Source organism: Carya illinoinensis, chromosome 1, assembly GCF_018687715.1.
Source record: "Carya illinoinensis cultivar Pawnee chromosome 1, C.illinoinensisPawnee_v1, whole genome shotgun sequence".
In the NCBI taxonomy this organism is placed as follows: domain Eukaryota; kingdom Viridiplantae; phylum Streptophyta; class Magnoliopsida; order Fagales; family Juglandaceae; genus Carya; species Carya illinoinensis.
In genome coordinates, this window is record NC_056752.1 from 50,179,880 (window position 1) to 50,248,802 (window position 68,923).

Below are 68,923 nucleotides of genomic sequence, written 5' to 3' on the forward strand. Positions count from 1 at the left end.
CTGTCGCAAGATTAGAAGCTATTCGAATGTTACTTGCATATGCTTGTTATAAAGATTTCAAACTTTTTCAAATGGATGTTAAAAGTGATTTCTTAAATGGTTTTATAAATGAAGAAGTATATGTTGAGCAACCTCCAGGTTTTGAAAATCATATTTCCCCAAATCATGTTTTCAAACTCACAAAAGCACTATATGGACTCAAACAAGCTCCTAGAGTTTGGTACGAGAGACTCAGTGGTTTCTTGATTGAAAAAGGTTTTTCAAGAGGAAAAATCGACACAACTATTTTCATTAAATATGAAAATGATGATATTCTTTTGATTCAGATTTATGTTGATGATATAATATTCGGTGCTACTAATGAAAATATGTGTCAAGTTTTTGCTAAGACTATGCAGGAAGAATTTGAGATGAGCATGATAGGAGAATTTACATTCTTTCTCGGATTACAAATTAAGCAAGCAAAAAGTGGGGCATTCATCAATCAATCAAAATATATTAAGGAATTACTGAAGAAATTTGGGATGGAAAATGCTAAGGAAATTGGAACACCAATGAGCCCATCAACTAAACTTGATAAAGATGAATCCGGTAAGTCAGTTGACTCGAAGATATATCGAGGTATGATTGGTAGCTTATTATATTTAACAGCCAATAGACCAGATATTATGTTTAGTGTGTGCTTATGTGCACGCTTTCAATCATCTCCAAAAGAATCATATTTAATTGCAGTTAAGCTCATTTTTAGATATCTTAGTGGTACAATTAACCTAGGGTTATGGTACCCTAAGCACACATCTTTCGATCTAATCAGTTACACAGATGCAGATTATGCTGGCTGTAAAATAGATCGAAAAAGCACTAGTGGAGCATGTCATTTCTTAGGTCATGCACTAGTTTCTTGGTTTAGTAAAAAATAAAATTCTGTGGCACTATCTACTGCTGAGGCAGAATATGTTGCTGCGGGTAGTTGTTGTGCTCAAGTTCTCTATATGAAGCAACAACTTGAAGATTTTAAACTCATGTATAATCACATTTCAATCAAATGTGATAATACAAGTGCTATAAATCTTTCAAAGAATCCAATACAACATTCTAGAACTAAGCATATTGAAATAAGGTATCATTTTCTTCGAGATCATGTGCAAAAAGGCGATATAATATTAGAGTTCACAAACACACACGATCAGTTAGCAGATATTTTCACAAAACCTTTACCAGAAGATAGATTATGTATGATCAGAAGAGAAATAGGTATGATGCATGCTATGAATATATCTTAAAAGATAGATCAGAGTCAATAAAAATAGAGATAGATTTTTTAAATACTTTTACATAAACTTGAGATTCTTAGCCTCATGTTTGAGACGCTCATTCTCTTCATACAATATCATGTCATTCTTATCCATGGGAACCGGCAAGCAGAATGAAGAATTTAATAAAGATTTCAACTGTTTATTCTTCTGCCGAATGATTCCTTCCCTTATGTGAGACTCTTGAACAATTCGTTGAAGTACAACAATTTGTTGTTTGAGCTTTTCAACTTCGTGATTTTTGGCTTGTAGCCGCTGAGAAAAAACAACAATAGAGGAAGAGTAGCGAGTCCCAAAACTCACCAAGTCATAAATAGCATCAGAATCTGACTTATTAGTCAGATTATTATTTTCTTGTTGCAACATGGCACCAATGACAGCTGCAGAAAGAACAGGAGGTTGAGATGCAGAATGCCTCATGGATGGATATAGAGAAATGTTAGAAGAATGAGCCATTGAGAAAAGAATAGAAGGCTTAAAACGAGAATGTTGAAGGAATGCAGATAAGTTATAGAGATGAGAAGAAAACTTGATACGGATTGGATGAACTTCAGGACTGATTTTATAGAGATAGCATAAAGAATAAGACAAGCTATCATCCAAGTCAAAGAATAATATATTTTTTTCTGATCGGTGAAAATGACATTTTTAGAAACTCGGAGCCTTCAATCTCCTTTGTCAACAACATCAGGTAATTTTTTTCCAATCTCCAGCCGCACTTGTCGGGTCACGGACGGATGAAATTTATTTATTTATTTATTTATTTAACTATCTACAGTGTCTACTAACGCACCGTTTTCTTCATGTTTATTTACTTGCTGCCGATCCTTTTTAATGATGCCAAAAGGGGAAGAAGTTTTAGACTAGAACATTAACGTTGTTTAAATTGTTAAACTTGTTATATATGCTTGGAATTATATTTATACTTTTGCTTGAAAAACTAACGCATATTTTTAGGGGGAGCTTAAGTATTAATACAGGTTTCAAGTTTTATCAAGTATTTGTCATCATCAAAAAGGGGGAGATTGTTGAATCCAAGGTTTCAAGTTTCATGTGATTATAAATCTACACATGGATTTTGATGATAACAAATGAATTCAAAGAATAAAGAAGTTTCAAGCTCAAGTTGTTCACACAATGGAATCAAGCACATCAAAGAACCAAGCATGAGCAAGAAGGAAATAAGTTCACATTAAAGTCATAGAGTAATGTTGTAAATCTCTTAAAATTCAAAATTAGGATTAATGCTCAAAATTAATATTTTATCATAAAGCATTAAAATATATTTTCCACATGTGCATGAATATTTTTGAAAATTAAATTTGAAAATTTTGAAAGATGATTGATTGTCATCTTTTGCATGTGCATGCCTTGATTAAAGGGTTGAACTTTGAAAATATTAAAGATGATTGATTGTCATCAATCATCTTTCACATGTGCATGTTTTATTTGATCAATATTTTCAAAAGTGATTGATGTTTTTTTAGACTTATACAAAAAGTAAAAGATTAGGTTTGAATTTTTTGAAAAGGAAAGTGTACTCATTTTGTCATATGCCAAAAGTAAAAGATTAGGTTTGATTTTTTTTAAAAAAGTGAATGATGTTGTTTTTGACAATTGAAAAAGAAGAACCTTTTATTTGAATTCTTTGAAAAAATGAATGATGTTGTCTTTGACAATTGAAAAAGAATAACCTTTTATTTGAATTTTTTGAAAAAGTGAATGATGTTGTTTTTGACATGTGAATCTTTTTAAATTTGAATATGAAGTCTCATATGCCTATAAATAGATCATTTGAGAGCTTCACATTCACAACACCAAGAGCATACAACATTCATTCAAAACTTTCATTCTCTCTTCTCTAAGCATTGAGCATTAATCCTTATTCATTTTGAAAGATATAGTTTGCACTGTATTGTTCTTATTTCACTCATTGAGAAGTATTTTCTGATAACCTACCCACTATCAGCTTTTGTATCAGAAAAAAAGTGTGTATAACCCTTGTGTGTGTAGAAAGTATTCTACACGGGGAATAGTTGAATCACCACGTGTAAGGTGATTGCAAGTGTAGAGGGTGTTCTACACGGATCCTTTGTAGCGGTGTTATTCAAAGGTGTAATAGGTTTCTATCTCCACCTGAAGGAGGTTGAATAGTGAATTTGGGAATCATCAAGGGGTAGCTTGAGGCGAGGACGTAGGCAGTAGGGCCGAATCTCGTTAACATACTGAGTTTGCTTCTCTCTTACCCTTACTCTTTATATTTATTGTTATTTCATATTTTGTTTATATTTTATATTATATATTTGATTTATAATTGTTATTTTGTTTAATACAACTCAATTCACCCCCTTCTTGTGTTAGTCATCTGGGCAACATGAACATTCACATTAGTTTATATATATGTACATGTAAAATTACATTTTTTGGAAATTCAATTTACCATAAAAACAAAATTTCTACATTAACTTATGTAAATTTGAGATAAAATAATAATAAAATATTGTCATTTTATTATCTTTTTTGCTTTCTTTTTAATAGAGTTTGCAATTTCTATGTATTGGGTTGATACGTGTAATTAGCACTCAAATAAATTTTATTAGTACCCAATATATGTACTCAGAACCTGTGAGAGAGAGGTTTATATGTTTGATTTTCAAATATATAAAATATTTGAGTAAAATATGTTTTAGAGAGTGGGAGGAGAGAGAAAAAATGAGTAAAATATATTTTGGAGAATGAATAGTAGATCTTCAAATATGTAAATGTACTGTTTATAATTATGTAAATATTTAAAGATGCATAATTTAATATAGATAAATTTATACTTATATTATGCAAATATAACTATATATATATATATATATATAGAATAATGTGGATGCTCTAAATAGATTACTTTATTAAGCGGAAGGCGCTCGCAGTGGGATATTGTGTTTACACCTGCAAATGAAAAACCACGCATGGGACTTGTAGCAAACTAAATAATACATTTGCACGTAGGATTTTGTTTTTTTTTTTTATGATGAAGAAAATCATCATTAATTCAAACTCAAGTACGCCCTTCTCTGTCCTCCCCTTCTCACACCCTCGTCGGCCTGCTCCTTATCTCTCTCTTCAAAAATCTATAATTCACAATGGAATGTAAATTTCTAGAATTTTACAACAGCAATAAAAAAAATATTATTAATAGAAAATTTACAATAAAAAAATCTACAGCTTTTTCAAAAATCTATGATTCACAATTTTCTAAAATTAACCCAGTTGAAATCCAAAATCATGAACCCAGTTGAAAGTCGATTGGCCATAGTCCTAGAACATTACTTTTGCAACTCTTATTACAGATTAATACACTGCAAAGTAGAAATAAGCTGAGACACGTGTAATATTTTCATTAGTTAGATAAATCAGTTGGTTAAATCAGTTTACATTTCCTCTCTGTTTTCTTTGTGTATGAATACAGAGTCTTGTAAATGTAAACTTCATAGAAGTAAATACAGTTCATTTCATTATCTTCAAACCTCTTCTTTTCTCTTCTTCATTTAGTCTGTTTCATGGTATCAGAGAAGATACATTAAGAGAGTTCTACCATGGCCACTACAGCTTCCGTTTCTTCTTTGAGTATGGAGAGTTCTACAAGTACTTATCACCTACAAAACGGTGATTACTTCAAAATGCATAGCTTTTGTAACGAGACAAAAAACGAAGCAAAGCAAGTCACAGAGAATGGTCAATACTCCAAGGAAGGCCTCGATTTTGCTGCATAGCTCGGTGCTTCGACGCCTTAGTGCAAGATCGGCATGTGTGACAACCATTTTCTGAAAGAGCTTCTTTTTCTCTTGGTGGGCTAGAAATGATCGGAACAAAAAGCCAAGGCTTCATTGCGCACTCCCAGTAAAAAATTTTAAGGTTGTAAATCGAGTTAAGGAAGAGAAATGAGTTCGTTCCAAATCATCCACAAAATTTCTTAACAGATGAAACCATGGGAGAAAGAGGAGAAAGAGAAAATCGAGAGCTAGGTTGTGGAGAGAAAAGGATAAGAGAAGAGAGAAAAGGCAAAAATAAAATGGAAGAAGAGATAGGAAAAAGCAAGAGGGGATGTGATGCACGAAGGGAGAAAGAAAAAATTAACTCAACTCACACATCAAAATTTCTTCGACTTGACTTGCATGCTGGAACCTATAGCACTTCTACCCCTACTGAAAAATAAAGTTGTTCTACATGTACCCAACAATTCATTCGAAAAGTGTCGTGAGTAGTCTATTTCATTTTTTTTTATACATTTTTTTAATCATTATAAACATTTAAAAAAATAAAAAAATCATAATATTATTTAAAAACACTTTTTTAATCATTAATTTAAAAATAAAAAAAAAATTCTACACTCATTCAGGAGATATAATATTTCTCAAAAAACAAAAGGTGATGCTAGGTTGCTTTCGAAAAATGTTTTTAACGTTGTTTGGTTAGAAATATTTTATACTATCTTATTATTATTTATAAATTAATTATTATTTTTTTATTAAATATTTGAAATCACCTTAATATTTGAATGTAAAACAAAAATACTCCATTATTTTTTTTAAATGTTAAAAAAAATTTACACATAAATTTCCTCGTAATAACTTTTATAAACATTTAAAAAAAACACTAGAGATACTTCACGCGACCCAGCATGTCAAAAACAAAAACTGAGATATGCATGCAGGCACTACAACTAGCGGCTCCGCTAATTTGTCTTCTATTGAAACGGCAAATTAATATTTTCTGTTGTGCCTTAAGCTGCCTTGATAATAAACACAAAATAGATAGAGACAATATTTAAGTGGTTCAGCAATTTGTCTACGTCCACTGAGCGGAAACACTATATTCAAAACAACTCTATCTCAAATGGCACACTACACACACTTCTCACACTTCTCTCTCACAATGGGATGATCTTCCCTTCATATGACCTCTCCTATTTATAGGAGAGGCTGAACCCATCTCCCTCACATTACATCGCTGGACACCAGCTCAATTCATCTGGAGGCATATGTGAGAAACATCATCACATGGGCACATGAGAGGAACACAATCATGTGAATTGGACACCACCAACACATGGGCACCAATGAGTTGGACGGCACACATGGGTGGTCCCCCAACAATCACCCCCTCCATTCAAGTGTGCCACATTAGGATACTACATGTTGTATCCTTCTAATGATTTCATCTCTTTATCAAAATGTTCATTTGCCATGAGAGATCTCCGCTACCAAATGCGCCCTAAGGCGCCAATGCACCCGTAGGTGCTCAGCAGTATGAGATATTAATCAAGTCCAAACAGTGTTGGAACTTGATCCCGGTGACGACTTTTGTCAACATATCTGCTGGATTATCTTCAGTGCCAATCTTTTGAAGTAGAATGTCCCATTCTTCCAATATCTCACGTACGAAGTGGAAACGGACATCTATATGCTTTGTTCGAGAGTGATATACTTGATTTTTGGCCAGATGAATTGCACTCTGACTGTCACAGTAAACGGTAACCTCTTGCTGCTTAAAGCCCAAGTCTGTTACCAATCCCTGTAACCAAATGGCTTCTTTCACGGCTTCTGTTACAGCCATGTATGCAGCCTCAGTTGATGATAGTGCAATTGTTAACTGCAAAGTTGATCGCCAACTAACTGGTCCTCCAGCCATAGTGAACACATATCCAGTTGTCGATCGGGCGTTTGTCAAGATCACCTGCATAGTCTGAGTCAACATACCCAGTTACTAGACTATCTTCACTCTTCTCGAACTTCAAACCAATATCTACGGTTCCTAAAATGTACCGTAGAATCCACTTAGCCGCATGCCAATGAGTCTTTCCAGGATTATGCATATAGCGGCTAATTAAGATAACAGCCTGGGAGATATCAGGTCATGTACACACCATGGCATACATTAAGCTTCCTACAACACTTGCATATGGGACATTTCTCATGTAGTCCCGCTCTTCATCAGATTTAGGAGACTGCAATGCACTGAGCTTGAAATATGGGGCCATTGGAGTACTCACCGACTTCGTCTTTGAGTCGATGTTGAAGCGTTGCAGTATTTTCTTCAAATACTGCTTCTGAGTAAGGTGAACTGTATCTTTCACCCTATCTCTACTGATCTCCATCCCCAGTATTCTTCGAGCTTCTTCCAGATCTTTCATGTCAAACTCATGACTTAACTGAGTTTTTAAGCTATCTATCTCCCCTTTGCTTTTACATGCAATCAACATATCATCTACATATAAAAGCAAATAAATGAAAGATCCATCTGCAAGTTTTCTGAAATATACACAATGATCGTATTGGCAACGAGTGTATTTCAGATCCATCATAAAGCGGTCAAACCGCTTATACCATTGCCGAGGTGACTGCTTCAAGCCATAGAGAGACTTCTTCAGACTGCATACTCAGTTTTCTTTGCCAGCTTCTTTGAATCCTTCTGGTTGAGACAGATAAATCTCCTCTTCCAGATCACCATGTAAGAAAGCTGTCTTTACATCAAGCTGTGCTAACTCAAAGTCATATTGTGCAACCAAAGCTAGCAATATCCGAATGGATGAATGCTTCACAACAGGAGAGAATACTTCACTGTAGTCAATTCTCTCTGTCTGAGCGTAGCCCTTGGCTACCAACCTAGCTTTGTATCGCACTCCATTCTTAGCAGCTTGATCATCTTTCTGATTGAAGATCCACTTACAGCCAATTGTCTTCTTTCCTTTTGGAAGCGGCACAAGCTCCCAAGTCTGGTTATGGTGAAGAGACTGCATCTCTTCATTCATTGCCTTTGTCCATTCAACCTGTTCACTGGACTGTATGGCTTCTCTATAAGTGGTTGGGATCTCACCCCCTTTAGCTGGTAATGCATATATCACATAGTCTGCATAACGTGACGGTACACGTTTCTCTCTTCTCGGTCTGTTGGTTGCTATTGATTCAGGTTGTATTGGAGGTACTGTGACTGGACTATCAACCTCATCTTGTCCGTGCTCTCCATTTGCTTCTCCTGAATCCTTTTGAGTGGAAAACTCCACCTGTAACAGCCCGCTAGAAATTCAATTGTGAAATTTCTATTAACTTTAGGAATCTCGTGAAAAACCCATAAGTTTTCACGAATCCATTAATCGTATAGGTTTTTTGTCTAACTACATAGTTAGTGTTATTATTTACTATGGTATTAGAAGTGTATTTTTGATTATTGGAGATAGTTAGAAGTGTCAAAATGTATTATGGTTTGTGCCATTAGACTCGGAGGGTTATTTAAAGTCTTATGGCGCAATAACATTTTTTCATATTTTCGGACAAAATGTCTGTTCAAAATTGTAAATATTATTGGATAAAAAGAAATATCTTGAGGTAATTTTCGTGAATATTATTGGGTAAAAATATTTTGAGTTGATTTTTATAGATATTATTAGATAAAAATATCTTAAGTTGATTTTTGTAGATATTATTGGATAGAATATTATGAGATAATCTTTTATAGATATTTTGGGTAGGAGAAAACCACACTTAACTCTCAACTCCAGCCTTATCACCTCCCTAATCTCGTCCATAAATGTGTCCAGCCATCACCCATGAACTTATCTTCAATAACTCCTTCTAATAAAAGATTATCAAACACTCTCTCTCGGACAGATTTTAGGAGATCTTTTGCATGCCCATTTCGAAGCTGTTGTAAGTGTTTTATCATAAAGTCTCCTTCATATAAGTTGTTCCTTTTTGAGTCTAGTTTACATGGATATCTTATTTGCCCCATTTGAAGATCATTTGGTCAGTCAAATATTGTGTAAACTATAGAAAGGTCATTCTGGGAGATAAACTGGAGAATATGATATAGTTTGGAGTTTTTGACCAAGCTAATGGATAGATATTGGTCCGAAATTTTTATGGAGTATTGTTAACATGTATATGTGACTATTGGTTGAGGATTTTTGCATGATTAAAGGTTTTGATGAAAGATGTTCTTAGATTTAGAAACTTAGAAACTGGAAGAGGAAAAACAGTTTCTGTTTTGAGAAAGTTTAACTCTTTGGTGGTCTAAACCTATTCTAATGACTTTGATAATTTTATTGGAGGATCCTAAACATCTTATATACATGTTATATTATTATTTTGAAGATATTTGATGTTAGTTTCAAAGATATGAAATTTTATGCAAAGAGATATTCAAATAAGTCAAAGTGTGGATATTCTTGGCTAAATTTATGTTTTGGTTAATTTCTAACCATATGATCTTGAATTAGAAGCTTATATATGTTTTAGGACATCTTTTTAAACCATATGATGGTTTGGTTTGAAGATCATATATTTATAAGTCATAGATCAAGAGATTTATCAAAACTAGTTGAGGGAAAAGTTTATGTTTTTGGACTAAGTGTAAAACCAAAAACTCCAAATGTTATTTTGTGATTTTGGTGACTTTAGTTTGATGATTTAAAGCATGGTTGATGTTAGGATGATATTATGAATATGTTAGAAGTAAGATTTGATTTTTGAAATTCTTGGAGATGTTTTGATTTAAGGTCAAAACTTGTGATTCAAGTGCTTGGATCTTTTTACAAAAAAGTTTGGTGTTGATTATTAGTTTTTTCTGAATGGATGTTTTAAGTATGGTTTTGAACTTAGGATTGGAAGATGTTTGTTGCAAAATTTTGGTTTAAGCATGAGTTTTGAAGTTGGAAGGAATTGCAACAAAAATAAAGGGAAATGGCCTATGCATGTTTCGACCATAGTGTGTTCTTCATAGTTGTGTTTTGTTTTAAATTTTTCTGAGTTGATATTTAAGTTTAGGACAAGATTTACATGAGGAATGTAAATTTTAGAAACTTTTGGAGTTAGTATGCAAAATCCTTAAGTTATGGGTAAAACGGTCATTTTCCCACATGTAGAGAGTAAAATGAAAATTTTACTCTTTAAGTTAGTATTTTCCATATTTCAAATTATTAGTGATTTAGTTCTAACTTTTAGAATCACTAATTACAGTTCCTCGTGATCGCACTTGAAGTTTTATAAGAAACGCGGAGATCGAGGTAAGTTAGCTTTTAACTTACTAGCAGTCTACTGTGTATGTGTGCTAAGTAAAAGAATTACAGTGTATGTATGTATGTTATCATATATGTCATGCTATGCCAAGTTATCATGTAATTGTCTATTATACAGAATTTATTCTGTTATCAATTTTTATCTGTTGCACAATATATTCTGTCATGTATTACTATACATTACAAATATGTCATGCTAAATATGTTGTTTGTTATATGTTATGCCATGTTACGAAATGTTACTATCTCAAGTTGGTTATGTATTTCAAATTATGTTCAAGTCACGTTATGTTACGTCAGGCCTTCAGTCCTTTCATATTCCAGTCACGTTTCATCTTGAGTATATTCAGTTTATGTAGAATACATGGGGCCACAACAACTGTGGAGTATGTATTTAACTGCATAGTGATGTATAGAATACATGGGGCCACAACAACTGTGGAGTATGTATTTACACATAGAATACATGGGGCCACAACAACTGTGGAGTATGTATTTTTAATGTTAAGTCAAGTTTGTGTAGAATACATGGGGCCACAACAACTGTGGAGTATGTATTCACACGTAGAATACATGGGGCCACAACAACTGTGGAGTATGTATTTTTCATGTTAATTCAAGTTTCAGAGCAAGTTCATGCTAAGTCAAGTTTCAGATCAAGTTTATGTCAAGTCAAGTTCAGTTCATGATTCATTTTAAGCTATGTCAATTATGCTATGTTGTATGTTAAGTTATGCTTTAATTACTTATAAATTTGATTATGCATTTATGCTTTTACTGTCATACATGCATCATTAGTCTGTATGGAAGTTTTTTGTTAACTTGCTGAGATTTGTAATCAAATCTCACTGTGGTAGTCCCAACTACCATTCCCCCCGAATGGTAGATCTTATTACAGGACCTGAAGGAGGATCAGGAGCTGACCAACTAGACACAGTCGACTGAACGACGGTGCGTCGTTAATGTTAATATAGTAGTTAAATTACTACTTGTACGATGGAGTTGCATCTCCAGTACTTTTGGATCATAACTATTTTGGAATAGTGCTGTGATCTTAGTTATTCAATGGATCTTTATGTATGAAGTATGTTTTAAGTATTGGGATATTTTCAGTTTGGTGCATAGTATTGCTAAAGAAAAAAATTATCCGCTGCGAATATTGCATAATGTTAGATGCATGTTAGGATTATTGCATCTTATATGTCATGAACGGGGGCAGGTAACCTTGTGTTGCATGTCTCGACGCTTCAAATGTCCGTCCGATCCCAAACGGAATTTGGGAGCGTCACAGGGTGGTATCAGAGCAATACGTCTCTGGGCAGTAAATCCACATGTCCTTAGGAAATGCACCAAATATTAGGTTTAAAATTTAGTTTTCATTAGGCTTGAATTTCTTAAAGGTATGAGAGGTATTATATGATTGTAATATGTATACTCGTGTGTTACAGGAAGAGAGAAATGACTCATGGTAGAATACCTCAAAACCCTGAAGGTGGTATCAATCAGGAGAATCATGATTCCCCGATGGATGGAGGATTAGCTGAAGCTGTGCGTATGCTGACTGACGTGCTTAGACATCAGCAACAGCAACAAGTGATCGCACCTAGACCCGAAGTTAGGGGTTGTCCATATGAGAAGTTTATGCTTTACCGTTACCCAAATTTTTTTGGTAATGAAGGACCACTGAGAGCCGAGAAATGGATTATAGATCTCGAGAGAACGTACGAGATTTGTGGATGTCTTGAGGACCAAAAGGTTCTATATGCTGGATACCTATTCCAAGGAGAAGCTGGAATATGGTGGGATACACGTAGGCAACTTCTAGTTAGGGAACTAGGTAGTATGGCTGCATTATCTTGGGAGAGGTTCAAGGAAGAGTTTGACAACAGATTCTTCCCAGACTCTGTCAAACAATTGAAAGCCCTGGAATTTGCGTCCTTAAAACAAGGTAGTTTGACTGTAGAGCAGTATGCTGCTAAATTCATGGCATTGGGAAGGTTTGCACCACACTTGATTTCAACTCAAAAGATGCAGGCACAAAAGTTTCAAGCAGGACTTCTGCCTAGAATCCGAAGTCAAGTAGCTTGCCTTAGAATAGAGAATTACCAAGAGTTGGTAAATGTAGCGACAATAGCAGAGGCTGAGCAGAAGGAATTGGCAATCCAGAACATGACCGATCGAAAGAGGGCCATGCCATTTACTACAAGCAGTAGTGCTGAGAAAAAGAGGCCTTTTTCTAGTCCGGAGAAAGGCAAGGGAATAATGATTGGAGGACAGAAGCCGTCCTTTTATTCACCATGCCCTAAGTGTGGTAAGCTTCATTCTGGAGAATGTTACAAGGGATATGGAGTCTGTTACCGATGTGGAAAACCAGGACATATGATTAGAGATTGTCCTAACGCCAAACAAGGTAGTGGAGCTGGTGATCGCAAGCCAAGGCCCCACATCCCGGCACGAGTGTATGCAGTAACACCCGGTGATTTTGATGTTGACACACCTGAAACTGATGAAGCTGGCGTCATGACTGGTATTTTTTTTATTTTTATTTTATTTTATTTTATTTTCTTTCCTTTTAGTATTTATGATGTTGCAGGTATTATGAATGTGTTAGAATTAGTATTAATATCGGTGTATATATTTTTTTTTAGGAAGGGTTAATTTGTTTAGGTTCTCGGCTTGTGCACTATTCGATTCAGGTGCGTCGCAGTCCTTTGTGTCTGCAGCGTTTGCACGAATTTGTAGTTTGCAGACTGAATTATTACCACGACGGGTTGTAGTATTAATTCCCGATGGGAATACAGTATCTTGTACCCGTTTAGTTAATGATTGTCCGTTAGAGCTAGAAGGAAGGACACTGAAGGCTAACTTGTTAGTATTCGGTCAGATGGAATTCGACCTGATTTTGGGGATGGACTGGCTTTTCAAGCACTACGCTAAGATAGACTGTCGGAAACGAGAGGTTGTGTTTGAACCTCCAACTGAAGACAGGATGAGTTACGCAGGAACATCAGTTAAGGCCACCCCACCTTTGATCTCGGCGTTGCAAGCTAGGAAGTGTATCGATGATGGAGCCTCAGCGTTTCTATTGATAACTGTAGAGGAGACAACCAAAACTATAGGAATCCAAGGGATACCTGTGGTTGAAGACTTTCCTGCAGTTTTCGTTGATGAGTTACCTGGTTTACCACCAGATAGAGAAGTAGAATTCCAAATAGAGTTGGAGCCGGCAACAACTCCGACTCACAAGGCGCCATATCGTATGGCCCCTACCGAGTTGAATGAGCTCAAGCTACAATTGGAAGAACTTTTGGAGAAGGGTTTTATCCGCCCTAGTTCTTCGCCGTGGGGAGCACCTGTGTTATTTGTGAAGAAAAAAGATGGATCTATGAGGATGTGTATAGACTATAGAGAGTTGAATAAGGTGACGATTAAGAATAGATACCCATTACCCAGAATCGATGATTTGTTGGATCAGTTACAAGGAGCAGCAGTGTTTTCAAAGATTGACCTGAGATCCGGGTATCATCAGCTAAAAGTCAAGGATCAAGATGTGCTGAAAACTGCCTTTAGGACAAGGTATGGCCACTTCGAGTTTTTAGTGATGCATTTTGGGTTAACCAATGCTCCAGCCGCATTCATGGACATGATGAACAAAATATTCAGACCTTATTTGGATAATTTTGTTGTCGTATTCATTGATGACATCTTAATCTACTCTAAGAACAAGGAGGAACACAGACATCATCTAAGCATGGCTTTAACTATACTTAAGGATCAGAAACTTTATGCCAAACTTAGTAAGTGTGAGTTCTGGCTGGAAGAAGTAAAATTTCTAGGTCATGTGATCTCTAGTAGAGGAGTAGCAGTAGACCCGAGCAAGATTGAAGCTGTAACGAACTGGCAGAGACCGACCAGTGTGCATGAGATCCGAAGTTTCTTAGGACTGGCTGGTTACTATAGGAGATTTGTGGAAGGATTCTCCCGTTTGTCTGGACCACTTACCGCCCTAACTAAGAAAAATGTGAAATTTACTTGGAATGATAAGTGCGAAACAAGTTTTCTTGAGTTGAAGAAAAGACTTACCACTGCACCGGTACTTACACTGCCGGAACCTCTTAAATCTTTTGTAGTATATAGCGATGCATCTAAGGCAGGACTCGGATGTGTGCTAATGCAAGAAGGGAAAGTGGTTGCTTATGCTTCACGACAACTGAAGAATCACGAACAGAATTATCCTACTCATGATTTGGAATTAGCTGCAGTAGTTTTTGCTCTTAAAATTTGGAGACATTATTTGTATGGCGAGAAGTGTGAAGTCTTCACAGATCACAAAAGCCTAAAGTACCTGTTTGAGCAGAAGAATCTTAACATGAGGCAAAGAAGATGGCTGGAATTAATCAGCGACTATCAGTGCGACATCAAGTATCATCCTGGAAAGGCCAACGTGGTAGCTGATGCTTTAAGCCGCAAGAGCAGACAAGAAGCTTCATCAGTTCCTTCATCAGAAGTAAATTCCCTCTTATGTAGTATGAGAAAACTGTTGATTAGAAACCGTAGTCAGGAAATCATGTTGACTACAATCCAAGAATTCATTCCATTGGACTGGGAAGAACTGAAAGACCGTCAAAAGAAGGACAGTAAACTTGCAGAAGTTGTAAAAAAGATCGAAAAGTCAAAAGGACCAGTGGACTTTAGCCTCAGAGAGGATGGGACTCTGTATTACAAGGACCGAAGAGTCATTCCAGCAGATGAAGAGTTAAAGGAAAAAGTACTAAAGGAAGCTCATAACACACCTTACACTGCTCATCCTGGTAGTACAAAAATGTATCAGGATTTGAAACAGTCTTTTTGGTGGGAAGGAATGAAGAAGGACGTAGCAGAATTTGTGAACAAATGTTCTGTCTGTAGATTAGTAAAAGCAGAGCACCAAAAGCCAGCCGGTAAATTGCAATCATTGCCAATCCCAGAATGGAAATGGGAGGATATTTCCATGGATTTTATAGTAGGCTTTCCAAGAACCTCAGCCGGAAATAATACTATCTGGGTAATAGTTGATCGTCTGACAAAAAGTGCTCACTTCATACCCATTAAGAATACAGATTCTCTAGAAAGATTGACGAGAATTTATATAGCAGAGATTGTCAGATTGCATGGAGTGCCTAAGACGATCGTATCAGATAGAGACCCTCGTTTTACGTCACGCTTCTGGAAAAGTTTACAAGAATCGATGGGCTCTAGTATGAGGTTTAGTAGTGCATACCACCCACAAACAGATGGACAGACAGAAAGGACGATTCAAACTTTGGAAGATATGCTAAGAGCCTGTGTTTTGGATTACGAAGGGAATTGGGAGAAACAATTACCTTTGGTAGAATTTGCTTATAACAATAGTTTCCAGGCCACTATTCAAATGGCACCATATGAAGCCTTGTATGGTAGAAAGTGTAGATCACCTCTGTACTGGGATGAAGTAGGGGAAAGCAAAGTAGTTGGACCAGAAGTCTTACAAGAGATTAAGGACCAAGTACACTTGATTAAAGAAAGGATGAAAACAGCACAGAGTCGACAGAAGAGCTACGCTGATAATCGAAGGAGGAGCATAGATTTTAAAGTTGGAGATTGGGTCTATGTGAAGGTATCTCCTATGAGAGGAGTAAGTCGTTTCGGAGTGAAAAACAAGTTAAGTCCGAGATATGTGGGACCCTATGAGATAGTGGAGAAAGTGGGAGTAGTTGCATATCGTTTGGAATTGCCAACTGAGTTCCATGGAATTCATAATGTTTTCCACGTGTCTTCTTTGAAAAAGAGTTTTGGGAATCAGACACCAATGATAGTGGATCCTGACAGCATACCTTTACAACCCAACTTGACCTATGAAGAGAAGCCAATGCAAATTCTTGACTGGAAAGATAAAGAGTTGCGGAACCGTAAGATCCCATTGGTCAAAGTACTTTGGCAAAATCATAATATTCAAGAGGCGACTTGGGAGAAGGAAGTTGATATGCGAGCCAAGTACCCCCAGTTGTTTGACATCTAAATTCAGTCTTGCAGAGTTGTTTTGGGATTTTGCTTAATTGATACTTTGTGGTTCACTTGTACGGGACTGACAATATCAGACGTTGTACTTCGTTATTCGAATATCAATAAAGTATATGTGTTTCCTTAACTTTTGAATTGTTATTTCTTACTTACTTCGATTTCGAGGACGAAATCTTTTTTTTAGGAGGGGAGATTGTAACAGCCCGCTAGAAATTCAATTGTGAAATTTCTATTAACTTTAGGAATCTCGTGAAAAACCCATAAGTTTTCACGAATCCATTAATCGTATAGGTTTTTTGTCTAACTACATAGTTAGTGTTATTATTTACTATGGTATTAGAAGTGTATTTTTGATTATTGGAGATAGTTAGAAGTGTCAAAATGTATTATGGTTTGTGCCATTAGACTCGGAGGGTTATTTAAAGTCTTATGGCGCAATAACATTTTTTCATATTTTCGGACAAAATGTCTGTTCAAAATTGTAAATATTATTGGATAAAAAGAAATATCTTGAGGTAATTTTCGTGAATATTATTGGGTAAAAATATTTTGAGTTGATTTTTATAGATATTATTAGATAAAAATATCTTAAGTTGATTTTTGTAGATATTATTGGATAGAATATTATGAGATAATCTTTTATAGATATTTTGGGTAGGAGAAAACCACACTTAACTCTCAACTCCAGCCTTATCACCTCCCTAATCTCGTCCATAAATGTGTCCAGCCATCACCCATGAACTTATCTTCAATAACTCCTTCTAATAAAAGATTATCAAACACTCTCTCTCGGACAGATTTTAGGAGATCTTTTGCATGCCCATTTCGAAGTTGTTGTAAGTGTTTTATCATAAAGTCTACTTCATATAAGTTGTTCCTTTTTGAGTCTAGTTTACATGGATATCTTATTTGCCCCATTTGAAGATCATTTGGTCAGTCAAATATTGTGTAAACTATAGAAAGGTCATTCTGGGAGATAAACTGGAGAATATGATATAGTTTGGAGTTTTTGACCAAGCTAATGGATAGATATTGGTCCGAAATTTTTATGGAGTATTGTTAACATGTATATGTGACTATTGGTTGAGGATTTTTGCATGATTAAAGGTTTTGATGAAAGATGTTCTTAGATTTAGAAACTTAGAAACTGGAAGAGGAAAAACAGTTTCTGTTTTGAGAAAGTTTAACTCTTTGGTGGTCTAAACCTATTCTAATGACTTTGATAATTTTATTGGAGGATCCTAAACATCTTATATACATGTTATATTATTATTTTGAAGATATTTGATGTTAGTTTCAAAGATATGAAATTTTATGCAAAGAGATATTCAAATAAGTCAAAGTGTGGATATTCTTGGCTAAATTTATGTTTTGGTTAATTTCTAACCATATGATCTTGAATTAGAAGCTTATATATGTTTTAGGACATCTTTTTAAACCATATGATGGTTTGGTTTGAAGATCATATATTTATAAGTCATAGATCAAGAGATTTATCAAAACTAGTTGAGGGAAAAGTTTATGTTTTTGGACTAAGTGTAAAACCAAAAACTCCAAATGTTATTTTGTGATTTTGGTGACTTTAGTTTGATGATTTAAAGCATGGTTGATGTTAGGATGATATTATGAATATGTTAGAAGTAAGATTTGATTTTTGAAATTCTTGGAGATGTTTTGATTTAAGGTCAAAACTTGTGATTCAAGTGCTTGGATCTTTTTACAAAAAAGTTTGGTGTTGATTATTAGTTTTTTCTGAATGGATGTTTTAAGTATGGTTTTGAACTTAGGATTGGAAGATGTTTGTTGCAAAATTTTGGTTTAAGCATGAGTTTTGAAGTTGGAAGGAATTGCAACAAAAATAAAGGGAAATGGCCTATGCATGTTTCGACCATAGTGTGTTCTTCATAGTTGTGTTTTGTTTTAAATTTTTCTGAGTTGATATTTAAGTTTAGGACAAGATTTACATGAGGAATGTAAATTTTAGAAACTTTTGGAGTTAGTATGCAAAATCCTTAAGTTATGGGTAAAACGGTCATTTTCCCACATGTAGAGAGTAAAATGAAAATTTTACTCTTTAAGTTAGTATTTTCCATATTTCAAATTATTAGTGATTTAGTTCTAACTTTTAGAATCACTAATTACAGTTCCTCGTGATCGCACTTGAAGTTTTATAAGAAACGCGGAGATCGAGGTAAGTTAGCTTTTAACTTACTAGCAGTCTACTGTGTATGTGTGCTAAGTAAAAGAATTACAGTGTATGTATGTATGTTATCATATATGTCATGCTATGCCAAGTTATCATGTAATTGTCTATTATACAGAATTTATTCTGTCATCAATTTTTATCTGTTGCACAATATATTCTGTCATGTATTACTATACATTACAAATATGTCATGCTAAATATGTTGTTTGTTATATGTTATGCCATGTTACGAAATGTTACTATCTCAAGTTGGTTATGTATTTCAAATTATGTTCAAGTCACGTTATGTTACGTCAGGCCTTCAGTCCTTTCATATTCCAGTCACGTTTCATCTTGAGTATATTCAGTTTATGTAGAATACATGGGGCCACAACAACTGTGGAGTATGTATTTAACTACATAGTGATGTATAGAATACATGGGGCCACAACAACTGTGGAGTATGTATTTACACATAGAATACATGGGGCCACAACAACTATGGAGTATGTATTTTTAATGTTAAGTCAAGTTTGTGTAGAATACATGGGGCCACAACAACTGTGGAGTATGTATTCACACGTAGAATACATGGGGCCACAACAACTGTGGAGTATGTATTTTTCATGTTAATTCAAGTTTCAGAGCAAGTTCATGCTAAGTCAAGTTTCAGATCAAGTTTATGTCAAGTCAAGTTCAGTTCATGATTCATTTTAAGCTATGTCAATTATGCTATGTTGTACGTTAAGTTATGCTTTAATTACTTATAAATTTGATTATGCATTTATGCTTTTACTGTCATACATGCATCATTAGTCTGTATGGAAGTTTTTTGTTAACTTGCTGAGATTTGTAATCAAATCTCACTGTGGTAGTCCCAACTACCATTCCCCCCGAATGGTAGATCTTATTACAGGACCTGAAGGAGGATCAGGAGCTGACCAACTAGACACAGTCGACTGAACGACGGTGCGTCGTTAATGTTAATATAGTAGTTAAATTACTACTTGTACGATGGAGTTGCATCTCCAGTACTTTTGGATCATAACTATTTTGGAATAGTGCTGTGATCTTAGTTATTCAATGGATCTTTATGTATGAAGTATGTTTTAAGTATTGGGATATTTTTAGTTTGGTGCATAGTATTGCTAAAGAAAAAAATTATCCGCTGCGAATATTGCATAATGTTAGATGCATGTTAGGATTATTGCATCTTATATGTCATGAACGGGGGCAGGTAACCTTGTGTTGCATGTCTCGACGCTTCAAATGTCCGTCCGATCCCAAACGGAATTTGGGAGCGTCACACCACCTTTTGTGAATCACCAGGTGTTTCGCTATCATGGCTGTATTCACTGGAATCTCTATGCTTATGTGACTTAAGCATCTCAGATTTGTTAAAGGTAACATCTCTACTGATGATCACCTTTTTAGACTCTATGCACCAAAGTCTATACCCTTTTACACCAGTACTAAAGCCCAAGAATTTTGCTTTCTTGGCTCTAGGATCAAGCTTACTCTCTTTAGCGTGATAGTAAGCAGGACATCCGAAAACGTGTAAAGAGTTATAATCAGTAGCATGTTGTACATCTCCACATTTCAGTGGGTGTCTTCCCGTCATTGGCAGATGCGGGTAGTCGGTTGATGAGGTGGCAGGCATATGTTACAGCTTCAGCCCAAAATTGTTTACTGAATCCAGCATCCAACAACATACATCGCACTTTCTCTAGTAAAGTACGATTCATTCGTTCTGCCACACCATTCTGCTGCGGCGTACCTCGTACTGTGAAGTGTCTGACAATTCCCTCTCTCCGGCATACTTCCATGAAGGGGTCTGAAGTGTACTCACCTCCATTATCAGATCTAAGCCGCTTGATCTTCCTGCCGGTCTGAGTCTCAACCATTTTCTTCCAATCAAGGAAGATTTGCAGCACTTCATCTTTATTCTTTATCGTATATACCCACACACGACGAGAATAATCATCTACAAAAGTTACAAACCAATGTTTACCTCCCAAAGATGCATTTTGGGTAGGTCCCCAAACATCAGAGTGCACATAGTCAAGTATTCCCTGTGTATTGTGTACTGCGGTTCCAAACTTGATCCGCCTCTGCTTCCCCAATACACAATGCTCACAGAAAGACAGTTTACAAGTCTTGGCACCTTTGAGTAAGCATTGCTTCACCAGTGTTTGCAAAACTTTTTCTCCTGCGTGTCCCATACGCATATGCCACAGACTGGAGGTGTCATCATCAGTCTCATCTAGCTTCTCACAGCCTGTGGAAGCTCTTCCAGCAACAGTACTTCCTTGCAAGAAGTACAAGTTTCCTCGCCTCAAACCCTTCATAGCCACCTGAACTCCCATTAGTACTTTGAGAGTTCTATCTTCAATGGTGATTCTGAATCCATTTGAATCCAGAGCTCCCAGTGAGATGAGATTCTTTCGCAAGTCCGGAACATACCGAACTTCTGTTAGAGTCTTGACGCTGCCATCGTGCAGCTTTAACCGAATGCTACCCATTCCCTGAGTCTTACAGGCACTGTCATTGCCCATAAGTACTGCTCCACCTTCAATCTTTGTGAAGTCAGTAAACCAGTCCCGATTGGGACACATGTGATAGGTACATCCGGAATCCATAATCCATTCATCGGAATGACAAATGGATGATGAACTTATCAAGGAAAAATCTGAATCATCATCTCTGTCCACGACATTGGCTGTGGTGGGTTGATTCTGCTGTTGTCCCTTCAGCTTGGGACAATCCTTCTTCCAGTGTCCTTTGTTGTGACAAAAGGAACACTCGTCTCTGGCGAGCTTTCTTCCGACTGATGAATCACGTGATGTGGCTCGGGTTTTCGATTGAAAACCTTTCTTCTTTTCGGGATACCTTGACTGGGGTCTTCCTCTTGCTGTTGGCGCTTCACTTGATGTATCTTGTTGTACATGTTTATCTTTTCTCCGGTACTCATTGCTAATTAAAGAGCTAGATACATCTTCAAAACTAATCTTTTCCTTCTCATACAATAGAGTAGTAATCAAATGCTCATATGTATCAGGCAAGGAATTTAGCAAAAGTAAAGCTTTATCTTCATCTTCGATTTTAACATCTAAATTTAAAAATCAGCAAGAATTTGGTTGTAACTATTCAGATGTTCAGTCATTGAAATACCTTCACGAAATTGGAATCTGAAAAGCTTATTCTTCAAGTGCAAACGGCTCTAAATGCTCTTCTTCATGAACTTATCCTCCAATTTCTGCCAAAGTACCCTAGCATCTGTCTCTCTCATGACAAAATACTTTTGTTCTTTGGTAAGGCATAACCGGATTGTACTACAAGCTTGAGTATTAAGCTTCTTCCAACCCTAATCAGTCATATCGTCTGGCTTTTCTTCCAACGCAATATCTAACTCTTGTTGGATCAAAACGTCCATGACTTCACACTGCCACATGCCGAAGTTGCTTGTTCCATCGAACTTTTCAACTTCAAACTTGGCATTTGACACGGTGGACCGACGTCCAGAGCTACTGGCATTTTCAGAGCCCCTATCTTTTCCAGATCTTTCCATTTGAATTTAGAAAATTTAGACACAAAATTTCAAAATTCTAACCGTACAGATGAGTCCGGAATGATCCAAATAGTCGGAAAGCACTATTTGATCGTTGAAATCGGACTCCAAATGGCTTAGATCAAGCCCAAAGTGGATCTGAAAACGAACGGTTCTGATTGTCTGGCGCGTGAGATGCACGCGCTGTGTAGGGCTCCTCCAGTGTTCGTTTTCGATGCCGTTTGCGGCAACGGATCTATCTTGACGAGAGGAACGTTGTGGTGTGATCAAAGATTGATTTCGATCAACTGCAATTTTCTGGGTAGCACGAACCGAAGCTCTGATGAATTTTTACCGTAGAAATGAATAGTACCTTACTAAGTCAGTTCCCAGGAAAGATTGGAAGGTCACAATAGACACACTTAAAATTTCCAATCTCCTAGATAGAACCTCCTTAGACTGTACGTATCCACACTACCACACCAAAACTCCACCCCACAAAAAGAACCTAATTGGCTCTGGTACCAATTGTTGTGCCTTAAGCTGCCTTGATAATAAACACAAAATAGATAGAGACAATATTTAAGTGGTTCGGCAATTTGCCTACGTCCACTGAGCGGAAACACTATATTCAAAACAACTCTATCTCAAATGGCACACTACACACACTTCTCACACTTCTCTCTCACAATGGGATGATCTTCCCTTCATATGACCTCTCCTATTTATAGGAGAGGCTGAACCCATCTCCCTCATATTACATCGCTGAATACCAGCTCAATTCATCTGGAGGCATATGTGAGAAATATCATCACATGGATACATAAGAGGAACACAATCATATAAATTGGACACCACCACCACATGGATACCAATGAGTTGGACGGGGTCCCCCAACATTTTCTACGCATGGACAGAAACTTTGACCCGAGGACGTGTAACGAGGCGTGTTCAACTGGAACACGTACACAGATTGCCAGTCAATGCTCCAGCATATTTTCCACTCGTTGCCTCAGCAACTTGAGCTTGTTTAAGGATTGAAAAGGGCCGGGGGTTCCAATCGTAAAATTATGCTATGAAAAATTCAACTACTTGTTTAAAAGTTTAATCAATTGAGAGAAAATGGACTAGATTACAGCAGTTTTTTTTTTTTTTTTAATAATAATAAAAAATCCAATGGTACGAAAGGACGCTTCGAAAGTTGTGTGGCCATACAGAAAAACGAGAATAGAGATGGTGATGAAGCAGTGATTGGTTAAGCTGTGATGATGCCGACTGCTGTTTTTGGAGATATGCACAGAAAAACGATAATAGAGGTGTGATGAAGCAGTGATTGGTTAAGTTGTGATGATGCCGACTGCTGTTTTTGGAGATGTGCTAGGAAGAAAAATATGTGTACATAAACTTCTTATAAAACTGGCTTAGAGCCTTGGATGAGATACTAAGATGATCCCAGAAATTATTCAAGCGATGGCTTTCTTTGGGAGCTTAAATGGTATTTACATATGGTCCCTGTGTGCGCTCGCGCTCCCCCGCCTGTTTCTGTTATCTTCTTAAGCATCACAACTTCTAGCATGACCTGTAGTGAATTTCTAGACTTTTTCTTCTGAGGTTAAGAGCTTATGTCTTTAAATGTAATCTTAAAGAAGGATATTTTAAGATTTTGCTTTTTCAATGTGGAATGGACGATGACTTGTATACGCTATTGCGCCTTTGCTATCAATCCCTTGAAGTTCACCCGTTGTTGTATTTTTGGCAGGCTGCTGTAATTTTCTGGGAAAAAAATTTCTTATACTGCAGGAGAAAATCCACGGGCCTCTTTGTTTTAATCTCTATTTTATTTCATCGAATTTTCTGGTTTTTTCTTTTGTTTTGCTCGAATCTTTTAGATATTTCTCACAGTTTCTCTCAAAATTTATGAGCCTTTTCTTTTTAACCTCTATTTTATTTCATTGAATTTCTGGTTTCTCCTTCCTTGCATGAATCTTTTAGAATTCTCAGTCTTTGTTTTGATGAATATGCAGTGGGGTTCCCATGGATTTGTGAAGGAGAAATCAGTTTGGGTTCTTACTGCATTCAAAAGACAGTCATAGATGGTGTAAATCTGCTCTTCCTCTGTGCTTTCTACCTATTTTTCCTCATAGGATTTATAGGAAAACGTTCTGCCCGAGGTAGCAATGAAAAAGATTGGATCTTGGTAGTGGTTTCCATCTGTTGTGCTCTTTGCAGCATTGTTTATGTTACTGCCGGTATATGGAATCTAACGGCCAGAAATGACGAGTTCAATCAAATGAGCTGGCTGGTTTCCTTCGTTAGAGGACTGGTTTGGATCTCTTTTACAGCATCTTTGCTTGTTCAATCGTCAAAACCCATCAGGGTTCTAAACTCTGTTTGGTGGGTGCTGTCCTTTGCATTGGTTTCAGCTCTGAATATCGAAGTTCTGCTAAGATCACGTAGCATTGAGATTTTGGACATGGTGCCTTGGCCTATTAACTTTTTGCTTTTCCTTTGTGCACTTAGGAATCTCTGTCACTTTGTTTCTAGACATAACCTAGACAGCAGTCAAGCTGAACCTCTACTGGCCAAAAAGATTGAGAAAAGCCAAACAGATTTAGGCCAGGCCAGTGTTCTTAGCAAATTGACATTTTCTTGGATTAATCCTTTACTAAGCTTGGGCTACTCAAAACCATTAGCTCTTGAAGACATTCCTTCTCTAGTTTCCAAAGATGAAGCCAACTTTGCCTACCAAAAGTTTGCTCATGCATGGGATTCCCTATCAAGGGAGACGAGCTCGAACAAAACTCGGAACTTGGTTTTAATTGCCATTGCAAAAGTTTACTTGAAAGAAAATATGTACATAGGATTTTGTGCATTTCTTAGGACAATTTGTGTAGTTTGTGCACCTCTACTACTCTTTGCTTTTGTAAATTATTCAAATCGCAATGATAGGAATCTGGATGAAGGTCTATCTATTGTGGGATGTCTAATTCTTGTCAAGGTTGTTGAGTCTTTGTCTCAAAGGCACTGGTTCTTTGATTCAAGGAGGTCAGGAATGAGGATGAGATCCGCTCTAATGGTGGCAGTCTACCAAAAGCAGTTAAAGCTTTCGTGTTTGGGAAGGAGAAGGCACTCAACTGGGGAGATAGTGAATTATATTTCAGTTGACGCCTATCGAATGGGTCAATTTCCATGGTGGTTGCATTTAACATGGAGCCTTGGATTGCAGCTTTTCCTAGCCGTTGCCATTCTTTTTGGGGTTGTGGGTCTTGGAGCTCTTCCTGGTTTAGTTCCTCTTCTCATTTGTGGACTCCTCAATGTGCCTTTTGCAAAAGTACTACAGAAGTGTCAGTCTCAGTTTATGATTGCCCAAGATTTGAGACTGAGATCCACTTCTGAGATCCTAAACAATATGAAGGTCATAAAGTTGCAATCATGGGAAGAGAAATTCAAGAATTTGATTAAGTCCCTCCGTGACGATGAATTCAAATGGTTGGCTCAAGCACAGTTTAAGAAGGTTTATGGCACCGTATTGTATTGGATATCTCCGACCGTCATTTCTTCAGTAATCTTCTTGGGTGTTGCCATTTTCGACAGCGCCCCACTAAATGCTAGTACTATCTTTACAGTTCTTGCAACATTGAGGAACATGGGGGAGCCTGTCAGAATGATACCGGAGGCTCTTTCTGCTTTGATCCAAGTGAAGGTATCTCTGGATCGTCTTAATACTTTCCTGCTTGCTGAGGACCTGAAAAATGATGAAATCTGGAGAATCCCCTTTCAGAACTCGGAAAAGAGGGTGAAGATACAAGATGGCAATTTCAGTTGGGATCCAGAAAAATTGACTCCAACTCTAAGAGAAGTGAACTTAGAAATAAAATGGGGCCAGAAAGTTGCTGTTTGTGGGCCAGTGGGGGCTGGGAAATCATCACTTCTTAATGCTATACTAGGGGAGATACCCAAGATTTCAGGAACGGTGAGTATATATATATATCTATATATATATTTTTTTTTTGGAAAAAAAAAGTATTATTTTCCTTCAGAATTTGTGCGACTGATTTTGGTCTTTCATGGTGACAAACAGGTTAATGTATTCGGTTCCATTGCTTTTGTTTCTCAAATTTCTTGGATCCAAAGTGGGACGATTCGAGATAACATACTCTTTGGAAAGCCTATGGACGAGACTAGATATGAGAAGGCCATAAGAGCATGTGCTCTAGACAAGGACATCAACAGTTTCAGCCACGGGGATCTCACGGAAATAGGTGAGAGAGGGCTTAACATGAGTGGAGGACAGAAACAGAGGATTCAACTTGCTCGAGCTGTATACAGTGATACAGACACCTATCTCCTCGACGACCCATTTAGTGCAGTAGATGCACATACAGCTGCGACTTTGTTTAATGTAAGAAGACAAACTTTTAAGTTTCATGTGCATCAAATCTAGGACACATCAATGATCAAACTGTGGGATTGCAGGACTGTGTCATGGCTGCCCTTGAAAATAAGACTGTCATTCTAGTGACGCATCAAGTGGAGTTTCTCTCAGAAGTCGATAAGATTCTGGTAGTATTACCAAAACTACGTTTGTTATTCATGTTATCCATGTGCACGGTACATTTTTCTTATAAATAAGCGTTATGTTTCTTAACTTGCCAGGTTATGGAGGGTGGGAAAATTACTCAATCGGGAAGCTATGAGGAGCTCTTGACAGCTGGGACAGCATTTGAACAGCTCGTGAATGCTCATAGAGATGCAATGACTGGTTTGGGTCGTTCCGCTGATACCAGTCAAGGAGAATCTCAGAACGGAGATATAGTTCAGCCAGAGGAGTCTCAAAAGGAAAACAACGAGGGGACAACTACTGCGAAGGGAGTACCAGGAGTACAACTAACAGAAGAAGAGGAAATGGAGATTGGTGATGTTGGATGGAAGCCATTCTGGGATTATATCCGTGTCCCAAGGGGAATGCTTCTTTTTATTTTAGGCGTATTTAATGTGTTTGGTTTTGTTGCTCTTCAGGCCGCTTCAACTTATTGGCTGGCTGTAGGCATTCAAATTCCTAACGTCTCTAGTGGCATCTTGATTGGAGTTTACGCTGCAATTTCAACACTTAGTGCTGTCTTTGTATATCTAAGGTCTCTATTTACAGCCCATCTAGGATTAAAAGCTTCTGCAACCTTCTTTTCTGGTTTCACCAATGCCATATTTAAAGCTCCCATGTTATTCTTCGATTCAACTCCTGTTGGGCGGATTTTGACTCGAGTAAGATTACTTCCTTATCGTCCATAATGGAATAGAAAAATATACTGTATTTTGTAACCTTGAAAGTTGGAAGTGTATCTCTTCTCTAGAGCCGGTACTCGTTTGCACATTCATGTTATCATTTTTCTCTTGCAGGCTTCATCAGACTTGAGCATTGTGGATTTCGACATACCTTTCTCCATCATCTTTGTTGCAGCTGCTAGTATTGAACTTCTGGGCACGATAGGAATTATGGCCGCCGTCACATGGCAGGTTCTCATTGTAGCTATTCTTGCCGTAGTAGGTGGAAAATACGTTCAGGTATATAGATCAAATATTCAAACTCTTGTTTTCTTGAATTTCTATCTTCAATGATGAGATGACAAATTAAGTCAACTTCGTACTTTTACTTAAAGGGGTATTATCAAGCCTCTGCAAGGGAACTAATAAGGATCAATGGAACTACAAAAGCACCAGTTATGAATTATGCAGCTGAGACATCACTTGGAGTGGTCACTATTAGAGCTTTTAACATGGCGGACAGGTTTTTCCGGAACTATCAAAAGCTCATTGACACAGATGCGAGACTTTTCTTCTATTCAAATGTATCCATGGAGTGGTTAATTATAAGGATCGAATTTCTTCAGAATTTGACCCTCTTCACTGCAGCTTTTCTTCTTGTTTTAGTTCCTAAGGGGTTTATAGCTCCAGGTACCGTTACTTTGTTACGACTGCCTATTTTTCATGGCATTTTCAGTCTATTCAGACGCTGATCATAACTTCCTCTTTCTTGGGTGGTCTACAGGACTTGTGGGGCTCTCTCTTTCTTATGCTCTGTCACTAACAGGCACCCAAATTTTTTTGACTCGATGGTATTGCTATTTATCAAACTACCTCATCTCAGTCGAACGGATCAAACAATTCATGCACATACCACAGGAGCCTCCGGCAATCGTTGAGGACAAGAGGCCACCATCTTCATGGCCTTCAAAGGGTAGGATAGAGTTGCAAGATTTGACGGTAATAAAGCTACTTGAATTCTTATATCCAAGTTTTTTGAGTTCTTTACACTGCCACCATATCACCGATCACCTCAAGTTGTAATTGATGAATTTGACATGCACCAACTATTCTTTCTTTGGGTTTGTTGCAGATAAAATATCGTCCAAATGCCCCATTAGTTCTTAAGGGAATCACATGCACATTCAAAGAAGGGAGTAAAGTAGGAGTTGTGGGAAGAACTGGAAGCGGTAAAACTACACTAATAAGTGCTTTGTTTCGTTTAGTAGAACCTGCAAGTGGGAAAATTCTTGTAGATGGACTAGATATATGCTCCATGGGTTTGAAGGATTTAAGAATGAAACTCAGCATCATACCTCAAGAGCCAACTCTTTTCAGGGGTAGCGTCCGGACTAACTTGGATCCTCTGGGTCTTTTCTCTGACGATGAAATATGGAAGGTTGGCCAGCAAATGATTCTCACATTGATCAAATTCTTCTGAAAAGCGTTTTTTTTTTAATGTTTATCTTTGCATGTTGGACTCAAACCAGCTAACTTTCTCATTTATAGGCTCTTGAAAAGTGCCAACTTAAGGCAACAATCAGCAGCCTACCAAATCTGCTAGACTCTTCTGGTTAGTTTATGATCTTTACGTGAAGAAACTGGAATAATGTGATGTTAAAGCAAATACAGGCAATATTGCTCATTAACAAACCATGTATGTTTAACAGTGAGTGATGAAGGTGAGAATTGGAGTGCGGGGCAGCGCCAACTCTTTTGCCTAGGAAGAGTCCTCCTCAAAAGGAATAAAATTCTGGTTCTTGATGAAGCTACTGCTTCCATAGATTCTGCAACAGATGCTATTCTACAGAAAATTATCAGGCAGGAATTCTCTGAATGCACGGTGATAACCGTAGCTCATAGAGTTCCAACTGTTATTGACAGTGACATGGTCATGGTCCTCTCTTATGGTATGGTCTTACTTTCCAAACTCTGATATATCTATAGATCCATCTCTACAAACCCAATTTGGAATGGGTCTAAACTAGACATGATGGCAATTATTTTTTACAATAATCTTCTGGTGCTAGACAACTATATAAAATAAATAAATAAAAAGTGCTAGGCTTAAGGGCTCCCTACTAATCTGGGTTGGTTTGGACTTGCAGGGAAACTTGTAGAATATGATGAGCCTACGAAGCTTATGGTGACAAACTCCTCCTTCTCTAAGCTTGTAGCTGAATATTGGTCTAGTTGCAGGAGGAACTCCTACCAGGATTTCAGCAAATCCTGAGAAAAAGCTTGCATTTGGCATATAAACCATGCACAGTAACTTGAAATGGCCCCATCATTTTATTTGTAATTGTCTCAAGTGATTGCATAAACACATTATCCTAAGGCACTGTCGTAGCAGAATTTAGGACTGTCTGAGAATATAGGTAAGATTCTATGATTATTGAATAATAAAAGCAAACTTTGTTATTAATCGAGCTACATGAGATATGACCCAAGATGAGACCTTTTGACCTATTCTCTCTATCACCCACCACTCAATATTATCAATATTCTTTGACTTCCAAATGATCTTATAATAATGGTTACGAATTCTTCTTCTCTGTCACCATCCAATCAATAGAAATGTCGTAAGCATATAAAATACTTCATAAAAAAAATTACTAATAAAAATTACCAATTGGGCCCGTGGAGAAGCTTGCTCAGGTCCACAATCGTACATCCTGTACCCAATCTGGCCAACTAGCCAAGTTAGTGCAACAGGGCTTTAGAATTAGTTCGGCCAGCAACAGAGCCCAGCGTTTCAAGACAGTTTCTATAAGGGCTGCTTTTCTTCAATCTGGGCTTCTGAAAAAAGATCAATAATAAAAATTAGAAAAAATATAATTATAAGTACAATTATATACTAATCTGTACATTAATATAATGTGATTGATTAAAAAATAAATTTTATTAAAAATAATATTAATTTAAATTTTAAATATGATTGAATCAGTATTGGTACATAAATTATACGTGATTATACTTTTATGTAGTAAAATTCTAAAAATTAAAACCAAAATATATATACAAGAATACTCAAACCTTCATCAAGGGGATGCCACGACAAACATGGCATCCCACGGAGGGATAAGTTTTTTAACATGAATTAATATAGGACTCAAAAATAGATATTTTTGAACGTCCAGTGATCATTTTTAAAGAATATGAGACTCACAGACTAGTAATTAAATTTTCCTAAAAATACCCATAAATTCCGAACTTCAAAGTGACCACTGATGTCTAAAGAAAGGCAACGAACGGAAGGTCTTCCTAGTAAATAGAGGAAAAGGTCGATCAAACGGTGGCATTATTCTTTCATTTTTTATTGCCTGTATTTAGGTCAATCTATGAATCTGGTTGAAGAACGTATGTACGATATCTGAACCTTTAGTGCCATTGCCATTTTGATTATTCATTATAGAGTAGAGATATTTGCATGATTGAATATGTGGTAGGTGATGTGGGCCAAAATGCACAAGAGACATATATATATATATATATAAAGAAGTGCTCTAACCACAAATAAATTACACAAAAGTAAGTAATAGATTGACATGTCTTCATGTAATCTGTTAAATCTATTTTATAATAAAAATAACATTACAATCTAACGTACTGAGTCAAGTCACGTAATTTATAAATTTACTTTTATCTAATCACTTTGTGAATAAAGTATTTCTCATATAATATATAAATAAAGTCGTATACTAATCTGCATACCAATACTGATTTCTTCATATTTAAAATTTAAATTAGTATTTATTTTAATAAAATCTACTTTTTAACTAATCACATTATATTGATGTACATATTAGTACACAATTATATTTACAACTAGATTTTTCTAATATATATATATATATATATATGCGCGCGCGCGCGTATACAAAGGAGTTAGCTTCGATTGGAGATTGAAAAACACTAAGCACGCCAGGTCCTTCAAAAAGTTTGGATTGTTGTCGCTTTGTTTGATTTTCCGCCCACATGTATCACCTCCCAGAACACAAAAGACAACCATGCAAACAGGACGCAACAATACGAGAAAAAAGAAAGGGAAAAAAAAAAAAAGTTTTTATAAAGTTATGATGGAGAATTTTTCATTAGATGTACGTAATAGATCATCATCATGTGGATGCATGATATCCAATATCCATGGGAGAAGGACGAGATGCCACAAAAGAAATGGATGGATGATAACATTAATGGGGTAACCCACATGGCAAACATATACATATACATAGAATGAATTTAAAGCTACTGCTAGTGGACTTATCCTTTTCATTTGACAGAGATTCCTCGACCTATGAATATAATTAGGTTTCAGGAAAGACAAGGAATGGAAAAGTTCCATTGGGCGAGATTGTCCACTATATTAATATGTGCAAACGTAACAACAGCTACATTTAGTTCAAAATCAAGAAACATGTAAAAGATGCACGTGAAAGAAGATTACCATGAAATATTGAAAGAGTGGTGAGTGGAGTAGGCACTCATCAGAATCTAAATCTTCATTTTTCCATATCAATCTCTTTCTGTTCTGTTTAATTGCCACCACTATCGAGATAAATTTCCCCTCCACTCTTGTTTTTCTCTTAATTTCTTATGGTGATTTAGAAACTAAATACAAGATTGATTGATACTTCTGATGCTTTTGTCCTCCAGTTATGTTTATTCTGCTCTCCCAAACAGTGGCGAGAATCAAGAAATATATGAGAATGAAACCGAGAATATCTGTATTTTATTTTTTATACTCATCTCTATCACCCGAACCTATGAATATGCTGCCAAAGCCAAAAAGGCACGATAAAGTTGCAATATTGCTAGCATGGGCAGTAGCTGGAAACCCGAATACTTATGCTGCTAATCAAGTAACTGGGAGAACTTGCAAATTGCATATTTAATTAATTATAATGGATCCCTGATAGAGATTTAATAAACAGCCTCTATACGCTTGATGTTTTGCAGATGGAATCCAGATAGGCAAGTTCTTCCTTGGTAATGGCATCTCATTCCACAACCTTGATCTTTGCATGAGTTGGCTCCAAATCATGCTTCCATCCAAACTTCATATTTTTGTATGTTTTTTTCTGACATAAAGACAGAATAAAAGGCTAGGCATTTATAAATAGTTCATATTGATCCATTCTTGATCAATTCGGAAAACCACAAACTTACAAGCATCTTTCTAAAGCAAGACATAAACCCAAAAAAAAAAAGTCTTTAACTTGTTAGATTTGGCATCTTGCCAACATTCAAAGTTCAAACTCGAAGCTATTATTGCTGGACAGGGAGAGCTTTAGGAAGGGCTTGAGCAGAAACAGAGATAGTTTGCAATTTGCAGTCAGCAGAGAAGAAATGGGAATTTTCTTCAAGGGAGATCTTGCTGATAAGGCTTAGCAGAATGCGCTCAAGGTCTTCTCCATCGATCCACTCATGGATTTCTGCCTTAATAAGCGAAGGATTCTTGCAAATTAGATCCCACAAGGGAAAATTCTTCCTTGGCATCACATAGTCTCCATCTCTGAGCTTTAAGCTTGGGCAATAGTCTCCACTTCCATCCCCAAGATAGATGAACTTCTTCTCCTCTTCCTCCTCTGATACTGAGGCTTGTATTCTTTTTATGATCAAACCCTGGAGTTTCACAAAGCAGAATTAGCCACAACTTCTTTATGTGATCAAAATCTTAAGGCTATAAAATCGGATATTATATGTGGGGTCGCAGAACAAAAAACAACCCATCAATTAAAAAAATAGACACCGAAACTTTTATATTGTGTTCCGATTTTATTGGACCCAGTTCTGAATGGCTTTCCTCAAAGCGAGACATGTACATGTCCACAATATTAATTATATATAATTAACACTAAAAACAATTAATATCAATATTTATTAATTATTTTTCGTGTCAAATTGGTCAACAAGTTGGATCCTTGTCGGAAATTAAATAATTCCACTAATTTTCATTTTCATTCTTAAAACGAATTAAATAGCCTGGCTCCAACAAATTGGGTACGTAGGAATTAATTACCTTGCACATGTTGGGTGGGCAGAGACTGCAGCCATGGGAGGATTTGTGGAAATCATGGTAGGGGAAGATCCTTAGCCTTCCTTCTTCATCCACAAAGCTTGGGTTCGTATTGATCTCCGAAAAATAATCCCTTAACCCGAGATGCTTCAGAATGGTCTCGATAAAAAACAGGTTTGCATCGCTTACAATCCTCAAATCACACCTTCAAAGAAAAAAGGAAAAGCATAAGTTCCATTGCCGCCATAAACTTCACCTCCTAAAAACATTTACACAGATTTTATAGGGAAAAAAAAAAATAGAGGTTAGCAGAGAGATGATATATGTTTATTATACCCTAAAGCGTGGGCTGCTTTGATGGCAGGGACGACTCTTGGATGTATCGGTGTCCGTTTGAGAACTCCTTCAACGTCCTCGATGGTTTTTCCTTGATCATGGAGCTCCTTCATCATCCTATCCTGTAAATTTTTATTTTTTTTTTTGTAACAAAAAGCAAGAACGTTAATTTTTCTTCCTTTTGAAAAGAAAAAACATAAAAAGAAAGTCCCCCGAATTAATTCTCATAAATAAATCAAGATTAACGTACCATGAGAGAGTTCCAAGGCATGGTAGGGAGGAGCTCATTGAACATGTCTGTGGCGCCCAGATCGTCGATCACCCAGTTGTCGCTGTCGCAGTCGATGATCGTCTTGTCGAAGTCGAAAACCACCACAATCCTGGTCATTGTATTCCCACCTACGTGCCGATCGAGAATGCCGGAAAACAGTGTGGACCCAGGAAATTAACAGCACTTCAAAAAAACAAGTAGTATCTTTGGTTCTTTGTTCCTGTTACCAGCAGAATTGTTTGTGCTAAGCGACTCCGAAGGAGGAGGGTATTTATAGCCAAAGAATTGTGTGAACGTGAAGCAGAACAGTTACCCGAAATCCGCATTTTGGAGGAATATTACCTGAATAAAGAGCCAGTGGTACGCTGGATATGTTCAATTTTAATATACAGGTGACAGGTCCCTGTTTTAACGTTGCTTTATGTTTTCTAGAAAATGTCCCGTCCCTCCGAACACCATGTGCTGGCGGTGCGATGTGATGACTTTGAGATGATTAGGGCATCCAACGGGAAAGAGGGCGTTATCTTTTTTGCTAAAAAGATAAAAATAAGAAAAATGAAATTAAGTGCTGGTGAGGGAAAAACGCGGGAATAAGAGAATATTCTGAGGAGAATTGAATTCACTTTGGAGTTCTTGCCTCTTGGCCACCACTGAACGCACTTTGCAACCAACAGTTTGGGAATATTCTGGGTTCGGTTCCATTTCTTCTTTTGAGTGGCTGCTAAGCATGGCTGTGTCACGCTCCACCCACTTACGTTCCCAATCTTTTAACCACATTTTCTTCTTTTTTTTTTTTTTTTTTAATTTAAATGTTAACTATATTTAAATTTTAAAAGAATTGATAACATAAGTGTTGTATATAAAATTAATGTAGCATTATTTTTTTATTATTAACCAAACAACCTTAATTAATGTGGCCTTTTTTGTTTTGCAAATTACGGAAGGAATTCAAATCCAATTCGACCTCTGATTTCATGCTGTCATGTTCCTGATCCATTGCAATGCTTACGTTTGTTTGTTTTTTATAAATACATTATACATATATAAATATATACATTACGTGCACATGCGGTTCAGATGCGAAATTTAGGCACGACAATGTTTGTTTTTCTTGTTTTTTTCTTTAATCATTGACACTGCAGACGAGGCTTTGTATTTTTCCAAAAAATAAGTATATATAGGGTGGTGGGCGGCGATCTCTGTTTTGAAAATATGGTCGAGTCTGACGGTACTATATGAAATTGATTGAAAAAAGAAAAAAAAAATCCGAGACTGACAATATTATTAATTACAAAATATTATTTTAAGTAAGCAGTATATTTTTTATAAAATAATTTATAAAATTAAAATTATTTTACAGAAATAATACTCTCAATTTAACATAGTTATATAGAAGAGAAATGATATTTGCAGTCGTGGTTGTACAAGCGGTGTGCAGTCACTTTGAAAAAAATGAATTAATATGGGACCCACATGAAAAAAAAAATTAACTTTTTAATCGTGAACCTCACTCTTTTTCAAAACGATTGCGCGGCGTTTATAATTTTACGACTGTATATAATATTGTTCTATATAAAATGGACCTGAAACGATAAAAGTCACCGAGCTTTTCTACCGGTGCTGTTAAAGTATTTCATCTTTTTTTTTTTTTTACAGCAATTTCTTTGCCTTTTTTTTTTTAAATAAAAAAACACAATAGTGAAAAATAAACATACACAAATTACAAATATTAAAAAAAAAAACACATTTCGAGAATTAAGGAAAATCAATAGACTCTCTCGATGAGTCTATCAGTTTCCATATAAAATATTGTAGAAAGTATTTATATCATTACTCTTTTTTGGACACAAGTTTGAAGTAAAAAGGCGGATGGAATATGCCCACGAGCTCATGCACTAGTATTGAGTTTATCCAAAGAGAACTATTCCCAACTCTCAAAAAATTTTAACGTATCCTGCTTGAGGCATTTTTGTGTAGTGTGTGCTGCAAATGGTAGTATATATAGTATCTAATGCCATTGAAAAAATAAAGTAGTCAATAAAACATTAATATTATAGTATCTAATTCTCGTGCATGGACTCATTTATTGAGCATTCGCATCGGTATCTGAATATGTATATGTAAAGATATATTTGGAGAATATGACATTTAATTTGACTATATTGAGTTATGTATCTCTATAATTTTATATGCTTACGAACTACAAATTTAAAGATTCATTATTAACTCTACAAATCTTATTATACTAAATATTTATCTCTTCCTCCCACTCTCTGGTCTTTTTCTTCTAACTATCACGCGGCCAGTAATGGTCGACCATTATTGCTCCACAGCGACAAAAATCACTTTGTCTGTTTGCCAATCTGGAGGGATGCAGCGTATAATTCGTTTGAATTTAATTGGCATGGCGTGCCTGCCAACTTCGTGTTGAATTTGTGTAAGTTCGTAACTGGTAAAAAGAAAAAACAAAAAGGGTTCCATCAGTTCTGAATACCAAAACTTCGTGTTTTAAGCACTACAAAAAAAATGGACTTTTACGACTAATTTATAACAATAAAAAGACTATAGCAACGAAAAGCATTACAAGAAATTGATTGTTAATAGTCTTTTCGTTGCTATAAATTAGTCGCAAAAGTCCGTTTTTCTTGTAGTGAAATTAAATTTAAATATCCAAATAGATTTTGTTACAGTTCATCTTACACTATACATTATATATATTTTAATATTTTTTATTTTATTTCTATTAAATTAATTGATTGTTTTTTACTTATCATTCATATATTACATATTTAATCAAATAAATAAATTAAAAAAAATTAAGAAAATCATATGTAGTGTGTAGTGTAAAAAAAAATTTAAATTTTTAGAATTTATATATTAAGTTGATTTTGATACATGAAATTTTTATTAAGCTGATGATACAAACTGATTTTTGAGCATGAAATAATTTTTGTTAGTAATATTGAGCACATGTTAATATAAACTGTTTTTTAGCACGTGTTAGTATTTTTGGTGTATATATAAATTTAGTAATGATTTTGATGTATAAAACTAGTAATATTTGAATACATGAAATTAGTGTTTTTGTGCACAAGTTAAATAATGGAATTCGTAGTGGGTGCTAATTGCAAAATTTATTTTTAAAAAATTAATTTTAGGAAAAACTTAATAATAAGAAAATAATTTTATTATTATTTTGATTTTAAGATACATAACAGAATTTTTCTTGAATAGCAAAGTCAATATTCAAATTAAAGAGATGATTTTGCATAATATGCAGAAACTAATTACAATGCTGTAAATGATCTACAGATAACGTGTCATGATCTGGGAAACAAAAAAATAAACAAGACTAAGGGACCATGCACGTTGGGATTGCATGAGTCATAAGCGGCGGCATATCAATATATCGATATGCATTAGGCTTTTGCCCTGGTGGCCGCCTGTCTCCCTCCTTCGAGGAGAAGAATATATATAATCGGATTCATAATTTTGTTTAAAAGAGTATCATTAATTGCTGCAAATTAATTGGCAAATTGGGTTCTTGAGTTCTATTTGCTAATGATGATGTCGATCATGCACCAGGCAGGCACCGCATGACCATGATATAAGATAAGATGTTAGGCCTGATCGAATAAATTAAGTTGGATATTATATCGTATATATGTGTGTGTCATGTTATTTCTGGATAAAATGCTAGTACTTAGCCGCCCCCCCCCCCCCCCCTCCTCTCTCTCTCCTCTTTTTTTTTTTTAATTTTATTTATTTATTTATATTTATTGGATTGGATGTATTGGATGCGTGATGATCATCTAAAACGCGAGATGGTAGGTTAATGGCGAACATGTTTCGTGCATGTTGCTTTAATGTGACGCCCAACGGCTCGATCTACGTAGTATATATACGTAACACACTCCATGATTCTCCTTTTCTTGGCCGGTATATATCCACGTCTAAGTTCACGAGGATTTTCCTGACCAGCAAAATAAATAAATAAATTCCGAGCATTTCTACTACGTACCATCTTCATTAACTTTATTTCTGTACATTTGTTTTTTTTTTTTTGTTTTTGGGGGGGGGGGGATTGGTTTATGCAATATATGACATAATTATTACTCATGCATATGAGCTCTGTGTGTAAAAACCTTTTTTGCTTGGAGCAGGGAATTAGCTGCAGGGACGTACATTTGCATGCATGTCTTGTGTGGACAAAAGAGGCTTTGCATGCACAAGCGTCCTAGCCGAGCTTATAAAGCATGAGATTTTGAGCATTATTTGCCTTGACTTTTACATTTTATTTACGTCGGCAAGCATGCATACTATATGCATCATACTTCAGCTGGCCTTTTCCTTGATCATGACTCGGTTCTGTGCGCGCGCTTCTTAACCAGAGATAACCTGCATGCACCTTATAACTCTGATCTATTAATTAGTCAATGATCAGATAGTGTTTTGTAAAATATATCCGGTCGAATAATCTTGCCCTGTATGGTGGGCTGCTTCCAATCATCTTTATGAAAGTATATCCCTAGCTTGTTAGTATTCTTTAACGTCTATTAAGCTTTTATGGTGGGAAGGACCCTCTCTCCTTGTTTAATTTCCTGGACTCTACTGTATTTTCAGGACTCGATCAGTTGTATTTTGCTCTATGAATGAATCTTGCTTAGGAAAAAATAAATAAAAAATCTTTCCTTATATATATTTTTGGGCTCTAGGACTTTTTACCCTTAGCCGGCTCAATTCAGGCCATTGCCTAAGCCCTCCAGTCTATTTAAGGCTCTCAAAATTAAAATTGAAGTATTTTTTTAAATTTTTTTGAAAAAAATAAAAACCATTTCATTAAATAAAATTTCAAATAAATTTTATATTTTTCAAAATATACAAGACCTCATAATACTAAATTTAATATTTAATACAATGAATTATTTATATTTTAAATAATTTTTTAAGATTTTGCTAAATTGAAGTATAAAATTTACATTAAAACCTCATTTTAAGTTATTGTATTAAATATATATTAAACAAATTTATTTAAAGATTTTAAAAATATTATATATAATAACTTATATTTTATTGTATTATAATTATAAATAATTGATTTAAATTTCATCTTAAATTTTAATTTATATTGAGCCGCTCTGTTTCCCCTAATTGGGATTTTTTTGCGTACATCTTATACAGATCATCATCAACCAGTTCTCGAACAAGTACGTGTGAATCTAGCTATATAGCCACGTCCCACTTAAAAAGATGGTTCTTTCAGCCTAGCCTGAATAATTTGACAGACGTATCTATTAAAAATATCTCTTCTGGGGTAATAAATCATATTTTGAATATTGCTTATTAAGAAAAAAGGGTTCTTCGGTTGTGTGGCCGAGTGCTAAATGGGTTAGGCCTTGTGTTATGGGTTCTGGGTTTTTGACATCAACTGATTTTGGGGCTTTGCCCGAGGACACATGCATTTTGATATGGCCTAAACTTCCATGAATACAGAGAGATGGGCATCAGTTTTGTTCTGTTTCTGTGTGGGCAGGTTGGGGTGGGTCTCCCATCTATGTGTTTTTTCCTATATGTACATGGGCTAGTTGAGGCTGTACTCTTTATCCAATGTGATTTTCCTATGAAACCCCACATGAAGTTGATCATTTTTTAGCTGCTTTTGTGGATGTTCTAGTGCCACTTCACCTAATTATGTGGACTTTTTTGAACAATTTTTATTAATTCTACTTTATTTTTCATGGAAAATGGGTTATTTTTCGTAATTTGTTTGATATAAGTAGCATGGAGTACTAGCAAACAAACTTCTCTATCACACTACAATTTTGGAAGCATTGGATGTTCTCTAGTTTGGCTCATAGCTCATATTCATCACGCTATCTTTCTTCTCTATTATGGTGTATAATCCAACCTACCATAAAGTTAGCCGAATATTTCGTTTTCCAAATACATATTTTTTAACTTTTCCGATTCATATATTTTTTTTAGTTTTATAAAAAAATAAAAAATAAGTTGCTAAATTTTATTAAAATTTAATATTCCGTTTACATACTAAGAATATCTCATATAATTTATGAATTTTAATTAAAGAGTTTGTGAATAATAATGAAATAGTCATAAACAATTTGTAAATATTAATGAAGTAATCTAAAAACAATATAGTTTCCAAACATACCATAAATACTTTACAAATTTGATGTTTTGTGAATATAATCGCTTTTTCTCATATTATCAATTTATTGGTGAAGAATGACATTTTTCTAGAAAATAAGGTTATGTTTTTGGGATGGTATTATCTATTATGGTCCTTTCGCTTCTCAACCCGATTCACATCAAGATGAGCAGGTTAACATAGATCAACTCTATATTTTTTTAAGAGTTGTGCTACTCGTCATTCCTACATATCACATGCTATATTTATTTATTTTAATTTTTTAAAATTAATTGAGTTTATCTACTCATCATTTATACACTACATATTTAGTAAGAGAAAAAAAATTATGTGTGGTGTGTGGTATGAGAATAATGAATATAATTTTTAATTTTTAAAAATTACGATTTTAAAAAAAGAGTAATTTTAGATACAGTTTTAGAATGTGTAAATCTAATTTAACACACTCAAGTTGAAAAAATTGAGATTTACAACTAACAAATAATTTTTTTACGTAATTTTTATATTTATTTACTTTTTTTCAAATAAAATACACAATATTTAAACACGTTAAAATTATAAATATTATTTTTTTAATAAATGTTTATCCTTGTCCGAGATTAGCATGATTCATTTGCGTTTCTTTGGCGCATTGGCTTTATTAACATACCTTTTTATTCCGTCAATCAAACTAATTGGTCACGTTCTTGACAAGTTACCTTTCACACTCAAATGATATCATGTCCCATTCTCTTATTTTCTTCAAGATTTTCCACTTCGATGCAAAAATTTGAGATTTATCAAAAAATCATCAATTGGATCAAACATGATCATTGTATGAAGGACAATGATACCCTTCCAACTTGACAACTTGTTGATTACCGATTTAAAATCAAGACAATAAAATTATTTTACAATTTTATCAGTTTATAATTAATAAATAAAAAAATTAAAAATATTCTAACTGTAATTTTAAAAAATAAGATCGAGAAAGTTAAGCAGTATTTTGTTTTACAAAATTATAAAAAAAAAATAATTTATAAATTATAAAAAAACAATTTACAAAATTATTTTATTTATTTTTAAAATTTGTTTATATTTAAATTGTGAACTGGTGGTAAACCAATTACAAGACTATTATTATTCTTATATGAAATGATGTATCATTTTCCGTGAATCAATGTTGACCGCATAAGGAATACGAACTTCTTATTCGAAGTATGATCCACATTATTTAAAATATCGTTATAATTTTTTGTTGACAAATATTATTTTTCTCACTAAAAACAGTCTTATCAATTTGTTTATTTTTAATCAATTCGTCTAGTCATGATATCCGCAGCAATACCAGCATACATAGCATTATATATTTATACAATGTTACTGTCACATAAAATTTATAACAAATTTAAAATTTACACAAATTTATATAATATGATAAATTTATTTTATAATCAAATAATCTTAATTTATAAATTTATATTAATGAGAGTTTTTGTCGTTGAAATATTTATCTTATTATTTATTTATTTATTTTTAAATCTGAAGATGAGAAGACGATCAACAATCCTCTCTTTCTTTCACAAATGGCAAATCACTCAAAACTCCTTACAAACTTTTCCAATCATTTATTAAGAATTAGGGATGGTTTGATAATTAAACACTCTTAATTCATTTCATCTCGTATAATTATTATAATTTTTTTAAATTTTTAAATAAAATATAATAAAAAATATAATATTTGTTTAAATTTTAAAATAAAAATAATATTAAAAAATAATATTTTATTTAACTTTTAATTCTCGTATAAAACCATCTTATCTCAACTCAACTTAATGTACAAACTTCCTTAAACTAATAGTTTGAATAATGAGATGAGATTATATGGTTTTAGATAAAAGTTAAAAGTTAAATAAAATATTGTTAGAATTTAAATTTTTAATATCATTATTATTTTAGAATTTGAAAAAATTAAATTGTTTATTACACTTTGTTGAAAATTTAAAAATATTATAATAATAAGATGAGATAAAATAATATTTGAATTCAAACGAGCTCTAACTTTAGTGTTAAAATAATTTAAGTTGAATTGTGAATAGTAATATTTTGTGAGTATTATTAAGATGAGTTTAAATTTTGTTATAAAAAATTAAAAAAACAATGAATACCATAAATGATTGATTTGAAATTATGCAACTTGGCCAGTTTGGATCTCAAATTCATATTGTTTAATTATTATAATTTTTTTAAATTTTAATTCAAAATATAATAAATAATTTAATATTTTTAAATTTTAAAATAATAATATTAAAAAATATTATTAAAATAATATTTTATTTAATTTTTAATTTTTATATTAATTCAATTTAACTCAGCTTAACGTTCAATCGTTAACCTCATCCGGATGAAGCACCGCATTCCTCACCAACCAATCAAATCACATATTTCTCACTACTTCTGCTGCCAATCGGCCAGGCAGACCCTTGACGTGTCCACCCTTCGCTTTCCTTAGTAATTTTATCAGAACCCGAAAAAGGAAAAAAATAAATTTAGAGGCCCATTATTGGGCGCAAACAAGACAGAGAGAGGGAGACAAAGGTGTTCGTGTTGTGTGTGTTTTGGTTCCTTCAAAGCCCAAAGAATGGTCTGCTGAAGTCACATTTTAATCGCAAAAATCCCAATCTTCTCTTTCTAGAGAGAGATAGAGAGAGAGCGAGGGAGAAAAGTAAAGAGAGAGAGAGAGATAAATTTTGGGTTTGTTCGTGCGCTTCAATGGTTGAATTAAAAACCTGGACATATGTGAGATTTTTGTTTTATTCGATGGGTTTTTGAAGCTATGATCCTTGCGAACCCGGGTAAGCGATCTTCGATGCAGTGATTGGATTGGTCGGATTCGATTAGAGCCGTTAGATTTTAATTTACGGGTGCAATGAACGGTGGCGATGAGGTCGTCGCAGCTCCGGTAGGCCCGCCTCAACCGCTGGAGTGGAAATTCTCTCAGGTATTTGGGGAACGCACGGCCGGTGAAGAAGTTCAGGAAGGTATTAATACAATAACGCTGACGATATCAATCGTGGTCTTCGGAAATTATCCATGCCCCTCTTTGGATCCCATCGATAATATCTATAAGGTTTTGGGATTAGGGTTTGTTTTTTGAGTTTAGATCCGTTTTAGATCGTGGGTCGCCGAGGAATTGTGGTTTTGTGACGTGGGTCGCGGAAGACATGTCGTATTGTTATGAGGTCGGGTTTTTTTTTTTGTTTTGGGCGCCGGGGGAGGGGGGAATAGTGGGCTTTGGGTGTGGAATTAGGGTGACAGTTGTACATGTGAGGTTTGGATGGTATTGTGATAATTGAGTTTGCATTGGGTATTCTCGAATTGGGAGGTCGAGAGTGTCAAAGTGAGATTGGTTGAGTTATGGTGGTGGTTGTGTTGCATGCACTTTTTTTGGGGTCATAATTGGTTGTTTATAGTTGCAAATGTGTGGTATCGCATGCACGATAGACGGGATCTTAATCATTGTCTGTTCATTCCTTGATTAGTGCCATTGAGCTTGTAGTGCATGATTATAATTCCGTGACTTCAATTGAAAGTGAAATCTGACCAGCAGTGGTTGCAAGCGTGGACTATATTTATTGTGTTCGTTAAATCATGTGCAAAGTGAGTGTTCCAGAGCATTTAGAAGTCTCATATTAAGTATAGATAATAGTTGTATCATTAGCCTTGCTATATCTAGTAGCTGAAGATAACTACATTTTCCAGTTTCATCATGCAATTAAGCACGCATTATGAAAACCAAGCTGCATTGTTATTGCAATATTCTTATTTGTGTCTCAAGCACTACGTTGAATATGGGAGAGCATAGTTCAAAGGACAATAGGAGGAAAGGAGGTCAAATTACTAATTCTGCGACCGGGGTCTAGTGCTTTTGGTGATTGAGAAACATGTATTGCTTTAGTCAGCTGGTTCTTTCAGAAAATTTCATTGAAGATTCATTGGACTAGCGCAATTAGAATCTTGGTGAAGTGACCTAGTTCTTATTATTCAGAAAAGGTCATCCCATTCTTTTGTACTTTTATTATTCTATTTTTTTCTATTCTAAAATTACTCATCAAATTTTTTTTTTCCTATTCTAAAATTAAATTGCAGAAAACCAAGAATCTGGACCCACATTAATATTTTGTAACCTAGTGCATCGTTATTGTGAATGGAACAAAGACTCTGAACTCATACCTTTGCTTTAGTTTGGCATTGTTAATCAGAGAGACTACATATCCAAAAAAGAAAAAGAAAAAGAAATAGATTGACAAAAATTGCTTTGATACCAATTGCTAAAAAAACTTGAACATCAGATTAATTCATACATATATTCTGGGTTGTCTGATTTGGTTGTTTGGTACAGTCCTTGCTGGTTATTTGGTACACTTTTGAAAATTAATTCCAAAATTTGTCTGCTTCTATACAGGAGAATTGTTTACTTGTAGAGAAAGAAAATATACAATACATTAGAAGGGATAACAGTTAGTTATACTAACTTTTGGTTTTCTTCACAATTTCTAGTATAGATATTTACACAGTTTTGGAAACTTTGTAATCTTTGTTACCTTACCCCTTTATGTTATATTTAAATTTTCATTAACATGTGCAGGGAGAATGGGGGTTCCTAATCTTTGTTTCTGTTTTTCCTTCTACAGTTGATATCATTTCAGCAATCGAATTTGACAGAACTGGTGACCATCTTGCTACTGGTGACCGTGGGGGTCGGGTGGTTCTCTTTGAGAGAACTGATACAAAAGATGTATGTGCTTTCTATGCATATATAGTCTGCCAAATGTAATATTGATACAGTACATAGATTATTTCTTTGTTGCAACAGTCTGACTTCATGTATACTGGAATTTTAAGAATGTTGGCTCCAGAAGAGATTTGGAGAGGATAGATTATCCAATTAGTAGGCATCCTGAGTTCCGTTACAAAACCGAGTTTCAGAGCCATGAACCTGAGGTACTCTTTTCTTTTTTGGAAAAAAAAAACCCCTACTTCATTTTATATTATTGCTTGCTGGGATATGTATTGTTTACGCATCAAAAGAGTTCATTTCTTTGTGCCAGTTTGACTATCTCAAGAGCTTGGAAATAGAGGAGAAAATCAACAAAATTAGATGGTGCCAAACAGCCAATGGTTCCCTTTTTCTTCTCTCTACAAATGACAAAACAATTAAATTTTGGAAGGTAAGAAAATATTTGTAGTTATTTTTAAAGGAGGGTGTTTTTTATTTTTCAAGTGTGTAATTTGTTAATTAATTGGCTCAAGATTACTTGGTCTTACATTACTTATTAAAAACCACAGAGAAAAAATTACTTGCTTAGTTGCTTTAGCAAAAAATATATCCTGGAATTGTCAACTTTCTATTTTGTCTATTAGCTTATTTGTGTGAGCGGTAAGATGTGAAAAAATTTCAGTATTTTTTTCTTTGAAGTGAATCTTATGGGCTTTGATTGAAGGATGACGGAGTTCAGAATTTTTAATTTATTTTTAATAGTTTTTTTTTTCTCTATTACGTTTTTTCAATTGATTCTCTCTGATACATTGGTTCATAATCTTCGGTGTAGAGGACATGAGATATGATTTTTTTGTGTTCAAATTTCATATTTTGGTGCTTGCTTTGTCTAAAAATGTATCGCACAAGCATGCTTGGTTGCATATTATGACAAATGAATAGGTGTTGGATGTCGCATGCTTTGAAGATGCTGTTGGATGGTTACAAGATTTATTTATGGAAGGTTGTTATGTCAATGCACGATTGATTATTTCAAAGTGGGGCATTAGAGATGTCCACTATATGTCACAAAACCACTAGGGGTTGGCTCAAATGGTAAAGGCCTTGGTTTTGGTGATATGCTCCCTCTAGGTCTAAGGTTCAAATCTTCTTGGGTGCAAACAATTTCTAAGGCCGTTGGACTGGGAGAACTTACCCTTGAATTATCTAAGGTGCACTTGTGGAAAACTTCTTGCAGAGGGCATGTGCACCCCCGAGATTAGTCAGGATTTCATTCTCGGACACCTAGTGCCAATAAAAAAAACGATGTCACAAATATAACTAAGTACAAGCATATAAACCAAACCAATTCTATCTATACTAAGTGGCATCTCCTTATCCCCCCATAAGCCAAGGGCAGGGAATGAGGTCATAAGGGTTTTATTCCACATGGGTGCTCAAGTTATTGAACTATGGTGCTGGCACATACATGTAAATGTGTTATGGGAATCCTGTATTTTAGTTCTGACTTGTGGGTTTTTGATTATTGAGGAATTGTAAAAGGCAGGTGGTAATAATTTCACGTTCATTTATTTCCTCTCTGGATACAATTATTGGTGGCCATATCTGACCACCACTGTTTGTTTGCCATTGCAGGTCCAAGAAAAGAAGATCAAGAAAATTTCTGATATGAATTTGGACCCTTTAAAAGGTGTTGGAAATGGCAGTGTTGCTAGTTCGAGTAATTCAGTTAACCCTAAGTCATATCTTGCAAATGGAGGATTCCCAGACAGATTGAGTAATGACTTCTCATTCCCACCAGGGGGCATTCCATCATTACGTTTACCAACGGTAGTTGTTCTCGATCCAAGTTACTGATTTTCTTGCGCTGTGTATTATTATTTTTTGGTTGGATAAGTGCAACGAACACATTCTTTAAATAGGTTTAAATTACACCATTATGAATCATTCTAGTTCTCACTTGGTTATAGCTTACATAAGCTCTCAATAATATGAAAGATAAACCAAAGAAAAAGAACAACGTCTGGTGCAGCTAACCACACCTGAAGCCTTTCCTCCAAGGAGCAATGATTTCAGTTGGGTCAGCTATGGGCTTTAGCACACGTCTTAGCTAAGTGCATTTGCGAATCACCTGAAATTGAATATGGGGGCTTTTGTGTTATGAGCACAGCTCCTTGGATGAAGCAAATGTTGTTGGTCAAATTTGTATCTTGTTTCTGTAAATGTTTACTTTCTGCCTTGTCTGTCTGAATTATTTTAAATGTACACACAAGCATGTGTGTATAATTTAGGATTTTTTATTAAAAAAAAAAAATTAAGAACACTCTGGAAAGTGTATACAGTATGTTGATCGTTGTGATTGGATGAATTGGTCCTTGCACTTGAGCACCCAAGGCTTTGAAGTTATTGTCGTTTTCATGTCCGTGTTTGCATCCATTTGTGCAAATCGATTGCTGCTGGGTAGTGGACAGAAAGTTTTGTTGGATTCCATTAATTTTGTTCATTTTTATTAATTATGTCCTGATCCGTGCAGCACTAATACTTAATCTATGTAATATGTAGGTAACTAGCCATGAAACCAGCCTCACGGCTAGATGTCGAAGGGTATACGCTCATGCTCATGATTATCACATCAATTCTATTTCAAATAACAGGTGCTTCCATTTCTTTACTGCTAGTGTTTTTTAATGCTAGTTTCAAACTTTTTGCATTGTTGGTTGCTACTTGGGATCTTATTAAGGTCCATTGCCAAATATAGGGGTGAGACTTGGCCGGTCTGGACTGGAGAAACCGACTAGATTGGACCATTCCAATTTTTATAGGAATTCATTCGGTCCGGTCCTCGTTCCCGGGGTTTTTCACCCCAGACAGGACCTATAAAAAAAATTATTTATATAAATAATTATTAATATATCACAATATTACATAAGTATTATATTCTTTAATGTATAACTATAATATTTAGTACTAGTGCATATTAATATATTAACATCCCAATGGTCACCAGTTCGAGTCCCCTCAAGGCCACTGGAGGTTTACTGGACCGTTAATTTTAGGGCCCCGTAGGATTAGTTGAGGTGTGCGCAAGCTGGCCCGGACACCCACGGATAGAAAATATATATATTAACATATTATAAGAGTTAATATGTATAAATTTATAATAGTATTAGTATAGTTAACATATTAGTATTAAATCACTATAACTACATTCTTTCTTTAGCTAGAATGTAATTAGGCGTTTCTTTTGTATACTGCCTGTGTACACGGGCTATGCTTACTTCATTCGTATGAATAAAATTCTCTTATTACTTATAAAAAAAAAATCACTATAACTACATAGAGTATTATTTAATATAGTATTACCAATTTATCACTAACATATAGTATATAAGTAATACTACTAGTATATTTTTTTTTATAAGTTACTACTAGTATAGTTATTAGTTATAATATTGGCATTAAGTCTATAACTATATATATTTAGATCAATGTATTATTATATTCTGTAATGTATAACCCAAGGGATGTCCGGTCTGGGGCAAATGAGGAAAATGATTTCAGTCCATCACCCCCCCCGGACTGGACCGTTCTCACCCGTAGCCAAATATCTGAAAATCATTTGAGGCATTAATGATACTTGCCTGCTGTTTGGTTTTTGTTTGTTTCCCAAAATTGCTGTTGATGTCACTTGTGCATGCCCATCTTGGACCTTCTATTCTACGTTTGGATGTTGAGTTGAGTTGACTTGTGAATAATTATATTTTGTGGGTTCTATTGAGATGGGTTTAACTTTTTTAGGTTGAGATTAGTTTAACTTTTTAGGTTAAAATGTAGGAAGTAGGTCGAGATGAATTTAACTTTTTAATGGGAAGTTGAAAATGTAGTAGGTTCCATCAATGATTGGTTTGAGACGAGTTGAGTTTGGTTCAACAACCAAACACAGTTTCTAAATTTTGACCTTGTAATAGGATTAAAACTTTATGCCTTTTCCCACCTTTTGCAATAAACCTTGGTTCTTTATATTTAACACTGTGTATGTTTGATGAAGTTAATTTATATGGATGAGGCATAAGTAGCAGATTGGTATGTGGAGAAAGCTGTAGAATTTTGAGATATAAGTGCTAAAAAAATATATATATCATTTATTAAAAAAAAAAAAAAAAGTGCTAAAAAGGATTATTTTCTGACCTTGTATGATATACCTTATGTAAGATTTATTTGCTTACCACTTATAAAAAGAAAGATTTATTTGCTTTCCTATTCCGTCCCTTTACTACATCAAACATTCACTGTGTGCAAAGATTCTGTTTTGATTCTTGCTTGCATTTGTAATTTTTAATGAATAAGAAAATTTTATTAAGACAAGTAAAAAGGCATAGCCCAAGTACATAGGAAGTATACAAATACTGAAACCTAGTTACAAGTTAGGAACTAGAGAAAGAAACAAAAAAATCTTGGACACTAGTTCCGTTAAAGACAATGGCTGAAGTCCAAAGAAATAAATTATTAAAGAAGAAACACCTATGTTCGTCCATTGAGAGGTCATTATCTTCAAAACACCAACCATTCCTCTCAACCCAGATACACCATGCAAGACATAAAAGGATCATATTCCAAACAGTGGCAATTTGAGAGTTACCCGTAGACCTCTCCAACAAGCAAGAAGATCCACCACCCTCTTAGGCTTCACCCACAGCAGTCCAACCCTATTAAACACCTCATATCATAACTCTCTTGCCACCTCACAATGAAGTAACAAACGATCCATTGATTCTCCACATTTTTTACACATGTAACACCAATCCATATCAATTAACCCACGCTTCTTGAGATTTTCCAAGGTCAGAATTTTTCCTACAGCAGTTCTCCAGCCAAAGAGTGTGACCTTTGAAGGCACCTTACTCTTCCCAATACACTTCCCAGGAAAAAAGTACCACATTCGGACTAGACAGCATCTTGTACATGGAATGAACTGTAAACTTCTTACTACCGGTATGAATCCAGACCATTTTATCTGTCTCAGCCTGGCCAAGATCTGTAGCATACAGCAAACCAAACAAATCAGAAATTACATCCATTTCCCAATCATTTAGTGCTCTGGTAAAATGTACATTCCATTGAGGTGAACCACTAGAGCAGTCCAAAACATCAGCCACTGAAACATCTTGATTCTGAGTGATGCGAAAAAGACCTGGAAAAACAGCACTTAGGGCCCTACCATCACACCAAGCGTCATGCCAAAAGCTATTCCTGGAACCATCACCAACATCAACCACAAAAGTAACATGTTTGGCAAAATCATCCCAACCACTCCTAATATTTTTCCCACACCTTCAACCTCCCCCCCCCCCCCAAAAAAAAAAAAAAAACCCAAAGCTCTCCCATATTTGGAATCAATCATAGTCCTCCACAAGGACTCACTTTCCTAATGATGTCTCCATAACCACTTCCCCAGATGGGCTTTATTAATGGTCGTCAACTTCCGAACCCCCAACGCTCGACACAACAATGGAGTATAAATCTTATTAATAAAATTTCCTAAAAAACAATGGAGTATAAATCTTGTCCAAACTAACCAAATGAAACTTGACTTCGTCCCCGATACCTCCCCACAAGAAATCTCAAAACATCTTTTCAATCCGGTTAGCCACGCCAATTAGTACTGGAACAATGAAAGAAAGTATGGTGATTAGAAAGAGTGCTTTTGATTAAGGTGATTCTTACCCCTTTTGACAAGTACAACCTCTTCCATTCTGCCAGCCTTCTCTCTATCTTCTTAATCACCCCATCCCAAGCCGCACTTGCCTTAAAAGCAACCTCCAAAGGGAGCCCAAGGTATCTTATCGGCTGAGAAGAAACCTGAAAACCAAGAATTTTTGCCAAATTTCTCATATTCCTCACTGGACCTACCGGGACCATCTCAGATTTACCAAAATTCACCTTAAGGCCAAACACAGCCTCAACCATGATTCATCTTAAGGTCAAACACAACCTCAAAACAAAGCAAGAGCACTCTTAAAGTTTGCACATGACCTGGTTTCACGTCACAAAAAAGTAACGTATCATTTGCAAACAAAAGGCGAGAATTAATCAAACCATCATAAGACCCTCCTACCAAGAACCCTGTCAACAAACCACCATCAACCGCAGCCTCCAACATTTTGCTAAGAGCATCCATAATAAGGACAAAAAGGAGGGGAGACAGCAGATCCCCTTGTCTCAATCCACACGAATTATTAAAAAAAACCCATAGGGGAGCCCTTCACCAACACTGAGAACCGTGCTATCGAAACACAATGCTTGATCCAATTACACCACTTCCCCTTAAAGCCACATCTCCCACGTAGATAAAGAAAAACGTCCTAATTGATATGATCATAAGCCTTCTCCATGTCAAGCTTACATAAAATATTTGGTTCACCCGATTTAATTCTATTGTCCAAACATTCATTAGCTATTAAAACAAAATCAAGAATTTGTCTCCCTTTAACAAATGCATTATGAGATTTCAAAACAACCTTCTCCATAACAGTGCTCAAACGGTTGGCAAAACTTTAGAGATGATTTTATAAACCCATTGACAAGACTAATGGAATGAAAATCCTTCGCGTCAGAAGCTCTGGCCCTCTTAGGAATAAGTGTAATAAAAGTTGCATTTAGATTCTTTTCAAACTTACCAAAAGAGCGCAGTGCATGAAACACCCTCATGACATCCTCCCATCCAGTGTCCCAACAATTTTGAAAGAAAGCCATGATGAAACCATCCGGACCAGGAGCGTTATGCTTAACCATCCCTCTTACAACATGAACAACTTCATTCTCAAAAGGCCATTCAAGCCATTGAGCACTCAAGGGATCAATATTATCAAACACTAAACCATCCAGGCTAACTTTTGGAGATGCAAGACATTATCAGGATTTGCAAATGTCTCAGTCATGTCTGGTTCATTATCATGCTTGGCACTTTGGCATGGCTTAGTAAAGTTTTCACTAATCACTTTGCTCTCGCACTCTTTTTCCCTAGTGACGGTGAAACTTTTATATCTGCGGACGATCTTCGAATAAATCTTTGGAACTTGGAAATTAGCAACCAGAGTTTCAATATTGTGGATGTCAAGCCTACAAACATGGAGGATCTGACTGGTAAGTTTCTTATCTGGTATTTGGTGTTTTATTGAGAATATTAGTGCTAGTTTATACTCTGGAGCCATGTAATGTTTTAGCTTATGCTTGTTTTCTTTTCATGTATGCTTTCTGATGCATGATCCTGGGCTGAAATTTATTTTGTGAGCTTGTATACGTGTCCACATAAACATTTGCATATGGCCTCGCATGTGCCTTTGGTTGTTTGGAAGGCTCAATCTGGCCATTTAATTTGTGGGAGAATTGGGATCAGATAGGGTGGTCGCAGGAAAATGTGAAGATTTGTGGGAAAACTTGGGAGTGTCTTGCCTCGTATGCCATTTCTTGAAACCTGTGAGGCATTGGATTTTCCTGTACTGCTAGCCTGGTTTTTGTATAAGCCATCCTTTTGTGATCAATTCAAGAAGCAGTACATGAAAAACTAATACAAATGACTTATCCTTTTTTTTTTTAGTTTAATTTCTTACTTTCCCATTTTCTATTTTATCCTTGAAAAAAAGAAAAGAAAAAAAAAAAAAACAAGATGAAAGTTTTGCCACCTCCAATATAAAGGAAGTCTGTAGGAAGATCACTATATCTTTTCGTAAATACTTGTGCCTTGCCTAGAAATCTATTAGGAAAAAGGTGATAATAGTTTTCCTTCTTCATTGTTTGTTATCTGTTATTAGCGGTAAGCTTTTGTTAGATGGTACTATTAGTTACTTATAAAAAGGATTGATAACATTTGTTACTTCTCAAAAGATGACTATTTATCAATCATTTGTCAATTTTCTTGCAGAGGTGATAACATCAGCAGAATTCCACCCTACTCATTGTAATATGTTAGCATACAGTAGTTCAAAAGGCTCAATCCGTCTAATTGATTTGCGGCAATCAGCTTTATGTGATTCTCATGCTAAATTGTAAGCATTTAACTTGTTTTCATTCTATTGCGTCATGGTACAGCTGCTATGGAAGTTGGATTGGCTTTCAAATTGTTAGATGGGGTAAAAGGACAAAGAAACGTCACTTTTTTAGGCCCCCAGCATATGGGTTAAAACTGCTTCCAATAGCCTTCTTGGACTCATCTGTGCTGCCCTTTCGATACAGGTTTGAGGAACTGGAAATACCTGGTTCTAGATCATTTTTCACGGAGATAATTGCTTCAATCTCAGATATTAAATTTGGAAAGGATGGAAGATATATACTTAGTCGTGATTACATGTCTCTAAAGGTTTGGGTTTCTAAACTGGCTATTTATTTTGTTTCATAATTGGCATGCTTTTTTTGAGTGTTACACCACTATTATTGATAAGTGGTAATGCCACTTTTAGATAATTGGCATGGTGTTTTTTTTTTTTTTTTAATCGGGATGGGTACAAGAATCTGGCTCTTTTAAAACATTCCATGACAGGTTTATATGGCTCCAATTGATATATGAAAGACTCATTGATCTATACAGAAATGGTATTATTGCCATGAATATGATCTGTAACAGGAAGAAAGTCTCAATACTTAGAGATGTGCCAGAAGTGTATAGGAGACCTGATACTTGCATGATGAGTATGTAGTAGGGCTTTGCTCCATAGAAATGTTAGTCCAAAGACCCATTGTTTATGAACACTATAAGATTATTCATGGACAGAGCATGTAAAAAGATGTTGCATTCAAGGTTCACTCCAAAAGGGGTGGCTTGTTGATGCTTTCGAGGAGATACACTGAGAAGTGAGAAGTGGAGTTGGAAATTTTGGGTCCAGGGGCCAGGGTGTATAACTCACCAATTTTTTTAGAAAAAGGAACTTGGTTAACATTGTTTAATACTTTAATTTAAGAGACAACAAAGAGCAACATGTTTCAAAGTGGTAGGTTCCACAACAGAGCATGGCCTGCAAAAATATTAGTTCAGAAACACCTAAATGGTAGGTTCCACAACAATATTAATCCACTTCAATTTGTGAGATTATAGGTTCCACGACAATAAGAAGGTCAAGGTGCTTTAACAAAGGTTGGAGTTGCTTTCCCAACTTCCTAGTTCTTTTCCTGTTGCTTTAGTGAAGGGCAGGGAGAAGTCTTGAATTTTTTCATCTAGTTGTTTTAAGTTTGAGGCAAAGTGTTCTTATTTATCTCACCGGTTAGAGAATCCTCTAGTTGAGTTATGATTGGAATAACTTTCATAGATATTCCCAGAAGAAAACACACGGAATCATTATCTTCAACACATCATCGAAGTCTGACCTTTTGCTATTTACAATAGCAAATAATGGTGCAGAAAAATTAGAATGGCTACTTGTGATGTTTATGTTAACGGAAGCATAATTGACTGTTATTTTCAAGACTTTTTTGTCCTGCTATTAGTTTTTTTTTCTCCCTTTTTTTTAAAAGAATTTTTTCTTCAATTTGTGTAAGCAACAATTTTATCATAATGTAGTTATTAAAATCGGTTTTATCATGATGTTGTTATAGGATTTGATGTTTTTGTTTTGTTCTGGTTCCTTGGTTACTAACTCGAGTACCGTTTACTTGTTTGTCAGTTATGGGACATCAATATGGATTCGGGTCCAGTTTCGACCTTCCAGGTTCACGAATATTTAAGACCAAAGGTGAGATCCGTACTTTTTTAACAAGGTGGACCGAAGATTTGTGCTGCTGTGTATCAATTAAAAAAAAAAAAAAAAAAAAGATTTGTGCTGCTGTGTTTGCTGTATGCTGATCACCCTGTTCTTGAATGAATCCAGCTCTGTGATTTATATGAAAATGATTCGATCTTTGATAAATTCGAGTGTTGTTTGAGTGGTGATGGATTACGGGTTGCAACAGGTTCTTATAGGTCCGTGTTTTTATGCCACATCTCTGTTTGTAATCTCACTGTTATTCGAGCTCTCTGGCACGCTTCTCATATTCCTGTTGATGATATTGCAGCAATCTATTTCGTGTGTTTGGTTGTGCCTCAGGAAGTACTGAGGCAACAACTTTGGAAGCCAGCAAAAACCCAATGAGGTAATTCTGATAGAAGATATTGATCAGAATGGCTTGTAGGATGGTTTATCTAACTGTAAATATAAACTTTGATGTTTAGGCGCCAAGCACAGACCCCTGCAAGGCCTTCCAGATCCCTGAGCAGTAGTATAACAAGGGTTGTCAGACGAGGTTACCACCATTGCTCTCTGTTCTTTTTATTCGCCAACTTTCTCATTTTTGGCCATTTAAGTTTTTCCCGAGAAGTTTTTCTTGCCCTCATAAACTTAAATTTGTTGTTGGGAACAGGAGCAGAAAGCCCTGGGGCAGATGCAAATGGAAATTCATTTGATTTTACGACAAAGTTGCTGCACCTAGCATGGCACCCAAGTGAAAACTCGATTGCCTGTGCTGCTGCAAACAGCTTATACATGTACTATGCATAAAGATGATTCGGGAAGGAACGTATTTGCTTGATTAGATATTTTGGGTTGCTGTTGGGAAAGGCTTTCTGCCTTTACTGCCAACCAGTGACTTGGAGGCCACATCAAATTCTCAAATTTCAAGTGCCCCACAAAATCTTTTGCATGTGCTTTTGGTATCGAGTTCCGGAAGTGGCTGCCGGCATACATGAGGAAGCAACCTAACTTTGTTCCCGGGTGGGCAGCAGCTCTTTTTACTTCCTCCCTTACCTCCTTCTACAATTGCCAAAATTTCTTTGCTTTTCCTTGTCCTTTTTTTTTTTTTTTTTTTTCAGTATCTTTTTCTGAAAGGGAAGATGCAGTTATGTCCTAAATTTGTGTTGCGTTGAAGTCAAGAAAGAAAATATGATTGTAGATCTCCTACAACAAAACCCTGAAAAATGTTCAATATATGGCACTAGGTATAAGATAAAATGTAGCTTTTACTCAGAAATCTGTGCTGGGATAGAGATGTTGAAAACTTGCAGTGCATCAATTTTTTGATTGATTCTTTGTCATGGTATACATTTCATTGGGGATGTTTTAGTCTACTAGTATTTCATGTAGTTTTCAATTCGAGTATAAGGCAATATTTATTTTCTGTCGGTTTGGAAAGTACTTTAGTCACAAAGGAATTATACAAAAGTAAATTTATAAACTGATGTAGTTTGATATTGTATATCAGATTATAAAATTACTTTTATTATAAAATAGATTTAATGAGGTACATCAGTTTGTATAATCTCTATCTGCAGGTTTTGATACAAGTTACATATTTTGGACACGTTTTAGAGTTCCCAGCAACGAGGCTGTACTTAATCTCAAACATTAAAAAGTTAAAAATAAAAAAGACCAAAAAAGAAGCGAGAAACCGGTTGGGGCTAGGAAGTCTAGCCGGAGAAAATGAAGAAATTTTTTTTATCATTCTTGCTCGCATGTCATATGTATATATATTTTTTTAAATTTTTAATTTTATTTATTAAATAAGTAATATAAAGATGATGAATAGGAGAGTTTAATTAATTTAATAAAATTAAAATAAAAAATAAAAAAAAATGTAAATGTAATGTAAAAAATGATAAATAATGAAGCTCGAATATAAAATAGAGAAGATGATGTAAGAATAAAATTCGGCAATAAATTTATTTACAACTAGGAATTACAATTTACAAGGCAAAGCCCTCTCCTTTTAAGTTTTAACCGGCTCTCGTAGAGAAGGGTCTCACAGTCTCACTCCCCAAAACCCTAAATTCTGCGAAATAAGAGGAAATTACCCAAGGTTTTTCTCTATTTTTCTGTGAAACTAATAGCTTTTTCATTTTTTTCCTTAATTTTTCTCGGACACTTTGATCAGAGGCGTCCGAATACTCCTCTCGCTCGAGTCCAGAGAAAATTTTGGGAAAAAGAAAACGTTTGTATCTTGTGATTGTTCTATTTTGTCTTCAGAAAATCATCAGCAAAATATTTGTGTTGGTTGCAGTTCATTGACATGAGGATCTTCTATTCTGGCGTTATGAAACAATGAAGAATCGGATAGCTCAGACTCCATTTTGATTTGTTTTCCTGCACTTCCTTAGCAACCAAACAGACCTATTTTCTATTGAAGTAATGCAATGAATTGGATTTTTGGAATTTTGATGTTAGTGTGCGTTTATAGTAGTATGAATTGTGTGATCTTTGATTGGGGACACGGGACTATAATGGTGTGATTACTGTCAGCTTGATGACCGTGAAAGTCACTGTTAGTTTTATATGATATGGTTAAGCTGTGTACGAGTGACCTGTTAAAATCTGTCCGAACGCTTTAACAGGGCATCTTGTCTCATTTGGATGCAAGAAGTATTTCATCTCATTTTATTGTTATAATTTTTTTAAATTCTCACAAAAATTCTAATAAACAATTCAATTTTTTTAAATTTCAAAATAATAATAATATTTTATACATCTCAACTCATCTCAACTCAAAACCGCACCTTAGTTTTCTGTGCTATGAGATAGAATTTGCTATTTTACTTGAAACGATATGGTTAGGGTGAGGATGAATGCCCGGTGGAGATCTTTTACATCATTTCAGTTGACATGGCATTGAAGTAGATATTCATTATTTATTATTGGATTAGTGATAGTGGATGACACAGAAGACATTTCTGGAATTGTAATAATAGCAGCCATTTGTTTTGAAGTCACCATTAGCATTGATGTATTATGGCAAGCGTTTCTAGAGAGAGCACAGCAGGATTACATTGTAATGCTTCCTTGTAATAGAAATTGTTATCTTATAGAGGTTGGCCAAGTTTTCTTTCAGAATTTTGTGTGACTTCACTTATCAGGGAAAAGAATGATTATGATTAGGGGAGTAACGGGACAATTGGGTCTTTACTATTTCATTTCCTCGTAATGTATTGACATGTCTATAGTTAATTGGCTATGCAAATGCATAAAAGCTCGTTAAGCCAAATCCCAGATCTGAATTCTCATTACGTGGTCAATGGTTGACTATTATGAAGTAATTGAGCAACTCTATGCTTTTTTCTGGCTATAATGATTATGATTTGAAGTAAATTTCATGGTTTTCATACTTTTATGTTCCACATACGTTATGTAGATGTAAGCACGGATTTCATGGAGTTATTTGCATTTCCAATGGTATTTTATTGGACTTCTTATTTGCTGAGATGCAACAATTCTCTCACTCTTATGCTTTGTTTTGCACTGCTAGGTTTAGTTCAGGGTGTCCATGGCGTCAATGCTAACTCAGTTACAAACTAAGCTGGCTCAGGCTTCACAGTACATGGCCAAACATGGAGGTGCTCGCTACAAACAGTTATTGGAGCAGAACAAGCAATATATCCAAGAGCCACCCACCATTGAGAAGTGCCAAACGCTAGCTAATGAATTGTTTTACACTCGTCTTGCCAGGTTCTTCTCTGGGCATTTTGTGCTCAATTCTAAAATTCTTATGTGCAGTGGTGTACGGCTATTTGGACATGCATATCAGTTTACATTCTATAACTTGGGGTGTTATATAGTAAATTAAAGATGCACTATACTATGCTGTTATGGTTTTCAACACGCTATGCAGAGGGCATTTCATTCTTTTATTTATGGTCTTATGCAGCTTAAAGTGCCCGGTTGGCCTAAGATTTTTTATCTCAGACAAAATTGATGGGTCCTGTGTTTCAAATACTGTTTAGTCCTGAGAGTAAATTTTTGGGGTGGGGCGGTTGGACATTTGTTTTTGTTGAAGGCTTAATAGGATGGGGATTAAAGGGCATGCAACTAGCGAAAATGAGAGTCTGTGTCTATTCCTATGAGCAAGAGTCTGTCTACATCTCATGACGTTATATCAATATAATATAATGGAGTCTTGAAAATATTTGAGCGCATACGTGGGCATGCTTGGGAAATACTTTTGAAGCTTCGATTGTGGGCTATGATGGTATGGGAGGAAAGGCAACTTCACATCGGTGTATTAGTTGACACTTGGAGTTAACCAATTACCAGAAAAGCAAATTTATGAGCTAGTCTCTCTCTATCTAGGATTTTCAAGGGTTGGTATTTAACCGTTAAATCTTATCTTTTCACGAATTCAAGTGGATATCTTGTATTTTATTTTGTTTCTTAACAATACAATGTAGTTTTAAGGCAATATGTATGGAGAATTTTGGAGTAAAAGTATAATAAATATGGGAGTGGACATTATGCAAGACAAGTCATATTTCCTATCAGTCTTTGAGTGTTATTATGCTGCGCATTTATGTAACCCCATCCCCTGTAATGTTCATGCAACATTATCTACTGTTATGCTCGTGTTATATTCATAAATTCTTTATCTTCCTGCTTAATATCTACAGTATTCATGGTCGTTATGAGTCCTTCTGGAAGGAAGTAGATTATGTCAAGTACCTATTGAAGAACAGGCAGGAGATGAAGTTAGAGAATGCTGGCATTGGTGTTCTGTTTGGACTTGAGTGCCTCGCCAGGTTTTATGGCGGTGAGATTGTGGGCAGGGGGTTTACGCTCACTGGTTATCATGTTTGAGAGGATGCTTTAGGGGTAAACATCCTAGTTGCTCAGTTATGGAAGATTCTTACTTGGTGATCTGCATCAATCTGCTTATACATACCATTTTTTCTTCAGACTTGAAAGATGAGACTGACGAGTCAGCAAAACATAGCTTACACAATAATAAATGAATTTACATTTTTGCCATGAATGTTCTCATTTAAATCCAAATGAGGCAAACTGTTGATATTTAACTGGATGGATAAAAGATAAAGGAAGTTCTGGATGAGTTTTATGATGGAAGAGTTTTGGAATTCAGCAAACTGGATCAGTTTAGCGTCTCTTCAAACCTAGTAGGACATCATCTCTGGAATCCTAGGCAGAACAATCTGAACTTTGTTTTCACACCTGCTTGTTTCATTGTTCCATATTTTTCTCCCCCTCTCCAATTTATTAAGTTGCGCAATTTATGGAGGCACTTGGGCGAATACATCACAGTGTTAGCCATGTGAATGCATTGACTTAGTTGAAATTATTGAAGCGAATAGAATTTGCATTAAGAATATGCTGGACGTGGAAGTAGCATCAGAAAAGATGGAAAGAGGGCAAGAATACGCACCTCTCGCCTCCAGTTTTCAACATGAAGCCAGTGAAGAATAAAAGGTCTCCATGCTTTACAGCCTGAAATAAGCTGGTGGGAGAATCAAATGGTGTAAAATAGTGGAAATGAATGACTTTTGTATACGAACTAGAGCACACCTTCGTGTTCTGTGCCTAAAATAGAGAAATAAGTGAGTTTTTTTTAATTGTATGCAGCTAAAGTCGAAAGATTTACCGACAAGGTCCTGAAATAAAAATTAAAAAAAATGAAGTGAAAATGGTAGGACAACAATAATTCATTGTCGGCGTGGAGTTTGAAACCAGTAGGTCTAGTTGATGTAGGATACCGCAGCATGAAATTCCATCCGCCGATTTGAATAATGATCCAAGGACAAGGATCCATGAAGGCAGAAACACACACACCCAAAGCCACAAATCAATCCAGTGCTGGGGATAGATTAGAGACACGCCATCTAAGCCGCTTTGCAAGAGGGATGGACACAGACAGACAAGACATTTCCCAGGGTCTACTCTCAACCCCACCACTAAACTACACAAAACTCAGACCTTTGTGTTTAATGGCTCTCTGCTCTGTTGTTTGTTTTGGTGTTGTGATTGGTGGAGGTGTAAATATGATGATAGTTTTGATGAGGGGTTAACGCTTACGCCTAGTGGGGTGTTGGAATGAGTATGTTAACACCTGCATTTGGGCGTGCTGTCTGTCCATGAAATGGAATCATGGCAATCGATGTTTGGATTCTAGGTTTGTCTTTACATTTACATAGATTATTAGTGTTGGTTGGCGATGATGACACCCTTCGGCTTCGAACTACACATGGAGAGTTGGGTCACAATTTCATTTTTTAACTTTAAAAAAAAAAAATCCAAAAATAACTTAATAGCTACCGACAACTCACTGAAGGCCGAAATCACCTCCCATCAAAAACTCGTTTTTGGAGGATTCTAAGCAATCGAGACGAATTAAGGATTCAAATCTAGCATCCATGTCAATCCATGTCAATTGGATCAAAGGTCACAATCTCTCTTGTTCTTCTTCTTCCAAATAAAAGAAATTTTTTTAAAAAAACACGGATAATCATTCTTTTTGACAATTCAAAGTATTGGATTCCTCATCCAAAATAAGCAAAATTTATTTTATACGTATTGAGTGCTAATTTCATTTTATTAATTTTTTAATTAAAATTTAAAATTTAAAATATTTTAATAACTGACATGTTAACGTGTATAATTATGTATATAAAATTGTATGTATAAATCTTAATTTTAAAATAAATATAAGGTAATAAATAGATGCATAATTTTTTCTTTTTGAATAAATAGACTACATTCATTCCTGAAAACAAAATTATATTTGTAACTTGATTCAATTACAAACCACCCACTTATAATTGGAGTTCCTCCAATACACAAATTCATTTGTTATTGATATAATCTTAATTTATATAACTCTCTGCACATAATCATATGAGAGACAACATTCTGTCTAAAACAAATATTTCATCCTCCATTTTCTAGAACCTCACCTTCTAGAGAAGAAGATGATTTTTATTTTATGGACTAAATGTCTAAAAGATTATTTTATTTTTTATTTTTATTAAATAAAAATAAATAAAAAAGATAAATATGAAAATGACGAATTACAATTTAAAAAATTGTAGATACGCATTTTCAGTCTTGCATAAAAAAATATAAAAATAAATAAATTGTGGTAGCTCGTGAGAGATACACACCATCCTATAAGTATAGTTGACAGTCAGGTTTAAAGAAATTAAGAGCCCAGATCTAAGTAACGCTACGTGTGGTTACAACAGAAGATTTCCTATATAGTGGTGCATGGAATTTACGTGCATTTTAACCCACATGTGTGACTCACATGCCGTTCTTTTTGTCGAAATTTTTTGCTCATCTGAATGATCGGTGGCTTGAAAATCTAGTGGTGGGGCACAAGTTGGTTGCTGGGCTTTAAAGATCCAGGGGTGAAAGTGTTAAGGAACTGTGGGCTTTGACCCTCCAAATTTTTAAAATTTCATAAATATATATATAAATTAAAATTTTAAAGGTATTTTTACAAAATAGACTATATAAAAATTAGTATTTAACTCTCTCTAAATTATTATTTTTTAACTTGGGCCCAAACCAATTTTATGATGAAGTTTTGTTATATATAAATATAGTTGTGTATTAATTTGTGTATTAATATTAATTTATTTATATTTAAAATTTAAATTAATATTATTTTTAATAAAATTTATTTTTTAATCAATCACATCATATTAATATATAAATTAATGTATAATTATATTTACAATTATATTTTTTCTTTAAATGCTGCCCCCTGCACAGATCAGTATGTCGTCATATTTTGGATAAAAAACATAATAACAAATTGAAAAAGAAATTACTGGACACTGTCTGGTCTAAACCACGGGAGGCTAGCTTGGTTTTTGCTGAAGTCGAGACCCGACAGAAAAGGAAGAGAGATAACAGCGACAACCCAAATAAATGCATGAATTAAACAGTAATATAATATTGCATACATCACCGTACAACACTGTTATTTTTTGGATGTACAATTATTCCAGTAATTGCAGCCAGCCGTCCACGTGTTCTTTATGCGAATCGAATCCATTGAATAGTAATGTGGACCAGTCCTAGTGGCTGAATTTTCTCACGAGGACGGTGGCTATCTTGAATTTCGAGCCATCACAAAGATCCTTTCCAGATTGACGGTCTGGATTCTCTCCCGTCTAGATGATCTTGGCCGTCAATCTCTATCTACAATAATCCGTGGGACCCTTAATGACAGTGGTAAGTCAAAAATTTCCTAAATGCCGATGGGAAGACACGTAATCGAAGAAGACAGTGAAGTGGGACCCACAATCTGTAGTGACACATGAGTTTCACAATCCCATCTATTTATAAGTCTAGCTGTCACTATGGCACTCACTATTGTCCGTGTAGCACTCATGCGGGGTTCTGCCACGTGTTTACGGCAACTTAACGCGACGACTTCTATGTACGCTTTGATTGTATTGCTGGACACTTGGGACGGTCTTGATTTGATCCGACAAACCATTAATTCACGGTCCTGATTTGCTGCTGAAAACTAAATGATGCTTTCGCTGAGTGCGCTTGCTTTGTCTGCACGCAAGCTTGTTTATCGGCTTCGGCTTACAGTTCCTGACTTGGCTGGGTAAGACTCTCGTGGCTTAATTGGCAGTAATTACTAATTAGCAGCGTAATCAAAGGGAATCAAGTCTGTTGGCTCAAACTTCGAGCTCAGTCGAGTAGAGGCGCTCACCATTTTTTTATAACAAATTTTGGAAACTTTATGACGTGTCTTCGTATACAAATAAAAATATAATATGTTTATTTATTATATTTTATACAAAAAATTTTAAAAAAATTATAAGAATTAAATGAGATGAATTGAATGAATTTTTGTATCCATATCGAACCCTAAAAACTTTGTCAATTTAAATTTATTTTTATAAATTTGGGACTCTACAAACACCTTATCTAATTTGAAATATCATAAATTTTAGGAAAAATATTTAATATTATTTGGTTTGAATAGTGAGATGATAATCTTTGATTTTACATGAAAATTAAAAATATTATTTTTTAATATTATTATCATTTTAAGATTTGAAATTTTTGAATTGTTTATTTTATTTTATGTAAAAAAGTAAAAAAATTATAATGATGAAATGATATGATAATTCTGTATCTCATCCGACTTAGCAAACTTGTCCTAAATCCCAGCAAGCCCTAATCTAATCTACTTCCACACAAAAACCACATCACTTGTTATCTAATCATAGACCATTTTGTATCATTTGTTGTTTGCACAAAACATTTAACGATACATATTTCTTAATTTATTTTTCAAATAAATTTATTTTTAATATTAGTCGCCATAAAACATGCTCTCAGCTTTTACAAACAAAATAAACAAAAAAACAAAAGAGAAAGCTGTGCTTTCCAGGTATGAATGAAATTAAACAAAGGGAATTTGTAATCCTGCACAGTAGTGCATGAGAATATAATATATACTTTGGGAATGTCTTTAAGTGTCAGCTTATGGAATATTTGCTTAGTTTGCATTCCTCTAAGTGAGTCATGCCGTTTTGTCTTTAGCTCCCCCCTGCCCCCATTGAAATGTCACATACTATATTATACCTCAGCTTTAATATTGATGACATTTTTTTTTTTTTTTTTTTAAAAGGATCTTATTTGTTGATGCTTCATCATATATTTAAGGTTAGAGAAACATCTCACCACACCCATTAGATATGAAATAAATGTGACAATGTTTCTTAGAGAAATTCGGAATTCAATATTAAATAGATTTAATATATCTTCTTAAATTATAAGATTATTTAGATAAAAGAATTATAAAAGATTTTAGTGGATACTGGCCAGGAGGAGCTTAGCCGGTCCCAGATCCACTTGAGAGAGAGAGAGAGAGAGAGAGAGGTCTTCTCTCCATTTGAAGTCTGCTCGTCACTATCACGAAGACACAGATAGGTCATCTCCATCAAGATCTTGATACCCAGTATTCCTTTCCCTTCTACATCCTGCTCTATAGAATTGAATTCCTCATCCCACGAAACCGAATCCCACTTGTAAATTTTTAGATTCCCTATTAGGTTCTTTCACACAAATACCGGCTCGAAGCTGAACGAACACACACACACGAAAAAATAAATAAATCTAGTGCTTCGTTCATGGTTTTCTTCTTTCCTCCATGAACTGAAACTTCACTTCTTTTACAGCTCCATACTTTTTCTTTTTTTCCTGTTGCCTTCTGGATTGGTGATCATGTGTGGTTTGGTCTCTTCTATGGAAACCCACTTGCGAGTCTGAGAAATATCCAGATTTTTTTTCTTTCATCTTTACTGTACTTGCTTTGCTTTTCTGCGTCGGTATTTTGATAAAACCAATTCGAATCCTCTAAATCCTAGTCCAGTTCAAGTCCCAAATTCCACCAGCACAACACTTTCAATCTCTCTACCAAACAATGATTCGCCAATTCCTCAAAAGCCAGTAACTTTCATCTCAAATTTTGGACTTTTTCTTTCTGGTCGTTTCTAGTTTAAAATACTGTACAAGTACTGTAAAAGTACTAAAAATCCATTCCGTAACCACAAACTCCACCAAATTCTCCTCAAAACCAAAAACCCAACGCACCAAATCCTCAAGAAGCCCGAATCGGCTAGTCATCAAAGCAAGCCTCTCTTTTTTCTCATCTCATTCCTATAAAAGTTGCACATAAAAGGATCAGAAGTTAGAAAATGCAAGACCCAGCAACATTCCAACCCATCAAACCCCACTTCCCAGAGCAAGAACTACTCAAATGTCCCCGCTGTGACTCCACAAACACCAAGTTCTGCTATTACAACAACTACAACCTTTCGCAGCCACGCCACTTTTGCAAGAACTGCAGGAGGTACTGGACAAAAGGCGGTGCGCTGAGAAACATCCCAGTTGGCGGTGGAACCCGTAAGAACGCAAAGCGGGGACCAAAACCAAAACGGTCTTCTTCGTCATCATCTTCATCGTCAACGGCATCAAATTCGGTGGTGGAGAATCGGGGTCCGGAGCATGACCCCAACCGTCTCTATGGCTCTATGGTGGATCAGGACCGTCGAATGCTGGATATTACGGGGAGCTTTGGTTCACTTCTGGCATCAAATGGGCAGTTTTCCAGTCTACTGGAGGGTCTGAATCCCGATGGGTCGGGTGTGAAAATGTTGCAAATGGGTGAGTTTGCAGAGAATTTGAATTCGGGTCATGTGTTGGAAACAGGTTCAGTTCGAAACCTGGGAATGGATGTGCAGAGTGATAACAATTCAGAGAGTTATTTAGGTCTGCAAAGTGGTGATTCAAGCTGCTGGACTGACAGCAATGGGTGGCCTGATCTTTCTATTTACACACCAGGTTCAAGATCTCAGTAGAGAAAATAGAGAGAGATTTTATTTTTATCTTGTTTATTTTTCTAATTGTGCTGATTATGATAATTTTCTTTACTTAGAAACTAGGGTGGCGAAGAGAGGAGCATGAATAAGTCGGACTTATTGTGGCATTTTCTAGTACTACTGGAGGTGACATACCACAGGCCGCAACACTAGCATCCTATTGGTAAATGGTTTATCTTCTGTTGTTTCTGTCTGGTTTTTGTCTGTATGAGTTTTATGAATGATAAGCAGAGAGAGAGAGAGAGAGAGAGAGAGAGAACTATTCAATATTGTTTCTTGGTTGGTCTGGACTGAGAGAGAAATGGCATTGTTGGTATATGAGAATCATTATACATGCCCATACTATGCTAATATTATCAGTAACTGTTACTAAATAGCTTGTTCCCATGCTGATGTATCTGTGCATATGTACAGTTTTTTTTACATGAATGTATGCCATTCTTGAGGGCTTTGCATGTGTGGAGTTCTGTATGCGTCTCTGCATTCTTGAAGTCGAAGGATTTTGAGACGACATTTTCCTGTTTATGAATAAGATAATTGAGGGGTGGGGTAAGTTATGGTTGGGGAAATCCAAAAGTTCATAGTCCCGTACTTTCTACCGTCTATGAAGGGCTAGACAAAAGTTCAACTTCCCTTTCTCATGGATATAATTTCTTATTGTAAAGTTTTTGCAGCGGTATTCTCTGCAATTTGCAAAGATTGCTGTTATTATATTATTATTATTTAATTTTTACTATTTTTATGATAATTGCATGAGATGGGTAATAAACTATCAAAACAATTCGATAAAATGTTAAAAACAGTAGTTCCCTTAGTATACTAGTATTGGTATTGAACTTGTGTTAATATCGACTTTGGAAGTAAAAAGAGTACTAGGCATGTTAAAAGGAAAATGTTAATATTTTCCTGCTTTTGTCCTCTCATTTTGATCCTTAATTTTTTTTTTTTTTTACTTATTAGTTAAAGAAGTAACTTATAGTACATTGGTCAATTGGTGTATTTTTTTTTTTAATTTTTAAAAAACATTTAAATATGTTAAAAAAATGAAAAAATAGAAAATAAAAGGAGAAATTTGGGCTAGTGGGCTAGCCAAACGTTCAAAACTGGGCAACATTAACACCCCAAGTTATTATTATCTTAAATCTTGATACTTTCTTTCCCCAAAAGAAAAAATCATTTTATTTTCAATAATCATTTAAAATGTTCCGATAAAATTTAGAACGAAGAGCATCATTTAAAAAAGACTAATTAGTAATTTTAGTATGATAATTGGGGTCGTGTTCATTCTGAACAATAGGAGCTTCTAATCCAATGCTTTCCCCATTCTACCGTACGAGTTACAATTTGCAAAAATAATAATAATTTAAAGGCAGGCTTGTCATTTTGTCCGAGACATGCAGGGAAACTATATACCTTTATCTTGATGGTCAAAACCCGATGATGCTTTTAACTAATTAATGCCTACGAAATAGTTGAAATCTTAATTCGGCAGAATCCATTATTTTTGTGTTTAGTTGATGGGATAATGTGCCAATTCATTGGATCTCGACATCTCTCTCTCTCGCCAAAGTTCTTTGGATCAAATGATTTAAGGCTTGGTTTTCGAACGCTCACCTATATATATATATATATATATAAACTCTCTCTCATCTCTCTCTCTGTGATATCATGGGCCACACGCTCCATGATGTGCTTAATTGGACCACCCTAAGGTTTGCCATTTCATCAATAAACAGCCACTCGTGGGGCTGCTTATCAAACTTTCACAAAATGGAGAAGGAAAAAAATCCCGTATAGTAAATGTAATGGATTTTTATATGATGAGGAGAGCCAATGAGAAGTCAGTGACTGAAAACAACAGACAGATGATTGATGAATTTGAAGAAACTAATATATAGAGATCATTTTTATGTGTAAAAAAGGGTAATTATTTGCGGGTCCTCATTCCTTGATGGAAATGGCAAATTCTTTGTTGAGTTTTGGGGTATGGTACCATATATGGTCCTTGACTTGAGGCTCACAACTTGGTTTCCAACCAATGAGAATGTCGACTAATGCTTCCTAACCCCATTAATTGTGTGTGGTCTGTGCCAAGCCAGAGGAAGTTTGGCACTTGAGCATGCGCATTGACAGTGGTGATCTGCATCCGGTCTCCCCCACTTGGTTGTATTGGTCGGTGACATGAAAATCTTTGATCAATTGGGAAGATCGAGACGTTTTGCATATATAAATATATTTATAACAAAGCTTCTTAAATTTTGGTACAGAAATTGGTCTTCTTCCCAAAAGATGTACTCCTTTGTTTTGTTTCTTACTGATTTATAGTGAGGACTTTTGTCTTTCCTTCCAAGTTAAATTAAACTCTTTTGACTTGTGGATCCCATGCATTCTTGATTCTTGCATTAGTTAATGTGTCCTTGCCTTGGATAAAAGATAAAGAACACAATGTGAAGTTACTACTAAAATTGGAATGGCTCCAAACAAAATTATACTAAAACTGGAATGTTGGGGATAAACTTAGGGAGTGGTTCTCTCTATTGCCGAAAAGCGTGTGATTGGCTTTTCTTAACAGTCAAGCTTCAACATTTTTCCACTTTTTCTTGCTTGCTATGAAAATGATCTCTGTACCAATTTCTTGTCTTGATCTAGTGAATGGATAGCCTTGATTCTTGGAAGCTTCAAAAGATATCGGAACTAAACTCACTTTTTTTTTTCCTGTTTTATGAGGTGGAGAAACGTGGTCATATCCGAGAGAAGATTACAAAGAAATTGAAA

The 68,923-nt window shown here is 35.4% G+C and overlaps 5 protein-coding genes across 13 annotated transcripts in view; 4 read left to right on the forward strand and 1 right to left on the reverse strand.

Moving 5' to 3' along the window:
* The first annotated feature begins 23,349 nt into the window (after positions 1 to 23,349).
* Positions 23,350 to 29,874, forward strand: LOC122281522 (ABC transporter C family member 8-like). Of its 2 annotated transcripts, none has more exons than XM_043093067.1 (12): positions 23,350 to 23,643; positions 24,173 to 26,121; positions 26,230 to 26,550; positions 26,625 to 26,711; positions 26,805 to 27,410; positions 27,546 to 27,710; positions 27,806 to 28,100; positions 28,195 to 28,409; positions 28,543 to 28,848; positions 28,959 to 29,022; positions 29,120 to 29,359; positions 29,558 to 29,874. In XM_043093067.1, exons 1-12 carry the CDS (start codon positions 23,595 to 23,597, stop codon positions 29,680 to 29,682), a joined length of 4,422 nt encoding a protein of 1,473 aa, XP_042949001.1. In that variant the 5' UTR covers positions 23,350 to 23,594; the 3' UTR covers positions 29,683 to 29,874. The 2 variants fall into 2 exon arrangements, with proteins under 2 accessions (XP_042949001.1, XP_042949009.1); XM_043093075.1 differs by having other exon boundaries at positions 23,352 to 23,759.
* A 2,687-nt stretch (positions 29,875 to 32,561) lies between these two features.
* Positions 32,562 to 34,343, reverse strand: LOC122281530 (inorganic pyrophosphatase 2-like). Its single transcript, XM_043093090.1, has 4 exons — positions 34,055 to 34,343; positions 33,805 to 33,926; positions 33,472 to 33,673; positions 32,562 to 33,074 (listed from the first exon to the last, which is right to left on the reverse strand). The coding sequence occupies exons 1-4, from the start codon at positions 34,190 to 34,192 to the stop codon at positions 32,718 to 32,720; spliced, it is 819 nt and encodes a 272-aa protein (XP_042949024.1). The 5' UTR covers positions 34,193 to 34,343; the 3' UTR covers positions 32,562 to 32,717.
* An 8,447-nt stretch (positions 34,344 to 42,790) lies between these two features.
* Positions 42,791 to 56,092, forward strand: LOC122281536 (serine/threonine protein phosphatase 2A 55 kDa regulatory subunit B beta isoform-like). The gene is made up of 14 exons (XM_043093103.1): positions 42,791 to 43,264; positions 44,918 to 45,021; positions 45,129 to 45,227; positions 45,335 to 45,454; positions 46,639 to 46,833; positions 47,566 to 47,657; positions 52,028 to 52,146; positions 52,925 to 53,048; positions 53,236 to 53,359; positions 54,657 to 54,725; positions 54,861 to 54,952; positions 55,045 to 55,122; positions 55,202 to 55,272; positions 55,390 to 56,092. Exons 1-14 carry the CDS (start codon positions 43,153 to 43,155, stop codon positions 55,524 to 55,526), a joined length of 1,536 nt encoding a protein of 511 aa, XP_042949037.1. The 5' UTR covers positions 42,791 to 43,152; the 3' UTR covers positions 55,527 to 56,092.
* A 508-nt stretch (positions 56,093 to 56,600) lies between these two features.
* LOC122281540 lies at positions 56,601 to 59,869 on the forward strand. Of its 6 annotated transcripts, none has more exons than XM_043093140.1 (4): positions 56,601 to 56,820; positions 57,022 to 57,146; positions 58,267 to 58,460; positions 59,396 to 59,869. In XM_043093140.1, the coding sequence occupies exons 3-4, from the start codon at positions 58,279 to 58,281 to the stop codon at positions 59,580 to 59,582; spliced, it is 369 nt and encodes a 122-aa protein (XP_042949074.1). In that variant the 5' UTR covers positions 56,601 to 56,820; positions 57,022 to 57,146; positions 58,267 to 58,278; the 3' UTR covers positions 59,583 to 59,869. The 6 variants fall into 6 exon arrangements, with proteins under 6 accessions (XP_042949074.1, XP_042949078.1, XP_042949050.1 ...); XM_043093116.1 differs by having other exon boundaries at positions 56,610 to 56,820; positions 58,261 to 58,460; XM_043093133.1 differs by lacking the exon at positions 56,601 to 56,820 and adding an exon at positions 56,934 to 56,952 and having other exon boundaries at positions 58,261 to 58,460.
* A 4,723-nt stretch (positions 59,870 to 64,592) lies between these two features.
* Positions 64,593 to 68,923, forward strand: part of LOC122281573 (dof zinc finger protein DOF3.1-like) — a 4,417-nt gene continuing 86 nt past the window's right edge. The window contains exons 1-3 of one of the 3 annotated variants that reach the window (XR_006230264.1): positions 64,593 to 66,110; positions 66,205 to 66,311; positions 68,876 to 68,923. The exon at positions 68,876 to 68,923 is cut by the window's right edge and continues 86 nt beyond it. Coding sequence is in view for 1 of the 3 variants with exons in the window: in XM_043093186.1 (XP_042949120.1) it covers positions 65,465 to 66,110; positions 66,205 to 66,233 (675 nt within the window). In the remaining 2 variants the exon portion in view is untranslated. Of the gene's footprint in view, positions 66,111 to 66,204; positions 66,523 to 66,562; positions 66,897 to 68,875 lie in introns of those variants that run through there. The other 2 variants (XR_006230265.1, XM_043093186.1) reach the window with 2 other exon arrangements.

Bases quoted from the DNA above. Each gene is read 5' to 3' on its own strand.
- LOC122281522 (XM_043093067.1), top strand. From the start codon at position 23,595: ATGATCCCAGAAATTATTCAAGCGATGGCTTTCTTTGGGAGCTTAAAT. The intron at 23,644-24,172 runs GTATTTACATAT...ATGAATATGCAG, and splicing joins TTTCTTTGGGAGCTTAAATG to TGGGGTTCCCATGGATTTGT. The intron at 27,411-27,545 runs GTAAGATTACTT...TTTCTCTTGCAG, and splicing joins TTGGGCGGATTTTGACTCGA to GCTTCATCAGACTTGAGCAT.
- LOC122281530 (XM_043093090.1), bottom strand. From the start codon at position 34,192: ATGACCAGGATTGTGGTGGTTTTCGACTTCGACAAGACGATCATCGAC. The intron at 33,927-34,054 runs GTACGTTAATCT...AAAAATTTACAG, and splicing joins TGCCTTGGAACTCTCTCATG to GATAGGATGATGAAGGAGCT. The intron at 33,674-33,804 runs GTATAATAAACA...TTTTCTTTGAAG, and splicing joins AAAGCAGCCCACGCTTTAGG to GTGTGATTTGAGGATTGTAA.
- LOC122281536 (XM_043093103.1), top strand. From the start codon at position 43,153: ATGAACGGTGGCGATGAGGTCGTCGCAGCTCCGGTAGGCCCGCCTCAA. The intron at 52,147-52,924 runs GTAAGTTTCTTA...ATTTTCTTGCAG, and splicing joins AAACATGGAGGATCTGACTG to AGGTGATAACATCAGCAGAA. The intron at 54,726-54,860 runs GTGAGATCCGTA...GAATGAATCCAG, and splicing joins ACGAATATTTAAGACCAAAG to CTCTGTGATTTATATGAAAA.
- LOC122281540 (XM_043093140.1), top strand. From the start codon at position 58,279: ATGGCGTCAATGCTAACTCAGTTACAAACTAAGCTGGCTCAGGCTTCA. The intron at 58,461-59,395 runs GTTCTTCTCTGG...TAATATCTACAG, and splicing joins TTTTACACTCGTCTTGCCAG to TATTCATGGTCGTTATGAGT.